The following is a 51,168-nucleotide window of genomic DNA, read 5'->3' as shown; positions in this document are numbered from 1 at the left end:
ATGAAACCGTGGTATATTGAAATGACAGGATAGATGCAGACTTGAAGCAGTTGCCTTGTATGAAACATGGTGCATAGAATAAAGATGATAAATGCAAACCTCTACTAGTTATTTTATATGCAACCGTGGTATATTGAACTGCCAGGTTAGAAGCAAATCTTGTAGTCTATATATTATGTGAAACCGTGCTGTATTGAATTGACAAGATAGATGCAAACTCGTAAAAGTTGTCTAATATAAAATCGTAGCGTATTGAGCTGAGAGTATAGATGCAAACTCATAGAAGTTGCCTTATACGAAACCGTGGTGTATTGAGCTGAGCATATAGAAGCAAACTCATATAACTTGTCTTATGTGAAACCGTGTTTAATAGCAAAATGAATCTGACCGTATCTCTTGTGTTAGTTAGAATAAATATATGGTTGTTGGGAACATTCATCTTGTGTTCCGAAATTTCGGACAATGGCACTCGAAATGTAGCAAAAATGTATAATCGTAATTGTGGCATATTAATAAATTGTAACAAAAATGTATAATCATACTTCTTGAATACTGATATTATTCAAATAAAATGTATGATAATAACTCTAGAATATTAATAACTTGGTGTGAAACGACCAACAGGAATGCTTAGCCTTATCTCATCAATGCTATCGTCAGATAGGTAATTTCATTTCTAGACATGTTTGAGTCATGTCGGAAAACCTCGGGGGCACCTTTTTAAATGGGGGACGGACGGGGAGTGGCTTAGGGGATTTTATGCATTTCCTGTGCCATATTTATGTTCAGGAGTAAATCATGCGCAGGTCATTTCATCCTTTAGATGGGCCATATCATTTCAGATCTGCATCAGCTTGGATAACTATGTGGACGTTGACCATAGACGAATATACTAAATAAACTACAACATGACAAGCAGTGTATTACCTTTTAATTTCGGGAACATTTGAATAGACCTCTTAAGCATATATAATTGAAGGTTATTAAACCGTAACATAAATTACTGATGCTTCTTTCCTGCCTATTTCATGCAGGTTGTTTCAATGCATCTGTTGTTTTAGACTTAGTAAAAATTATTTAATAAAGACGAAGCACAAAAACTAACTAGGACTAAATTGCTTTCTTAGAAACAGTCCATTAAATAACTGTATCGAGTATCAAGTAACATTATGTAATTCAGGCGACTGCACCTGTGAGAGTGGTTTTAAGCGCTCGCTTATATTGATCATTGCCATCTACCCTATGTCCGCATTTGTTCGAGTCTCGGGTTCGACTAATGTAGGTATGTGAGAAAACTGCCAGTCGATTAACCGTGAGTTGGTGGTTCCTGCCGAGGTTTTCTGTGATCTTTCTCCACTAAGTTATATTGGTCGCTATGTATAACAGTAGTCAACGTTTGGTCATATAGGCAAAGTCGTGACTTAATAAAAAAGCAATGTTACAATATAGCACGTGTGTCAAGCAATAAGATCTTTATAAACAGGTAAAAACTAATTTGGCCTATCCATACAGATGAACTCAAAGGTATTTGTCTTATCATTGTGAGAACTCGCGTGTTTCTCGACAATGTTTAAAGGTTACAATAATTAGGCTAATTAATGTTGTTGTATAGTTTTTGTAGTCTATGCACTTTGGTTGATGCTTTCACAGCAAACAGTCTCATTTTTAGATTCCAGATCTCTGTTCTGAATGAGCTATTTCAACGTCGAGAGTTACATCTGACACGTCACCACAAAGGGTTCTGGCTTTGTATTTAGTACAGATTTTCCAAGCAAGTTTTCCTGTTGGTCTTTCCTCTGTTATTTTGCTGAATTTATTTAATAATGAAGTGAATATATACTAGTATACCAGTAGTTAGCATTGTTCATTTCAATTAACTTTAGTCTCTACGTAATTAGAATACATCGTGAATATAGTAAATCCACCTGCATAACTTTTAAAGTTGTTTACTGCTTCTTTATACCTACTTGCAAAGTCAACGACGGTTAACGCGTATTTGTATGTACGTGATTGACGTCTACCAATTTTAATACTGTCGTGTGGTAAAAATCAAATATCAAACTGATGAGCTTCATTAGGAGTGCTGACTTCAAAATGTGCACGATGAATGTTTTTAGGTGGTGGTGCATCAATTTGGTATATTGCCTGTCCTTCTAATCAATTTTGTGGCAACAGAACGTGCAACGTTTACTTCATCAGCAAGATTACTAATCGCTGCTCTACCCCTCCAATATCCTCTTGGACTGTAATAAATCGACTCCATTATTTAATAATAATCGGTTAATTAATTATCAGCCCCTAATACTAGCTTACCTTTCATCGCAGATCTTACCAACCAATTAGCTAATGATTATCTGAAAGTTTTATTTCTTTATCGAATTTTACGAGTGAATTAACCTCATATCTGCAACACGTCGTCGTTGTAAATGTTTCCTTTTATAAGCTACATCATGAACGTGACATGCCTGATCAATCACATTTATTGGATACTCTCCAGGTCTTGGTTGATCGTTCTCGCCAAGTCGGATATCAGGTCCGGTTCCAGGACCACAATAATTATATCCTGGAAGATGTTTTTCTCCTGGCTATTTAGTCTATGGAGTTCCTGCTAATGTTCCTAATGAAGCAGCGATATCATCACCTGTCTTCACACGAGACGAAATAAATTTATATTTATTTGTATCGCATTTCATACACTTGCCTGTAAGTACGCGCCATTTATTCATTTTTATTATTGTTGTTACTTTCACTCGTGGGAGTGGATGCTCTACATCGAACACAATACAAATCCATATTATTTATTATATTTGCATAACATGGATGTCATTGATTTCTCAACGACACAAAAGCAAAAACCATTAAAATATCAACGAGCGCTACCAAATTATATTAGAGCAATTATCATAGGCCCATCTAGGTCTGGTAAGCCGCAATTGTTGCTTTACCTGATTTTCAGATGGCTCAAATGGAATACGTTGTATTTAGTATCTCCGTCAGTTGATAGAGATGCGACAATGTGCTCAAAGATTTTAATGAAAATGCAAAATTGTTGGACAAGGACGGTAATGATATTATTGATTTTATCACCGATATTGATGAATCCCCATCTGTACATGACCTCGACTGATTTTTTAGTTATCTCGTAGTATACGATGATGTAATAATGAATAAATTGCAAAATCCAGTTCACATATTTTCTGGAGGCAGACACAAAACACATACGTGATTTATGTTACTCAGCAATATACGCAAATACCAAAAGTGATCAGAGATAATTGCAATATTTTAGCTGTGTTTAATGGAGTCGATACACATACTCTGCAAAATATACATCAGAACTGGTGTTCATGAGATATGGATATAATTAAGGTAAAATACTTCCTTTCAAAAGCCCTATCTGATCCACACGGATTTATAACAATACATTTACCTGATCCTCTATAGCGATAACGCATAGGTCTTGATAAAAACAATTGGTTAAGAGACTGATATAATGATGAATTAAATTACATAATTCAGCAGCAGAAAGGGCTCGATCACAAATAAATGTCACGGCGGGTAAACAAAACATACATAAATTTTGCAAACGCAAGAACGACAAAGAAATGGTAACAAAAAAAAATAAAAAAAATAAATAAAAAAAAATAACCAAATTTGAGAAACTCTCATGTTTCGTTAGAGGCTTCGGTTTTGTGTTAATTTCGTTTTCGTAGAAAGCTTTAGTTTTTACAAATTGACCTTCCAGCAAGAGCAAGCTGTCTGTTCGCCCTCTAGGCTGATATATATATATATATATATATATATATATATATATATATATATATATATATATATATATATATATATATATATATATATATATATATATATATATATATATATATACATATATATATATATATATATATATATATATATATATATATATATATATATATATATATATATATATATATATATATATATATATATATATATATATATATATATATATATATTCACCACCACATACCAAAATATTTTGTATGTATTGTAGTATTTGGTCTAGCATGACATTAATTTTCTCCAGATATAGTTTTCTGTCATTAGTCCTTAGCATGGAAAGGTGATTAAATTATCAATTATAACTGAAATACCAAACGTCCACCCAGGGCCTTAGATCAATCGTCCACTCAGGGTCTTAGATCACTCATACACACAGTTCTTTAGACCACTCGTGCACCAGGGATTTAGACCACTCGTGCACACAGGGCTTTAGACCACTCGTGCACACAGGCATTAGATCATTCGTTCATACCAAGGCCTTAGATCATTCGTTCACCGAGAGCCTTAGACAAGTCGGCCACACGGGATCCTCATCTACTAACTCGGATGCACAGTATTTATTACTTCTTTTCCTATCTATCTATCTATCTATCTATCTATCTATCTATCTATCTATCTATCTATCTATCTATCTATCTATCTATATATCTATCTGTCTACCTATATATCTGTCTATCTATATACCTATCTATCTTAATCTAATCTAATCTAATCTAACCTAATCTATTATAATCTAATATAATATAATCTAACTATGAGTATAAAAAAAAATAGCATAAAAGAGTGAAAAGCAACAAGCTTTGTGTGTGTGAATGCGGGCGCAAGCGCGATCTGGACTTTTTAACGTAGTTATAACAATTTTGCAGTCATATCGCTACGGTGTCTGCAGTGTGGCAGTTTATAGTGATGCCTAGCACTGGGACATCATGCCACAGACATGTAGCACGATGTCCCACCCAGGCACATTATCCTGACTCCAGGCCGACCAGTCCTAACACTAACCTCTTAATGCTGAGGTCTCACTGGATAGTTTCGTATTTTGACACATCCCCCCCCCAATTTTAAAGTAGAAGGAACCTAATTATCACAAGCCTAGCATTTGTAAATTCACACACAAGCTAAATCTATAATGTGGTTTAGATTTACTTTGAGTTAGGCTTGGAAATAGGTTGGCTTGTTGGTAACTGCCTGTCACAGTTAGATATGCATTGGAGATCAAATGCGTAACTTGGGCTGCAAATGAGCTGTCGACTTGGCTTACGTATTTATGTGTGTCTGCTACAGAGGTAAATATCTAAAAATCTAGATGGTTGAGGTGTGATGAAAAGTATGCTAATTTGTTATAGTACTGGTGAACTTTATTCATGCATAAGGCACATACTGATTCTCTTAGCTGCCTTGTCACAGAAAAATATTCAAAATAGCTATTTCTTGTCAAAAATGAATGTAAAATTATGAGGTTGGTGGCAGTGATGGTTCAGTATAAAAACCACTAGTTGCATCAGGAATTAACCTGATTACACTGGACAACAAATTTTTACAAAAGTCATGTTACTGAAATAAAATTAGTCAATTCTTATCAATTTTTATGTGCTGAACACGAATATGACAGTCAAATTGCAAAATTGGCTCTAGTTTTTTTGTAATCTGCAAGAAATTAATGTTTACATAACGAAATGCATTCCAATAGTAAAAGGTCAACTGTAATAGCCTACCTATAAAAAATCAAGTCATTGACTACATCTTAGATTTCTTCGCCTGTCTCTTGTACAGCTGTTCGGGAGCATCTCTGAGGAGTGTCCAGCAGTAGTCAGCCAGCATTGTAGTGGACCATTTTCCCTGGTATCTTTGTTCCATTGTTGCGATATCTTGATGAAAACGTTCGCCGTGTTCATCACTAACAATACCACAGTTGCTAGGAAAGAAATCCAAATGGGAATGAAGGAAGTGAATCTTTAGAGACATATTGCAGCCAAGTTTCTTATACTTCATCAACATGTCTTCTACTAGTTCCTTATAGTTTTCTGCCCTAACATTTCCGAGGAAGTTTGTAGAAACTAGGCGAAAAGCATTCCATGCTTGTTTCGCGTCACCTTCCAGCAAGTTGTTGAACCGGTCATCTTTGAAAAGCTCTCGAATCTGAGGACCCACAAAAACTCCCTCTTTAATCTTTGCTTCGCTGAGTCGAGGGAATTTTTCATGCAGGTATCGGAATGCTGGCAAAGTCCGGTCAATGGCTTTCACGAAGTTCTTCATCAAACCTAGTTTGATGTGAAGGGGTGGTAGCAAGATTTTCTGAGCCTCAACCAGAGCTGGGTGTTGGATATTCTTCTCTCCAATGGCTACATTCTGCCTGTGAGTCCATTCCTTCCTCATGTAGTGCATTTCCCTTGCTCGGCTATCCCACTCGCATAAGAAACACATGTATTTTGTATATCCTTGCTGCAGTCCCATTAAAAGGGCAACTACCTTCAAATCACCACAGAGGTGCCAGCTGTACTTGTTATACTCAATGGAATTCAGTAGCTGCCTTAAGTTATCGTATGTCTCTTTCATGTGGACAGCATACGCTACTGGAATAGATGGAAGAATGTTTCCATTGTGCAAAAGCACAGCCTTGAGACTCAGTTTCGAAGAGTCCACAAATAGTCTCCATTCTTGTGGGTCATGAGTGATTTTTAAAGCATTCATGAGGCCCTCAATATCGGAACAGAATATCAGATTACTTTCCTTTCTGAAGAAAGGCTCCAATTGCTGGTGGCGCTTTCGATATGCAGTAATTGTGACATCTTCTTCTAGAAGATTCCATTGTTGGAGTCTTGATCCTAGCAATTCTGCCTTGTTCTTTGATAAGTCCAAATCACGAATCAGGTCATTTAGTTCTTCCTGTGTTATTCTGTGTGGGGTTGATGATGCACCAGAGTGAAAATCTGGATCACTGCATGCTGATGGACAAGGAGAAGAACAGGTCGACTCACCTTTGTCTTCGTCAGATGAATCAAGAGAATATTCTGCTGGAGGTTCTGGAATAGGAAGTCCCTCACCATGTGGAACTGGTCTCAATGCAGACGGAATGTTTGGGTAGACTATTCTCGACTTCTTTCGCTTCGTTATTCCGCTGGAAAGAGGAGGAACCAAGCAGAAGTAACAGTCATTTAGGTGGTTGCTTGGCTCTCTCCACACCATTGGGACTGCAAACGGCATTGATGACCTTTTGCAATTCAACCACTGTGAAAGCTGTGTTGTACATGTAGCACAGCATATATGCGGAGCCCAAGGCTTGTCTTGGTCACCAACCTTGCATCCGAAGTAAAGATGATATGCCTTCTTCACTTGAGAATTGATACTTTTCTTCTGGTTGGCAAATGTCACTTCCCCACAAATATAGCAAAAATTGTCCGCGGTATTAACACACTTTCGAGGCATTACTGTTCTTTATTGTACGTAAATGGATAAAATAATAAGTTTTATGTAACAGTAGCTTGAACTGTCTCGCACAACGTCTAAAATATTTTAAATGCTGAACCTATCTGATTGGGCTTTATATAGTACACTGCTTACGTCAGCTTCAGCAGCCGCCTGGCATTAGTATAATAGGCCTACACATGTATAGTACACTGCTGACGTCAACTTACTTCAGCAGCCGCATGGCATTAGTATTGCATTGCATCAGAAAATGATGCAATCAACTGTGGATGATGTGAGCATGATGGTATTATGCAATGTTACATCATTATTCCGGATGTTGCTGCAGTCCTACTGGAGAAATTTACACAGTGAAACATAGAAAATGAGGTATATGAATATCTTCAAAACGAGAGCCAATACAAATTTTTCACGGTTATATTCGTGTTCGGCACAACAAAATACTACAGATTAGGGCCTTTTCAAGTCAGTAATGATTTCACTGTTGACCAGTGTTACTGCAGTCAAAATCTCACATGTATGTTTTCTACAAAAATCATTAGTTTTTTTTTATTTGTATCTTCAGTGTACAATTATTCTCATTTTTCTGTATTGTCGGATGAAAATTCACCAGATAAACTGTACAGTGAGACCTGAGCGCCAAGCGAGGCAGCTGTTAGTGCCATTTTCGTAAGTCTAACAAGCTTTGTGAAATTCAACAAATTTTTTTTTTGAATTTGAGGATTTTGCGAATTAAATCCCAAAGAATTAATCCTAGAATTACATGCACATCTCCTATTAGTAAACGTTCTAAATAAACTTTAGTTAGAGCCAAATGAAGTCGTTCGCTGAAAGTGTTTATGTGCCTGTGCTGGTTAGTACATTGCTGGAAAACAGCAATGCATTCCAAGAACAAACAATTATTTGAAATTTCAGTATAATTCAAGGCTCTATTTCCACTTCCAGGGAATAATCACCTGAATAAAAGATTGTGAAGAAATAAATTACAACCTTAATGAACTACGGAACACAACAATACTATAACTTGATCCTGCTGGATCACGAATAGTTAATCTTTCCACTAACACAATTATATAGTAGTCAAGTATACATCAGGTCACAATTAACATTTTCTAATAAGATACACAATGGAAAAATGTCTAGAAACTTCTTATTGTATACCGAATAAAACTTTAGTTATAATTAGAAGGTTTGTTACTAAAGGTATAATCTATAACCGGTACTATGTCTCTAAGTCAGGTAAATTGTAAGGGAATATCTTACAACTCATATAGCACAGCTGTATTGACAGATAAATGAAGAACACCTGTTTATACAGGTCAGCAACATTATCATTTTGCTTAATTTCATTCATATATTTCAATTTTATATAACAGAAACAGTCAACTAAGATATATATATATATATATATATATATATATATATATATATATATATATATATATATATATATATATATATATATATATCATCGCGATAGGGGAGGGTGGGAATACATCTCATCTGAGTTTTAACAGTGTTAAGAAACAGCTTTAAAAATAAGAAATCGATTGTGTGGCTCGAAGTCACTTCAAGTGTATTCTCTATAGATGACTTACGAATTTGAACAATGTACTCTATTATATCTAATGGATCGCTTTAAGTTGTACAAATGTTATTGTGGATCATAAGTATCATTTACATTAGTAGCATTAGTAGATGCACATATGTGTTCTCTCGATGCTCCGGATGACGGAGTGGTCTACGGCGCTCGCCTTTACCAATAGCTACCATCCCATCTCTGTCGGCGTTGGTTTGAGTCTCAAGCTCTGAAAAAGCTGCCAGTAGGTTATCGTGGGTTGGTGGTTCTTACTGCGGTTTTCTTGTGTTCGTCCTCCACCAGTTATATTGGCCGCCAAATATCGCAGATCTTTCTTTCAGAAATGGCATTAAACGCCAAAACAACAACTCATTGTTTAAATATTTACTTATCATTTTTATGCCTTAAATAGCACGGTATGTCAGGAACGAATTATATTGTAAACAAACAATGTATGCTCATGTAATATATGCCTTAGCTTTTACTTTATTAGATTTGTATGTAGAGGAAGTAATGATGCTGTTTGATCCATTTGAAAGAAATGATGAAGTTGTCGATATGGACGAGTCAACGGAGTCACGAAAGAAACGTTCAACCCACCCAGCGACTAAAGTTATATCCGTAATGTCCAGTTTTATGAAAACAGCGCGTGAACATACGGTTTTGAATATATCATGCTGATTATTTAAACATATATTTAGAAGAATTGTTCACAATGGTTGGCAAACTGAATGTTTCAAACTGCGAACCAAGCTCTCATGAATCTATCAAAATATCATAGAAACGTGTATTAAAGCCAAGATCTATGTCGTCTCTCTTCCAGACGTTGCAGTTTACAAATCAGTTCAATCAATAAATTGAAAACAAAATCCAACTAAAAAAAACACGTATTAGCAGACAAAAATCAAGACCGTGATGGCCAATAAATTCATCCTACATATATACCGCCGATCCATCCCCACCCCCACCCCCACCATCGCTATCGTCTTAACAATGCCAGAGTTCTACTTGTTATTTTTCTTATCTTGGGTTTTTTGCCATTATTCATATTAGGATATGTTATACATGACATAACAAACCCCTGTGGGTTTTTATTGGCAATGTTGAAACAGACGAGACCATTTTTCCAAAATTCCATTTCTCGAGTCGAATACAAAAATTGCGGCCAAAAATGTTCAATGTAAACGAAAAATTCCAGAAAGCGGAGTTTTAAAAACAGTTTTTCCACGATTGCAGCCAATCATTAAATAGGATACTGCACAAAAATTTCATGGTCTTATGTGGCCCAATCAGAAAAACATAATTTGATATGCTTAACGTGTGGTAATATAAAAAATATGAAACTGCAAATAATATCAGAAAACTATATCGACTATGTTATAAATACTCCTACTGTATCATTTCGTGCATTTTTCAATGTGACCATTCTATGTTAAGAAACATTTTCTGTGTTAATTATTACGACTTCATATAAGCTTCTCATTTCAATGATTCCAGAATTTTGTATACTTAATATCAATGCCTATATATGTGAACGAAACTTGTCCTCGCGATTTGTTACCGCGTACGTCGTTACCCGAGATTGATTTATTTACGTCTGTGTTATTTCAAAATACTGAGGACAATTCAACCAATGTAGCATGAGCAAAGTGATTACAGTGAGAAATCCAATTGATTTAAAATTTCTGGCAAAACATTTAACCATAAACATGACCCTTGTAAAGTTCGTAATATCAGGAATCTTTGTGAACACATCATGTAATGAGTCCAAGCGACTGCATGATATAATGAGTCCTACGAACCTTATCATTCAAAGAGTCCTAAGGGCGGCATCGTGTAATGAGTCATTACCATCCAATGATGAAACGATCCTTAAGGATCCACTGATGACAATCCAACATAATTTATACTAGAGACGACATTTTATAATACGGATATTATTGTGAACTAAATGCATAATTAATATTGATTAGGCTTATATTGCTAAGGCTCCAGAGTATTCCGTTATAGATTTAGGCATGAAAATATTTTTAACAATTCTAAACATTCATAATTCTATGCATCAGCCTTTCTAATTATCAAACCCATGAATCTAGATACCTGCTCAGAGTGACTTCCTGATTAACATACTTCTTTTAGGTATGTTTCTATGAATGTCTGTATCTATGTTTGGCATGCCTTGGTTTCGATATAGAAACATTATATAGAGTATTGTTTGTATGATTCTTATTTCATTACTCGGTTATCTAAAATGTTCTCATTAGTTCGGTCAGTAATGAACGATATCATTTACTTGTATTAATTGTTTAATTAGGCACGCTTCATTCTGTTATACCTATTGTTAGATTCTTTGTGAACCAATTTAATGTCAGATTCATTCATCTTTCACTTAAGTTATAAATAAACCTATCATTCATGACAATGCTTCAATTGTCTTTGCTAAACTGTAATTCCATCCGGCTTCATCCTCTTACAAACTGGACTTCGCTAAAATCTAATTCCAACCGGTTTCATCCTCTTACGCTCTGGACTTGGCTAAAATCTGATTCCAACCGGCTTCATCCTCTTACACACTGGACTTCATGTTATTTACGTTAATTTTTTAAAAGTAAAGATAATGGTTGTTGTCGAATCCGTCACTGCAACATACAATTCTACAATGCGGAGTTCTGAATTGAGAACCAATACAACAACGATCTGTACCTAAGACCTATGAACATTATAAGCACAGTATATGTAAATATATTAAACTGGCCATTTTGTTGTTGTTTTGTTTATAAGCACAGTATATGTAAATATATTAAACTGGCCATTTTGTTGTTGTTTTGTTTTCAATTACATATTATCGTTACAAGTAATTGACATAATTTTCATTACCATGTTATAATTTTTTTTTAAAGAAGACTGTAAACTTCTTACTGTACAAGTACCAATGTTCTAGTGAAATAGTCACCTCTAAGATGAATATTTAGACAGTACTTGATGCATACTGTAAGTTCGCCAGCCTTTTATGGTAAATCAATTGGCTGTTAAGTTTTTATGTTCGGTACTATCACTAGTCATGCACCTTCTGTCAAAACACGCCGAGCGATATAACCAATGTCCTACATTTCAAACTCAGGGAAACCGATTGATAAATGGAGGATCTCAAACGGGTAACGATTTAATATTTAATTTATGAAACTAGTTTAATAATATCCAGCTTTTGCGAGCCTTGGTCACGTGATTCAACGAGTTTCATAAATTCAATATTAAATCTGAGATTCTGCTTGTCATCAATTAAAATTCAAAGAGAGACTGTCACTACGACCAAATATAATATTTGACTCCCATAAGGTAATTTTTGTGGTTTTCATATCTGGTGACCACTATGTTAGGGTTCTTTAACAACGTTTAGGAGGCCGGTGCCCAAAGGATGAAATTGGGTGGCCTTGGGTTTTCATATATATATATATGCATCAACATACATACATCAACCGCATTCAGCAACCCTATAATTCCGAGATAAACTGTTAAATTGTATAAAATAAAGTATCAGAAGATTTATAAATGCTTTTAAGCTTGTGACAGTTTCAGATCCTAAGTAACGTACATGGACGATGCTGTGATTTGTTAGGACTTTACACTTTAAAACTGACAATCATTCTTGATGAAGGCGGAAAAATTAAAAGAATCTGCTTCTATATTAGGTTTCAGCATTATTAATGGTTGACGAATATATGAATTGTTCGCTACGTGCAACATGGAATAACTTACAGGACGAATATATGAATTATTCGCTACGTGCAACATAGAATAACATACGGAACGAATATATGAATTGTTCACTACGTGCAACATGGAATAACATACAGGACGAATATATGAATTGTTCGCTACGTGCAACATGGAATAACTTACAGGACGAATATATGAATTGTTCGCTTCGTGCAACATGGAATAACTTACAGGACGAGTTCAACTGCATTGTAACTCTAGCCACTGTTAAGATAAAACATTCCTCTGACGTCACAGCCGGCCTCTCAGGTGACATCGAATGTGATAATGCAGTATTCTCAAGAGATGTTTGTAAAAATATATAAAAGAAGTTCTGTTTTGTGCGAATAAAATATAAAACATGTAGCCTATATTCTACATGTAATAAATAAATTGAATGCACAATGGAATGTCCATTTAAATTTTGATACTCTTAGTATTTTGTTTGTTGGTTTATTTGCACATTATTCATTGCATTTATACCATGAAACATAATTTTTAAAATCTTTGAAATTGTACTTATGTTTCCATCCTTCCCACTCACCCAGTTCCCAACGTTAGTTTGCTTCTTATTTTATTCATCCGTAGTTCCCTTTTCACACTTTCTGTTTGCCATTACTACTTAAATGTCAGCTGAGTTAAACTGACAGAACAGGATGCATTTATTCAAAGAGGGAGTTTGACATGCTATACGTAGCTCTTGCAAAAGATGAAAGTCATTGTGCAGTGTTTTCACTGTATGCCTTTTAACTTAGCTGACACTTGTCATATCTATGTTTTGTCAACATAAGCTGTATATCATCTAACAGTTTGGGCCATATCTACAGAATCATGGTAACATTTTAAAGTCACAGGTTGGGCCATGCCTACAGAATCATGATCACATTTTAAAGTCACAATTTGGATCATATCTAAAATATCAACGTCACAGTATACAATTACAGTTTGGTAATATCTACAATCTCCAAGTCACATTTTGAAGTACTGATACCATCTTATGGACCATTTATTTGGCAACTCTAATTGGAAACGTTAGCTTTTACTAGACTTAATGTGGTAATGTTGGAAAAAATATAAAAGAGACATGAAAATGTTGTTTTAATCTCTTTAAATGCTAATTGATGAACATGCGAAGTGTCTTTGTTGCAGAAGGCTTATTACTTTAGCTACGCGTGTGTGTGTGTGTGTGTGTGTGTGTGTGTGTGTGTGATTCTCGTGGCATAGGCTTTCATTTCGGCGCTTTGTGTGTGTGTGTGTGAAGAAGGTATGTTTTTTTTACAAGTGGGTATTTTGTTCTCCACGCAATGATGGTTTTGCTTTTTTTTATCTTACTTTTAAACGCCTGACTGACGTATGTTTCGTGTTCTGAACAAAATGACTTTATGTGGAAAAGTGGACACCTATTTGGATTAGAAGACAATTTGATCAGTGGTCTAGAAAAAACGGTAGAACTCTATCAGTGCAAGAAATATATACTTTATTATCATTTTTAATTAGGTAGGTGATTTCGTATCGGAAGGCCCAGCATAGTATCGTTGTGTTGCAAAATAACATTTTGTATGCACGTTTCTCTAGACAAATAAATCAAATATACTAGCGAAAAAAAACTACACTATAAATGTAGTACATTTAAATACAGCACCGCATTTATTTGAAGAATTTAAGAAAGTTTTCTTTACGAATGGGCACTGTCGTTCTATTCTCGTAGATCCGTCGTTTCCCTACAGTTTTGGTATTACGCCTGTTTTCTTCGATTTTTCTGAAAACAGATAAATAATACAAATTCCTATTAATAATGTGTGAGACCAGAGAGTATCCAAAACTTAATTTGCTACACATTTTTTTTATTCCATTTTGCTTCTCTGAATTTAAAGAACAGAAATAATTATGATTCAAAACATGCGAAAAAAACATTTTCCATTCAAAGAATTAACGTTTGAAACATTTGTCTCACTACACAATGAAAACAAAAAATACAATCTGCATTTTCATCTTCCATGATTTAGTTGCTATGATACATACCTTTGATCACTTGATATATCAAAATCAATCTATTTCATATAACATATAAATAGAAAAAATGAATATATGTGATCTATTCTTTAGAACAGCCTTCTGCTTACAGATGGAATTCAATCTTTAAATAAACATTAATTTATATGTAAAAAGATGCCACGAAACGAGCCCCAAAGCAAGCATGCTTGTTTAAGCTTCAGGGAATATGCAAATAAAATGCTGATGCATATTAAAATACAATTTGTCATAGTTCATTATAAAATATCCGCATCGTATTTGATACTAATTAGCATTTTGATGTTCTTGTATCATAGTTCCAATCAACCGAGTTTGATGTCAATTGACATTTCCACTATAATTAGCTCTCGATATTTATATTTGAACTTACTGCCTATACTACACATCTAAAAATGCGTGGATAAACTATCGTTCACATGTAAAATCTATCTACCACATCCCTTCACATGAAAAATATCTCTAGCACGTTACTTCACATATAAAATATATCTAGCACGTTCCTTCACATGCACAATCTATCTAGCACTTTCCTTCGTATATAAAATCTATCTAGAAAGTCCCTTCACATATAAAATCTATCTAGAAAGTCCCTTCACATGGAAAATATATCTAGCACGTCACTTCTCATATAAAATCTATCTAGCACGTCCTGTCACATGTAAAATCTTTGTAATACGTTTATTCACATATAAAATCTATCTAGCACCTCCGTTCACATATAAAATATATTTAGCACGTTTCCTTACATATAAAATCTATCACGTTCCTCCACATATAAAATCTATGTAGAACGTCCTTCACATACAAAATATCTTTAGCACGTTTCCTTACATATAAAATCTATCTATCATGTTCCTTCACATATAAAATCTATCTAGAACGTCACGTCACATATAAAATCTATTTAGCACATTACTTCACATATACAATCTATCTAGCACGTACCTACACATATACAATCGATCTAGCATGTTCCTTCACATATTAATTAATACAGCACGTCCCGTCGCGTATACATTAATAAAGCAGGTCCCTCACATATAAATTAATCCATTATTTTGTTTTAAAGATCAATACTCTAAACAACTGATATATGATCATTTTTATGAATATTTATGTTATGAATGTTTGCTTTGCATTAGTTGTTTCGTTGTGGTTTTTGGAGGGGTAACAATCAAAGAAATGTAGCATAGCAAACAAAAAAAAATGACACAGATTGCTACAGTAAGACTGAGAAGCTGGTCAAGTTTTCTCGAGATATACGTATCCCTTATGTAATTTAGACGAAACGTTCGATGATACTGCACACACAGAGTGCATATTGTGTCATTCTGAATTGGCTTCGTGCTTATTTTGGTGCTGATGTATTTTTGTTCTTGGACTATTTTTTTTCACAACTTAACTTTTTATTGGTGATGTAAAATTGTACTTAGCAATTAGAGTTCGTTGTGTTGGGTGCATGATTAAAACTCATTTCTACTCTTATCTGCATTTTTAGGAAGGGTTTATCTTCCTACGGTTTTGATGCAAATGTTGCGTTATACAAGATTATAATTCTTCCTTTCCTGTTGCGCCGTATATCCTATATTACGTATAGATGCAGCTAAAGTATAAGTCCTGCATATATGTAATCCCATTCGTTATTTATTCCTCTTTAGATTCTAATTATAAATTAAATGTATCCGGGACATATTGTGGTTTGTCGTGTATGGCTATCATTGATATACGATGTTACGTTTCCTTTCCATGGTAAATAAAATAGGTTACACGTACAGGTTTAACGCAAGTTCCGTTATCGTCATGTTTATTTGATATACCTGATTTGAAATATGGAAATGTTTATCAGATCGCATTAAATCCTTAACCATTGTCTAAGACTTGATGTACTGTTGCTTGTGTTTTGGCTACAAATATACACACACGTGTGTGTTTAGGTGAATGAACACTTGCCCTCCTTCGTGAAACAAATCAACTCGAAATTCACAACTGTAACAAGCTACTGTAATTTAAAAGACATGGGGAATTAGGCTAAATTAAACACATCTAATGTTCCTAGCAAATTTAACATTCCCGTCAAGCATAAGTTTATTATCCACAAGCTATACCTATTCTCTATTTACTTATTGTAGATACTACGTAGTTCACTCATGTTAATGTTGTCTTATGTTTGTTTCTTTTTCTTTCCATTATTTATTTCTTGTTAGTACAACCCCCTTATTGTTAACATACTTAATATTCCATATATTCTCTTCACCTTTGTATTTAGCATTTATTTTTTGGAAGCAAATTCGTTTTTCCCCTGCCAGAGTTTGATTTGCTTGAAAAGTTTCTATTCTCAAAGTGTGCCCTTACCAATATCTGTATATGGTTTCGTCCATAGGTTGATTATCAGCTGGTATGTCCATAAATCCGTGAGTTCCGGGACTTTTTGACGGATTGGAAACAGGCTTTCCTAATTCATCAGCTAGTCGTCTATCTATATATTCTTCAAGCTCTCTTTGTTTTCCCGACACTGCGTCATTAGCTTGCTGTGCTAGCGAAGACAGTAACTCCATATCTCTTCGCATTCCTGATGGTTTTTTATCAACATTATGTGCTAAAGAAGATTTTAAAAAATCTGCTTTGTTAGATAGACTCCATATATAATGAGACGACACTTAAATAAATTCTCTATCACCTGACAATCCTGTATACAAACACCAGTGAAAGGACTGGCCAACATATTCGTCATACAACAGTGCCTTTTATGTACAGGACCGGTACGTTTGATGTGATTTACAGCTGGTACAGTTATGATTCTAAGTGTTGTATACAATGCAAAGAAACAAGGATTCCGAAGGATATTATTATTTCTTTTTAAAAAAAGAATAATGCACTGTTGCAATCAAAATGCACGAATATCCGGACTTGGAAATATCATAATCTTAATATGTCACTTTATAACGCTAAGACTGTATTAATATAATAGACACATTGACGTCGGATTGCTAACTAAACAGCTTTCGGAGCACGCTGTGTAGCCGACCTTTAAAACAGTTGGTGTGAGCAAAGCCTTCGTTATACATCCCAGAATAAGATAAATGCGAGCCTGGTGCAGCCAACAGTATCACCAAAGATCTATACTATTTCAAGATAGATTTAGAGGACCAAATATGTTTATAAGTAGGCTATCAAACTTTAAATCCTGACTCCGTCCTGATTTCAACAAGATCATATCAGTTCTAAATGTATTGATCTCATAATGTAATGAGCCCTAGCGACCTCATGATTTAATGAGTCTTAATGACCCAATGATTTAATGAGTCCTAGTGACCCAATGATGTAATGTGCCCTAGCGACCTCATTATTTAATGAGTCTTAGTGACCAAATGACGTAATGAGTCCTAGTGACCCCATGCTGTAATAAGTCTTAGCGACCCTATGACGTAATGAGTCTTAGTGACATCATTATTTAATGAGTCCTAGTGACATCATGATTTAATGAGTCTGTGACCCAATGATTTAATGAGTCCTAGTGACCCAATGATGTAATGAGCCCTAGCGACCTCATTATTTAATGAGTCTTAGTGACCAAATGACGTAATGAGTCCTAGTGACCCCATGCTGTAATAAGTCTTAGCGACCCTATGACGTAATGAGTCTTAGTGACATCATGATTTAATGAGTCTTAGTGACCCAATGATTTAATGAGTCCAAGTGACCCAATGATGTAATGAGCCCTCGCGAGCTCATGATTTAATGAGTCTTAGTGACTGAATGATGTGATGCGTCCTAGTGACCCCATGCTGTAATAAGTCTTAGCGACCCTATGATGTAATGAGTCTTAGTGACCTCATTATTTAATGAGTCATAGTGACGTCATGATTTAATGGGTTCTAGCGACCCCATGATGAAATGAGTCCTAGAGACCTAATGATGTCATGAGTCTTAGCGACCCCATGATGTAATGAGTGTAGTGACCCCATGATTTTAGGAGTCCTTGTGGCCCCATGATGACACGAGCCTTAGTTCCCTTACCCTATAATGATTCCTAGCAACGCAGTGATGTAATAAGCCCTAGGGACTCCATGTTGTAATGAGTCTTAGTCAGGCTTTGTCCCCTGAATAGTTAAGTGTCAAAATAATCTGGGCCTCACATATCTGTATCCATCCGATATGGACCCCATGCCTTTTGTCCATTCGATATGGAACCCACGCCTCTTTGTCCTATCGATATGGATCTTGCTCACATCTCCATAAAAAAGCGCTTACGATGAAATATATGACAAGATTTTCTGCACACGTTGTACCCCCATGCTCTCTCTCTCTCTCTCTCTCTCTCTCTCTCTCTCTCTCTCACATTTATTCATTTACAGAAACCTTATCAACCTAACCATGTTTCTACCGATTTTTGTATACGTGCATACGTGCCCTTGCCAGCGTAACCTTACTTGCATTATAACCCTTTTTTCCTCATTTTCATTTTCGATAGACTAATGCACGACATATGGCTTTAAGATTACTAAGGTAACTAGAAAATAAATGATTTATGCTCTAATATTATGCTGAGGTATTTTGTTGTTAGATTTTGAATATATCTTAAATTAGATACAGTTCTCCAGTTAGCTTGCCGATAAACTAACTTGTATTACATTTATAAAGTCTTTATATATATATATATATATATATATATATATATATATATATATATATATATATATATATATATATATATATATATATATATATATATATATATATATATATATATATACATATATATATATATATATATATATATATATATATATATATACACGCACATCTGTACACATATTGGTGAATCTTATCACATCAAACGGCTCATATAAGGACACATATACAGTAATACATATGAATAATATATGTATATTTAAATATATAAGGACACATTTATAAACATTACACCTATATTAACCTAGATTCCTGCCCGACCATCTCCCCATATATATAATAACATACCAAGTTACCTGATCAGATAGTTACTTTGTGACTAGTATGCTTTCATTTTAGGCTTGTTTCTATGCAAGCATGTATCTGTGTTTGGCATGCATTGATATGTACACATACTGAGACTAGTACCTTTGGAACAGTTTTTCGATCCGTGGTCTTCAGAGCTGTCAGTCCTGTTATTTTTTTTATTTCTAAGTTGTTCTTCAAGACTATGCAGGAGCTAAAATGAAAATACATAATTCCTATTCAATACATGTAATAATAATAATAATAATAATAATAATAATAATAATAATTCATACAGGTAACACTAGTCTCATAAGTATGTAAAAGGTGACCAGCAAGCTTCAACTCGTTAAAGATTAAAAATATAAATTTCATGATGTGTATTGAAAACATAAAGCATATTATGAATGCAGCAGGTGGCAATATATTCCTACGACAACGAGTCAAATAACTAGAAGCTGTTTTAAATGAAACCGTGCTGTATTAGATTTTTAAATGAAATCGTGGTATATTGAATTGACAGGATAGACATAGGCTCGTAGCAGCTACTTTAAATGAAATCGTGGTGTATTGAGTTGGTAGGATACATGCAGACTAGTAACAGCTATTTTAAATCGTGATGTCTTGTCTTCGTAGGATAGACACAGGATCGTAGCAGCTATTTGAAAAGAAATCGTGGTGTATTGAATTGACAGTATAGATGCAGGCTCGTAGCAGCTATTTTAAATGAAATCGTGGTGTATTGAATTGGTAGGATACATGCAGACTAGTAGTAATTGTCGTTTATGAAACAGTGGTGCATTGCAAATTAATCTGACATCAGCACTTGCGACAAAAGAGAAAAGTATGTGCGTTTGAGACCATTCATATTATGTTTTAAATTTCGGACACTTGCACTAAAACTATAATAAAACTATATGATTCTAATTCAGGAATATTAATAAATTACAATACAAATTCAATAAAGATAGACTTCTTCTTCTGGAAAAGTGATAAATTGCAATAAAAATATAATAAAAATATATACTTCTAATTCTCAAAAATTAATAAATGTAAATACTAATTCTGGAATATAAATTTTGCGCTTAGGAAAGTCAGTCTAATATTTAGATCATTATGGTGTGTTTGCAACATCCAATGCAAAAGTGCAAACAACTGCGTACAATTTTTAACCACAGGCATGGACGTTAATTAATGAGGTTTCTGGTCGTGTTTAAATCATGGGCATATACTGATACATTTTATGTTCTTGTCTAAATCATGGACATCGATTGATTTGGTTTCTTGGCGTTTTTTGAATCATGGACATATAATAATTTACTTTCTGTGAGTGTTTGGAACATGTACAAATTATATTAATTTGGTTTATAATCTTGTTTAAACTGTAGACATATGCTGATTTGGTTTCTGGGCGTGTTTGAGTTACGAGAATAATTTGGTTTCTGGGCGTGTTTGAATCATATCCAACACAGAGTAATTTGTTTTCTGGGCGTGTATGAATCATATCCAACACAGAGTAATTTGGTTTCTGGGAGCGTTTGAATAAAATCCAGCACAGAGTAATTTTGTTTTTGGGCGTGTCTGAATCATACCCAGTACAGAGAAATTTTGTTTATTGGCGTGACTGAATTATGAACATAGAGTAATTTGGTTTCTGTAGTGTTTGATCGATGGTTATAAAGTACTTTGATTTCTTATCGTGTTTGACTCATGTCGGAACAAAAATGCTATTGATTTTTCTCTACGGTGTGGATCTGGGTGGGGTTGTAGTTGCGGGATCGACGAATATATCAACTTTACAAATGAACAAATCTAACATAGCCACGTATCATTAGACATAATTTAACTTGATCTATAGTTAAAAACGATGGCAAATCAAGGACTACTTCGTAAGCGGTTGAAACTTTTGGTGTAGGGCTAACTTAACTATACAGGTCGAAATATATTTATAAGATTGAAATTCTCGCAGCCCATACATGCAAGAATGTGTGAAAATGTAACAGACCACATGACAATAATTCCTATTTAGCTTATTAGTTAATTGCAATTATTGATCTTATAGAACATGAGTCCAGTAACTGAAAGAAACAATATTTAAAAAATTCCCTTCGAAAGGTATATTTATAGATATATCTCAATGGAGTGGATTCCATATAAATATTCAAAGAGTACCTATACTGCTCATCAAATTAACTTTGTGTAAGTACATTTTAATTGCTAACTTTCTTGATATTATCATTTAAATTTTGTTATCTATCCTTTTATGAGCTGAATCAAGGACTTTAAGATTATAAGAATAAAAACTAGTATTAATTTTCAATTTTAGAAATTCTAAGCCTATTACTCCCACGATTAACAAACCGTATTTGTGTTTTAATAAACATGTTTGAAATTAATAAACTGTATTTGTTTTAATATTAAACATATTACACAATTAATAAATTGTTTTTGTGTTTAGAATAAACAGGTTACACAATTAATAACCCTGTATTTGTGTTTATAATAAACATGTTACATAATTATAACCTGTCTTGTTTATCACACATCGGTTTGCGCATTCCTGTTGAGTTACGTACTTCTGCGACAAGATGTCAGTAGATGTTTACATCAGGATCCAAGATCATAAAACGGACGGAAAATAGGGCTATATTTTGATTGAAACAAAAGACATCACAACAATCATTCCGTATGAGGTACGTAGGTACATAGGCAAGTATGTTACCGCAATTAGAAAGCATGACGAGAACTTGTTACACTTAATAAAAATAACCAGTCTATTTTGCAGGTTATTACGTTTATTAATAATAACGTTATACAGAGAGAGAGAGAGAGAGGGGGTGGGGATAACGACATACAACAAATATGTCAATAAATTCAGTTTTGATTAAAATTGTCTGTGTGCGCTTTTCTCGCAGAATCTTCTATTCTCGTAAGTGTCAATCTAATAAACCGCGCTTTATATTCGGGTACGTAATGCATCTTTGTCCAGTGTAGGATACGTAATGCATTTTTGTCAAGAGTCGGGTACGTAATGTATCTTTGTCCAGTGTCGGTTACGTAATGCATTTTTTGTCAAGAGTCGGATACGTAATATTATCTTTGTCCAGTGTCAGCAACGTAATGCATCTCTGTCCAGTGTCGGGTACGTAATGCATATTTATCCTGTGTCGGGTACGTAATGCATCTTTGTCCAGTGCCTGTTATTAGGGGTGTGCGAGTTAGATTCACTATTTTAAACATGCGGTGAAAATCAACTGAATGTATTCTTTTTGAAACTGTACCTTAATATCTTGATTAATTCGCGATAACAATATGAGCGGTAACAACATGGATAGTAAAAACATGGGTGGTAACAAAATGGGCAGTAACAAAATGGGCGGTAAAAAAATGGGCGGTAACAAATTGGGCGGTAACAAAATGATCGGTAACAACATGGGTGGTAACAAAATGGGCGGCAACAAAATGGGCGGAAACAAAGTTATCGAACAGGACAGTGGCATAATGTTCTCTTTTCCAAATGGTGTCGGGAGTAGGAGAGGCTATACATTCCCCCATCAAATTTAAATTTAGGAGGATACCATGTAAAGGTCATTACACCGTTTTTTTGGCTATGTCACTTCACATTTTGATTCAGTTAGGTTACTTTATTCAAATTGGTAATAGTCCGTTATAAAAAAATAAACTGCAACATAAACAATCAGTATATTTTTATCAGTTTCTAAAACATTCGCATACACATGTGAATTGACCCCTTACATATATAGATGTGGTTACTAAATTGTGACATACATTGCCGCTGTTGTCGCAATATAGAACCACATATATATATATATATATATATATATATATATATATATATATATATATATATATATATATATATATATATATATGACGATATTTATGATGTGCGCCCCAGTTCATTAACATATCTGTTTTAGCGCATCCGCCACTTTATTAGATTTTGTAAATTATAATTTTGGAATGGAGAAGAAATAAATTACTTTCTTAGAAAGAGTTTAACACCATATTATATATATATTAGCGATTAAGACCATATAATAGAGATACTTCTAGATATAAGAATGCATTACTGTGTTGTGCGTTTGGATTTTTAAATTACCTTTAATAATTTTAGTCATATCACTACAATGTCTGCAGTCCGCAGTTTATTGTGATGTTTTGCAATGGGACAACATGACGCTGACATGTGGCATCATGTCCCACCCAGTCCCGCTTTCTTGACACCAGGCCGACCAGTCATAACACTAACCTATTAATGCTACACGCCAAGCGAGATAGCTGCTGGTACCATATGTATAAGCCTTTGTTATGACTCGGCTGGCATTCTAACCCGAACTTCCCACATCCGAGCCGGGCGCTATAACCACTTAGGCCACCGGAGCGACTTAATTCATTACTATGTAGTTTCTGTAGTCCACATTTGGTCATACGGTCAGAATTTCATGTCTTAAATAAAAAGTAGTTTAACGGACCTGAAATGAACGCCCACAACATGGCATGTGTGCCAAGCAATAAAATCAGATAAACACCTCAAACCAAATTCGATCATTCAATGTAGATATGCCAACAGATCTTCGTTCAATGTAGATATGCGAACACGTCTTCGTTCAATGTAGATATGCCAACGCATCTTCGTTCAATATAGATATACCAACAGATCTTCGTTCACTGTAGATATGCCAACAGATCTTCGTCCAATGTAGATATTCCAACAGATCTTCATTCGATGCAGATATGTCAACATATATTCGTTCAATGTAGATATGCCAACAGATCTTCGTCCAATATAGATATTTCAACGGATCTTCGCTCAATGTAGATATGCCAACGGATCTTCGTTCAATGTAGATATGCCAACGGATCTTCGTTCAATGTAGATATGCCAACAGATCTTCGCTCAATGTAGATATGCCAACGAATCATCGTTCAATGTAGATATGCCAACAGATCTTCGTTCAATGTATATATTCCAACATATCTTCGTTCAATGTAGATATGCCAACATATATTCGTTCAATGTAGATATGCAAACAGATCTTGTCATTCTAAGAGCTAACGTTTCTCTTAGCAGTGGGAAGTGTTTCGTGTGTGCATAGGTACATACTAGAATATGTAGACTTCGTAACATCGTTGTGCACCTTTTGTTTTGGCATTTTTATTGATATCACAGCGGAAAGCCTAATTTTAAAATTACAATTTCCCCGTCGGGAACGATATCTTATACTCCACATTAGAGGGCACTGACATTATGTCCAGCACAACTTTCCAAAACAATGTTTACCATTGGCATTTTCTGTTATTGTGTTTTGACGGGCATGCATTCTAATAAATGTAAAATAAACTGTTATACTAGTATCTTATTCTGTTGCTCTATCTCTCTCTCTCTCTCTCTCTCTCTCTCTCTTTTTAACTGTTGTCAATTCTAACGTTTGATACATTTTACTTACCTTACTAATAACAAGTTTCTGGTTTTGGCTGTCATTTTCTCCAGATTCTTCACCGCTGTCACTTTGGAGTGGATTATCATTACGGACCCATTTAGTTTCTCCTAGAGCTAAAAGACCAGGAAGAAGATCGACTTTCTTTCATCACGAGATATAATTTATGCTAGAGGCGACATTTTGCAATAATAATATTAGTGTGAATTACATGTATAATTATTACTTTGGCTTGAATGTCCTCAGATTCCAAGTATTTTGTTATAGACTCAGGAAAGGATTTAATGTTTCTAATCATCCCTAATTCTTCTATCCATCGACCGTTCAAGCTATCCAACCCATGAACCTAGATTCCTGCCAATCCATCGACCTACATATATAATACAATATCTTCATACCTGCTCAGAGAGTTACTTCCTGATAAATATACTCTCGTATTTAGGTATGTTTATAACCATTCACGTTTGTCGTGCATTAATAGGTTAACATGTATAGATAGAAAAATTAGTACCTCTTGCGTAGTCGTCCGAGCTCTGGCCTTCCAAGTCCTCAGCTTCGTTATTTTCTGCACCAAGTTCTTTTTTGTCATCAATTTTTTGAAGATTACGCAGGAGCTAAAATGAAAATACCTGATACATATTTCATACGTGTAATGATGTATAATAGTTTTTCCGATAGGTAACTATAGTCTCATAAATAAGTAATGTGTGACAAACTAGCTTGAAATCGTTCAAAATTAAAATATTGATTTAATGATGTATAAAGAACACGAAGGTATTTTGTAAATGCAATATGTGGTAACAGATACCTATGAAAATGATTCACATAAATATTTGAATTTGACAGGATAGATGCAGACCCGTTTCAGTTTTCTTATGTAAAACCGTGGCATTTTGAACTCACAGGATAGATGCAGACCTGTAGCAGTTGCTTATATGAAACCGTGGTATATTGAAATGACAGGATAGATGCAGACTTAAAGCATTTGCCTTGTATGAAACAGGGTACATAGAATAAAGATGATAAATGCAAACTCCTACTAGTTATTTTATATGCAACCGTGGTATATTGAACTGCCAGGTTAGAAGCAAATCTTGTAGTCTATATATTATGTGAAACCGTGCTGTATTGAATTGACAAGATAGATGCAAACTCGTAAGAGTTGTCTAATATAAAACCGTAGCGTATTGAGCTGAGAGTATAGACGCAAACTCATACAAGTTGTCTTATGTGAAACCGTGGTGTATTGAGCTGAGCATATAGAAGCAAACTCATATCACTTGTCTTATGTGAAACCGTGTTGAATAGCAAAATGAATCTGAACATATCTCTTGTGTCAGTTAGAATAAATATATGGTTGTTGGGAACATTCATCTTGTGTTCCGAAATTTCGGACAATGGCACTCCAAATGTAGCAAAAATGTATAATCCTAATTTTGGCATATTAATAAATTGTAACAAAAATGTATGATCATACTTCTTGAATAGTGATATTATTCAAATAAAATGTATGATAATAACTCTAGAATATTAATAACTTATAATAAAAATGTACAATCCTAACACTGGAATATCAATAATATGCAATACAATATATAATCATAACACTGGAATATTAAATAGAAGTGTATAATCCTTATTCTGGAATGTTATTGTTTCGTTATTTAACTTCCGTTTACACTTTGGATCATTCTGTTTGGTGTGAAACGACCAACAGGAATGCTTACCCTTATCTCATCAATGCTATCGTCAGATAGGTAATTCCATTTCTAGACATGTTTGAGTCATGTCGGAAAACCAACGCAGGTATATATATATATATATATATATATATATATATATATATATATATATATATATATATAACCTTGTGTGTTTGAGTCATGTGGCTAAAACAACACTGGCACATATATCACCTTGTGTGTTTGAGTCATGACGGAAAAACAACACAGGCACATATATCACCCGGTGTGTTTGAGTCATGTCGGGAAATTAAACTAGGCATTTTTGTCATACCTGCTTGTTTTATTATCCATGGTCGGGATGAGGGTGGGTGTGTTGTTGAGGATGAGGGTGGGTGTGTCGTTGAGGTACAACGAACGTATGAATTGTACAAAAGAACAAATCTAACCTTAACATATATCATTAGATGGAATTTAACGTTATGTAGAGTTTGGATGTCTTAAAAGCAAGGGCTACGTCTTGGGGTGGGAGGGGTGGGGTTAAAGTACAAGATGAACAAATTTGCTGGGATTAATATTGTCGTAATATATATTTACAACATTGTGTAAAAAGAGGTAATTAAAAACCTGCATTATTGTAATTCATATTTAGCTAATTTATTTTCAGTTTTAGAAACTCTAACATTATTATACCCAATTTTTATATCTATAACATAGGACCTGTATATATCTATAAATTTAAATTGGTACTTGATTATAATTGCTCTTATTTATCATACATGAGTTCGAAAAATCATGGTATGTTACCTACTTCTGCGATAGATGCCAGCAGACTTTATATCACCTCCCTAACTAGCAAAACTGCCGGAAACAGGAATAATCTTGATTTCCAACCACTGACGTCACATCATAGGTGCTGTACCACTAGGCAGGAGGCACATGCTCATAGTGTGTGTGTGTGTGATTTGGAATTTTGAGTTAGCTTGAATACTTTTTCACTCATATCGCTACGATGTCTGCAGTGAGACAGTATATTGTGATGTCTAGCACGGGGACACCTTTTTAAATGGGGGACGGACGGAGAGTGGCTTAGGGGATTTTATGCACTTCCTGTGCCATATTTATGTTCAGGAGTAAATTATGCGCAGGTCATTTCATCCTTTAGATGGGCCATATCATTTCACATCTGATTCAACTTGGATAACTATGTGGATGTTGACCATAGACGAATATACTAAATAAACTACAACATAACAAGCAGTTCATTATCTTTTGTTTTCAGGAACATTTGAATACACCTCTTAAGCATATATAAATTGAAGGTTATTAAACCGTAACATAAACTACTGCTGCTTCTTTCCTTTATATTTCATGCAGGTTGTTTCAATGTCTTTGTTGTTTCGGACTTAGTAAAAATTATTTAATAAAGATGAAGTCATAAAACCTAACTAGGACTAAATTGCTTTCTTAGAAACAGTCCATTAAATAACTGTATCGACTATCAAGTAACATTATGTAATTCAGGCGACTCCACCTGTGAGAGTGGTTTTAAGCGCTCGCTTATATTGATCATTGCCATCTACCCCATGTCCGCATGTGTTCGAGTCTCGGGTTCGGCTAATGTAGGTATGTGAGAAAACTGCCAGTCGATTAACCGTGAGTGTGTGGTTCCTGCCGAGGTTTTCTGTGATCTTTCTCCACTAAGTTATATTGGTCGCCATGTATAGCAGCAGTCAACGTTTGGTCATATAGTCAAAGTCGTGACTTAATAAAAAAGTAATGTTACAATATAGCATGTGTGTCAAGCAATAAGATCTTTATAAACAGGTCAAAACTAATTTGGCCTATCCATACAGATGAACTCAAAGGTATTTGTCTTATCATTGTGAGAACTCGCGTGTTTCTCGACAGTGTTTATTCCGAGCACAAAAAAGGTTACGATAATTAGGCTAATTAATGTTGTTGTACAGTTTTTGTAGTCTATGCACTTTGGATGATGCTTTCACAGCAAATAGTCTCATTTTTAGATTCTAGATCTCTGTTCTGAACGAGCTATTTCCCAGTCGAGAGTGACATCTGACACAAATCGTTCTGGCTTTGTATTTAGTACAGATTTTCCAAGCAAGTTTTCATGTTGGCCTTTGCTCTGTTATTTTGCTTTGACGGGCATTTATATAATAATGGAGTGAATATATATATATGTATACCAGTAGTTAGCATTGTTCATTTCAATTCGCTTTAGTCACTATGTAATTGGAATACATCGTGAATATCGTAAATCCACCTGCATAACTTTTAAAGTTGTTTACTGAAATATATATCTTTTTAAGAAATAAGTGTTTGTGCGTTTACCTGTTCAGTGAGATAGCTAAATACATAACTTGTGTGTTTACATGTTCAGTGATATAACTCAATACATAAATTGTGTGTTTACCTATTCAATGTGATAACTGAATACATAAATGGTGTGCTTATCTGTTCAGTTATATCAATGAGTACATACATTATGTGTTTATTTGTTCCATGGTATAGCTAAATCTATAAATCGTGTTTTCTTGTTAAACGATATAACTGCATACATAAATTGTGTAATTACCTGTTCACTGATATAACTGAATACGTAAACTGTGTGTGTACTTGTTCAAAGATATAAATGAATACATAAATTATGTTTGTCTGTTTAAAGATATAACTACGTAAGTTTTGTGTTTATTTGTTTAATTATATAAATGAACACATATATTGTGTGTTTACATGTTCAATGATCTAGCAAAATGCATAAATTGTGTGTTTACATGTTCAATGCTATAACGAATACATAATTTGTGTGTTTACATGTTCAATTCTATAACTGAATACATTGTCTGTTTACTTGCTCAGTGATATAATTGAATACATAAATTGTGTGGTTACATGTTTAGCATGAAAAATCAGATCATCGAAACTTGGGAGGTGTCCATAACGACAATCCTACATCAAATGTTTTGCCTTGTTTAGTTTTGTTTCAATTTTCTCTCTCTCTGTCTCTGTCTTTCTCTCTCTCTCTCTCTCTCTCTCTCTCTCTCTGTAAACCTTGCCAATCCTAGAGATTGATATATTTTACTTACCTTACGAATGACAAGTGCTTGAAGTTGGCTGCCTTCCTCTTCCAGTTCTCGTTCGTTGACACTTTGGAGTGGACTATCATTACGGACCCATCTAGTTTCAGCTAGAGCTAAAAGACCAAGCAAGAGAAGGACCTTCATCATGAAATAGATTTCGTGGTAACAGCTTCAGACTGTTGTACTATGTACTCTGAGCCAAGGCATGCCCTTATATACCCAATATACACACGGGACCCTTTGCATCTTCCAAACAAAGGAGCGGTCATGTGATTTAACATACAGCGTTTCCACTAATTAGCCTACAATCCATAGACAATTGTAAATACTTTACCGTGGCACTCTAGGAGATGGGACTTACATGATAAATATCTATAAGATTTATATCTGGGTACGGTACCCAAGGCTGCCCAATCCCAGTTTGCTGGATATTTATTTTCACGCCTTACTTATTTTGTCTCGAAGGCGTACATACGAATAGTTCAAAACGACCTTTACGTAATCCAACACTAGTAAGAATGTATGCAATCCTTGAGTAGTCATTAACCTTGTTCGATGGCCTCGCAATATTTCCAACGATTTCAGAGTTTTCTTTCTTTTTGTTCTTTTTGCTGCCGATATTGATGCAAAATAATGTTTAGAAGTTTATGAGCATGGTTTTGGTATATCATATACTTCTTCCACCTAGCAAGTCCTTGACCTGATTGCGTAAGGAGACGTATTGACCGCTTTTTGTTTTCTTTCTTTAAATGATATTAGTGAAAATAAGTCAATAATTATCACACTGCAGATTAAACTATGTAGTTGATACACTTTTAAATAACACTTCAACTTACAATATATGTATCTGATACGTTTTAATGCAGCTTTTGGAGCACCACCCCTTCAAATATATGTATCTGATACGCTTTTAGGAACACTACAGCTTACACTCTATGTATATATATATATATATATATATATATATATATATATGGTACTTTTGACAGAATACAGCTTACAATCTATGCATCTGTCACACTTTCAAATAACACTACAGCTTACAATCTGTATATCTGATCAACTTTAAAATAATACTACAGCCCACAGGCTATATTTCGGATACACTTTTAAATAACTCTACAGCTTACAGCTTACAATCTATGTATATGTGACCTAAAATTTCTAAAGCAGTATGGAAGAAAAAAGTGAAGAAACATTTTCACTCTCCAACATTTGGCAAATATTAATTTCATAAACACAGACAATATTAACGAAAATCGGGGGAAAAATCATGCTTATGAAAATGTCATTATTCAAACTTTTGGAAACTTGGAATATACACCATGTGTTTTCTGTACATTTCGAGCAATTCATCATCGTTCTTGCAAATACAGACCTTTGGCATATATACATACATACATACATACAAACACACACACACATTCATACATACATACATACATACATACATGCATACGTACATACATACATAAACGTACATACATACATACATACATACATACATACATACATACATACATACATACATACATACATACATACATACATATTCAATACGGACATAATGAAAACAATATATTATATGAAAGCATCAGCGAATTTGCTACTGGTTAACTGCTGTATATATCCATTACAGGAGTATCAACACCGTTGAAATTTATTTGCAATGCCATTATGTTGATTTATAACATTATTAATTAGGACTTGTGTTAGAAATTCTATGATTTATTGGGATTATATTCACATTGCTGTAAATATATTTTACATTTTGGCTTCGTATTATACGGAAATAAATTGATTAATTCATTATAGATTTAAAGTCAAATCTGTCCTAATTGCATTGTTTAAATGATTATAATTTCCTCAATACTGTATGGAGCATAGACCTGCAGAACCACCAAGTCGACCGTAAAGAGAGTTGAGACCTTCATCAACAGCTGCCTAAGAAGAACCTGTGGCAGAGAACCTCCCAGCTTCCAGCAGAGGACGAGATGAAGAAGAGAAGATTACCAGACCAGCATTTAAATGGAATCCCAAAGCAATCTTAGAAGAGGATGACCAAAAAAACACCTGACGACGCAACCTTGAGGCGGACATCACTAAATGGGTCACACCTGGAGTCAGCTTGAAGGGATGGCACAGGACAGATATCTACGGCGATCTGTTTTGGGCGACCTATAGCCCGGCAGGGCTTACGGGGAAAACTAACTGACTAACAATAGGATATGGTCGGAAAATAACATGTATGCCGTCAATTAGGAGTATATTGCACTTTAAGGCGAAAATAAGTAATCTTTCTTTGATCTGTACATTGTTAGCATACTTATTGGCAAATTAATAAATGTTTTTGTATTCATTAAATAATATAATTGTGTTACTTATTCTATTCAGCAAGGCTTGTCTGCATCCTCAAATATTTATTCTCTAGTATGTAGCCTCATTTATATCCTCGTTATGTAGCTATCACTGCAATGTAATGCTAACTAAAGTTTATGATAAAACAAATACCAACAACATTTATTTATTTGTGGCTCTTGGTACGTTAATTTTTCTTTTCCAATAGATTCTTTAGAAATTATACCCAGAAATAGTGTGCTTTCTGTTATATAACTAAGAAAGCCAACCTGTATAAGACGGGCCAATGCGGCGAATTATAATGTAGTGGCAGTGCAAGTTTTAATTGAAATACATTGGTAGATATAGATTCCCTAATATGTAGAAGCAAGACAGGCCATGTGACAAATTAGAATGATGGTGTAGTGCAATGTGTAATACACATTCGTTGGTGTTGGTAGATATGGATTCTTGAATGTATAGCAGCAAGACAGGCCATGCGACACATTATAATGTTGGGACAGTGCAATTTGTAATAGAAATTCGTTGGTAGATATGGAAAGCTTAATGTGTATCAGCAAGCCCAGCCATGTGAAAAATTAGAATGCTGGGGCAGTGCAATATGTAATAGAAATCCTTTGGATGATATGGATGCCTTAATGTGGATTAGCGAGACGGGCCATGTTACAAATTAAAATGTAAGGGCAGTACAATTAGTAATAGAAATTGGTTGGTAGATATGGATTTGTTATTGTGTATCAGCAAGACGGGCCACGTGACAAATTCGAATGTAGTGGCAGTGGAACTCGTAATGGCAATTCGTTTGTAGATATGGATTCCGTAATGTGTAGCAGATCGTCTGGCCATGTCGCAAATTAGAATGTAGGGGCAGTGCGATTGTTGATAGAAATGCGTTGGTAGATATGGATTACCTAATGTGTAGCAGAAAGACAGGCCATGTGGCATATTAGAATGTAGGGTCAGTGCAATTAGTAAAAGAAATTTGTTGGTTGATATAGATTCCTGATTGTGTAGGAACAAGACCGGCCATGTTGCAAATTCGAAAATAGTGGCTGTGCAGTTTGTCATAGAAAGACGTATGTAGATATAGATTCCTTAATGTGTATCAGCAAGACAGGCCATGTGACAAATTATAATATAGGGGCAGTGCAAGTTGTAATAGAAATTCGTTGGTAGATACATATTTCTTAACGTGTAGCAGCCAGACAGGCCATGTAACAATGAGAAGGTAAAGGGCAGTGCAATTTCTGATACAAATTCTTGGTAGATATATATTCCTGAATGTGTAGGAACACAATTGGGCATATGACAAATTGCAATGTAGGGGCAGTGCAATTTGTAATAGAAATGCGTTGGCAGACATGGATTCCATAATGTGTAGCAGCAAGACAGTGCATGTGACAAATAAGAATTAAGAGGCAGTGCCTTTTTCCTTTATGTGTAGCAGCACGATGGGCCATGTAACAAATTAGAATGTAGGGGCAGTACAAATTGTAATATATATTCGTTGGTAGATATAGATTCCTTAATGTGTGTCAGCAAGACGGGCCATGTGGCAAATTAGAATGTGTGGCCACTGCAATAATAAAAATTCGTTCGTAGATATATGTTCCTGAATGTGTAACAGCAAGACAGGACATGTGACAAATAGAAAAGTAGGGACAGTGCAATTTGTAATAGAAATTCGTCGGCAGATATGGATTCCTGAATGGGTATCAGCAAGACAGGACATGTGACAAATTAGAATGTAGGGACAGTACAATTTGTAATAGAAATTCGTTAGTAGAGATGGATTAATTAATGTATATAACCAAGACGGGCCATGTGACAAATTAGAATATAGGGGCAGTACAATTTGTAATAGAAATTCGTTAGTAGAGATGGATTCCTTAATGTAAATAACCAAGACGGGCCATGTGACAAAGTAGAATATAGGGGCAGTGCAATTTGTAATAGAAATAAGTCGGTAGATATGGATTCCTGCATTGTAACAGAAGACAGGCATTGTGGGAAATTAGAATGTAGGGGCAGTGCAAAGTGTAATAGATAGGGGAAATACAATTTGTAATACAAATTCATTGGTATATATGGCTTCCTTAATGTCTATCAGCGAGACGGGCCATGCGACAAATTGGAATGTAGGGGCAATGCAGTTTGCAATAGAACTTCGTTGGTGGATATGGATTCCTTAATGTGCAGCAGCAAGGCAGGCAATGTGAGTAACTATAATGTAGGGGCCGTGCAATTTGAAATGGAAGATCGTTGGCAGATATGGATTTCTAAATTTGTAGCAGCATGACGGGCCATTTGACAAATTAGAATGAAGGGGCAGTGCAATATTGAACAGAAGTTCGTTGGTAGATATGGATTCCTAAATCTGTATCAGCAAGCAGACCAGGTGACAACTTAAAATGCTGGAGAAGTGCAACTTGTAATAGAAATTCGTAGGTAGAGATGGATTCCTTAATGTGTATCAGCAAGACGGGCCATATGACAAATTATAATGTAGTGGCTGTGCATTTTGTATTTGAAATTCGTTGGTAGATATAGATTCCTTAATGTGAATCATCAATATGGGCCATGTGGCCAATTAGAATATAGTGGCTGCGCAATTTGTAATTGAAATTGTTGGTAGATATAGATTCCTGAATGTGTACCACAATGTATATAAGCAAGACGGACCATCTGACAAACTAGAATGTAGGGATAGTGAAATTTGTAATAGAAATTCGTCGGTAGATATGGATTCCTGAATCTGTAGCAGCAGGACGCGCCATTTGACAAATCAGCATGACAGATCAGGTGACAACTTAAAATGTTGGGACAGTGCAACTTGTAATAGCAACTCATAGGTAGAGATGGCTTCCTTGATGTGTATCAGGATGGCAGTCAATGTGGCAACTTAGAATTATGGGGCAGTACAATTTGTAATAGAAATTCGTCGGTAGATATAGATCCCTTAACCTATAGCAGCAAGACGTGCCAAGTGACAAATTAGAATGTAGGGACAGTGCAATTTGTAATACAAATTCGTTGCTAGATATGGATATATTAATGTGTATCAGCAATAGGAGCCATGTGGCCAATTAGACTGTAGTGGCTGTGCAATATGTAATTGAATTTCGTTGGCGAATTAGAATGTAGTGACAGTGCAATTCGCAATAGAATTTCGTTGGTAGATATAGATTCCAGAAAGTGTAATAGCAAGACAGGCCATGTCACAAATCAAAATATTGGGGCAGAACAATTTGTAATACAAATGCGTTGGTAGATATGGATTCCTTGCTGTGGATTAGCAATAGGAGCCATGTGGCCAATTAGACTGTAGTGGCTGTGCAATATGTAATTGAATTTCGTTGGCAGATATATATTCCTGAACGTTTATCAGCAAGACAGACAATGTTACAAATCGAAATGTTGGGGCAGAGCAACTTGTAATACAAATTCGTTGGTAGATATGGATTCCTTAATGTGTATCAGCAAAAGGGGCCATGTGGCCAATTAGAATGTAGCGGCCGTGCAATTTGTATTTGAAATCCGTTGGTAGATACATGTTCCTAAATGTGTAACAACTAGACAGGGCATGTGACAAAATATAATGTAGGAGCAGTGCAATTTGTAAAAGAAGTTCGTTGGTACATATGGATTTCTTATTGCATATAAGCAAGACGGGTCATGTGACAAATTAGAATGTTGAGGCAGTGCAGTTTGCAGTAGAAATTCGTTGGTGGATATGGCTTCCGTAATGTGTTGGGGCAAGGCAGGCTATGTTACAAATTAGAATGTTTGGGTAGTGCAGTTTGTAACAGACGCTCGTTGGTAGATATGGATTCCTTAATGTGTAGCAACAAGATTGGGCCATGTGACAAATTAGAATGTTGGGGCAGTGCAATTTGTTAAAAGAATTCGTTGGTAGATATAGATTCCATAATCTGTATCAGCAATATGGGCCATATGGCAAATTTGAATGTAACGGTAGTGCAATTTGTAATAGAAATTCGTAGGTAGATATGGATTCCCGAATCTGTAGCAGCAAGACGGCCATTTGACAAATTAGAATGAAGGGGCAGTATTATTTGTAACAGACGTTCGGGGGTAGATATGGATTCCTAAACGTGTATCAGCCGGACAGAGCAGGTGACAACTTAAAATGTTGGGGCAGAGCAACTTGTAATAGCAATTCGTTGGTACATGTAGATTCCTGAATGTTTAGCAGCAAGACAGGCCTTGTGACAAATTAGAATGTAGGGGCAAATTAATTTGCAATAGAAATTCGTAGGTACAGATGGATTCCTGGATGTCTATCAGGATGACAGTCAATGTGGCAACTTAGAATTATGGGGCAGTACAATTTGTAAAAGAAATTCTTCGGTAAATATAGATTTCTTAATGTGTAGCTCCAAGACGGCTATGTAACAAATTAGAATGTAGAGGCAGTTCAATTTGTAATACAAATTCGTTGTTAGATATGGATTCGTTAATGTGTATCAGCAATATGAACCATGCGGCTAATTATAATGTAGTGGCAGTGCAATTCGTAATATAAATTCGTTGGTAGATATAGATTCTTGAATGTGTACCAGCAAGACAGGCAATTTCACGAATCGAAATGTTGGGGCAGAGCAGCTTGTAATACAAATTCGTTGGTAGATATAGAATCCTTAATGTGTATCAGCAATACGAGCCATGTAGCTAATTAGAACGTAGTGGCCGTGCAACTTGTATTTGAAATTTGTTAGTAGGTAAAGATTCCTAAATGTGTAGCAGCAAGACAGGCCATGTGACAAATTGGAATGTAGGAGAAGTGCAAATTATAAACGAAATTCGTTGGTAGATGCGGATTCCTTAACGTATATAAGCAAGACGGGCCATGTGACAATTTAGGATGTAGGAACAGTGCAATTCGTTAGTAGATATGGAATCCTTAATGTGTATCAGCAAGACGGGCCAAGTGAAAAATTAGAATGTATGTCAGTACAATTTGTAATACAAATTCTTTGGTAGATATGGATTCATTAATTATATCAGCGAGACGGAACATGTGACAAATTAGAATGTAGGGGCAGTGCAATTTCTAACACAAATTCATTGGTAGATATATATTCCTGAATATGTAAGAGCAAGAAAGGACATGTGACGAAGAAAAATGTAGGAGCAGTACAATTTGTAATACGAATTCGCTGGTAGATATGGATTAGTTAATGTGTATCAGCAAGACGGGCAACGTAACAAATTGGAATGTAGGGCCATTGCAATTTGCAATGCAAATTCGTTGGTAGATTTTGATTATTTATTGTGTATCAGTAAGACGTGCCATGTGACAAATTGGAATGTAGGGGGCAGTGCAATTCGTAATAGAAATTCGTTGGTAGATATGGATTCTTGGATCTGTAGCAGCAAGACGGGCCAATTCACAAATTAGAATGAAGGGCAGTGCTCTTTGTAGCAGAAGTTCGTTGGTAGATATGGATTCCTAAATGTTTATCAGCAAGACAGACCAGGTGACAACTTAAAATGTTGGGGCAGTGCAACTTGTAATAGCAATTCGTTGGTACATGTGGATTCCTGAATGTGTATCAGCAAGACAGGCCTTGTGACAAAATAGAATCTAGGGGCAAATTAATTTGTAATAGAATTTCGTGTGTAGAGATGGATTCCTGGATGTGTATCAGAATGACAGTCAATGTGGCAACTTAGAATTATGCGGCAGTACAATTTGTAATAGAAATTCGTCGGCAGATATAGTTTTTTTAAAGTGTAGCAGCAAGACAGGCAATGTCACAAATTAGAATTTAGGGTCAGTGCAATTTGTAATACAAATTCGTTGTTAGATGTGGATTCGTTAATGTGTATCAGCAATTGGACCATGCGGCTAATTAGAATGTAGTGGTAGTGCAATTCGTAATAGAAATTCGTTGGTAGATATAGATTCCTTAAAATGTAGCAACAAGATGGGTCATGTGGCAAATTAGAATACAGGGGCAGTGTAATTTGTAATAAAAATTCGTAGGTAGATATGGATTCCTTAATGTGTATCAGCAATACGGGCCATGTGGCAAATTAGATTGTAGTAGCAGTGTACTTTATAATATAAATTAGTTGGCAGATATGGATTCCTTAATGTGTAGCAGGAAGACAGGCCATGTCACAAATCGAAATGTTCGGGCTGAGCATTTTGTAATAGAAATTCGTTGGTAGATATAGATCCTTAAAATGTAGCAGCAAGATTGGTCATGTGGCAGATTAGAAGGTAGTAGCAGTGTACTTTATACTATAAATTCGTTTGTAGATATGGATTCGTTAATGTGTAGCAACAGGAAGGGTCATGTGACAAATTATAATGTAGGGGCATTCCAATTTTGTACATAATTTCTTTGGTATATATGGATTCATGTATGTGCATAAAGAATGAACATGGTTCTATGTTTATAACATTACATAATAATAACAATAATAATAATAATCATAATAATAATAATAATAATAATAGTAATAATAATGAGGACTTTGTATAATTTTTAGAAGCTCTACGCGCTTTGCTACATTTGACAACAACTATTAGATAAAAAAAAAAACCATAATGATATGATTACAAAAACAATCACCATGAAATTAGAAAACGTTAAGAAAAACATGCTGAGAATATTTAAGGTAGGAAACATTATTAGGCCTTTAAGTTTGTTCTTGCAGTCGAAATAAGTGAATATTGAGAGCCCTCTTGAATGTGATCACTGTGTTTTTGTGTCTACGTTCAGTGGGCATTTGATTCCACGTTGCTGAACCCTGGTACGCAAAAGAACGCTGTCCATATGACTTTGTTTCCATAGTGGGAATAATGAGTACACGATTGTCAGAAGAGGAGCATAAGTGTCTTGCCGGTGTGTACACATGGGTGAGATCGGATAGGTATGTTGGACTAGAGTCCGAAAGTGAAACGTACCACAGAGAGGAAATTTTGTGTTTGATTCTGGATCGAATGGATAGCCAATGTAGGGTACAGAGCAGCGGGGAGGTGCCCTCCGATCGTGGTACTCTAAGTATGATCCGAGCAGCTGTGTTTTGAACTTTTTGAAGTTTCTGGAGTAGATATTGAGATGAACCAAACATAACTGAGTTACAATAGTCCAGTCTTGAAAGTACTAATGAACACACAAGTGTGCTTTAGTGGCATCAACTGAAAGATATTTGCGAATGGATCTGATGCGTCTGAGCTCAAGATACGCAGCCATGCATATGTTCATGACATGTTGGTGCAATGTGAGTGGACTGTCCAGGGTAACACCTAGGTTTATTACTGATTATGTGAATTTAATGTTGATGTTCCCGATATTTATTGTTTCTGGTAAAGGATGTAAATGAGAAAGTCTTTGTGTTGTGATCAGAATGGCCTCAGTTTTTTCATCATTCATCAGCAGCTTGTTACATGTCATCCATGATTTACCATCAGAAATGCACCTCTCTACACCTTGGATGGTATCATCAACTTCAGTTGGGTGGCTAGATTTGTATATTTGGGTGTCATCAGCGTACAATTGGTGAGAGACTGGATGATGATATATGACATTTAAGAGCGACTGAGTATACAGAATGAAGAGAACAGGTCAAAGAACAGACCCTGTGCAACACCAATTTGTGTCCTGTTGACCAAGTAGGACTTGAACCACAGTAAGGCGGTATCATGAATGCCAAATACATGCTGGAGACGGTGAAGTAATATATCATGGTCTATTGAGTCATATGCTGCATGCAAATCAAGGAGGGTGAGGACTGCAATCCTTCCGCTATCCAACGCAGAGATAATGTCATTAACTATTTTTAGAGGAGTAGTTTCAATACTGTGGCAAGGATGGTATGCATATTGTCCATTGCCAGAAAGACTGAATTTAGATAGTAGTTAGCGGTAGTTCTTTAAATCGTTATGGTCTAGTGTTGGTTTCTTCAGCAGAGGCTTTACAATGGCAGTTTTGAAAAAATGATGGGAATTCCCCTGATGAGAGAGATGTATTAATAACATCAGTTAGTGAAGGCAATACTGGATCTAAGCACTCAAACAGCAGTGATGATGGAAATGGATCAAGTTCACATGACTCTGGTGCACTCTTCTTCAGGATTGTACGCACGAAATCCATAGAGACAGGTTCAGATGCTGCTAATGGTTGCCGCTCAAATTCTGTATCCCAACTGTATGGTGACGACGAGTCAATTCAAACTGTGGTGTCAAGCTTATCTCTAATGGTTTGTACTCAGACACGGAAGAAATTTGCAAACATGTCCGGAAGGTCGACTGGAGAGAAGTTGGTTGGAAGTGGTGTAGATTTGTTCCTTGTCATTAGCTTGTTAGTAATCTCGAAGAACTCTTTGCAGCTGGAAATTTCCATGATCATTGTAGTATAGTGGGCTGATTTCGCTGAATGGACTATAGTTGTGACATTCCTTTTAGCGGCTTCATAGAGTATGGTTGTATAAAATATACTTATCTTTAAAACGTGTTGTTGTATGAAGCATACTTGTCTTTAAATCATACGGTTGTATGAACCATCCTCATTTTGAAAGTATTCTGTTCTAGAAAGCATGATTATCTTCATGAACGACATTATTCATTATTTTATCGTTTGAGCTAAACAATTAATTAGAGCTTACGTACTTACTTGTTGCCGCATAGTTTTATTTACACCCCATAAAATCTCATTAATTCTCGTGCAATATGTTCAGCGCTTTTACTCTATCCTAAACCAGGGGCCCCAAGTGGCCGAGTGGTCTAAAGCGTTCGCCGATGCGGATCACTGCCATCTCACCTCTGTCTGCGTGGGTCCGAGTCTCGGATTGAGCCCACGCTGATATGCGACAAAGCTTGCCAGTAGCTTCTCGTGGGTCGGTGGTTCTTTCCTGTGGTTTTCCCGGGTTCTTCTTCCATCATTAATACTGGCCGCCATGTATTGTGTGCTGAAAATTGGCGTTAAACCCTTCAACAACAACAACTATCCTAAATCCATTAGGTTTCAATCCTGTTACAATTGTAGTGTACTGTACCGTTATATACCTCAGATCCTATATGCATTAGGTTTAAATCCTGTTACAATTGTAGTGTATCGTACCGTTACATACCTTAGATCCTATATCCATTAATTTTCAATCATATTACAATTGTAATGTATCGTACCGTTATATACCTTAGATCTTTATACAAATTATAACTGATGAATATGAAGTTATCTGTATAGGAGATATTAATTACTTATTGCTCTTTTCTTATGACATCGTTCGATTAAATGTGATAGAGTACTAATATCAATAAAGAATCAACACAGAACTATAACTGTTGAATTTTCGTTTCATTTCTAAGAGCGACATATATAGACAGGTTCTTCTTCGAATATTATTCAGATTTTCATAAGACTACAAAACCTCTTTTATATAGAATGAGAGACAATAACTGTATTGAAAAAGTACTCCCTCTCTCTCTCTGTATATATATATATATATATATATATATATATATATATATATATAGAGAGAGAGAGAGAGAGACAGAGAGAGAGAGAGGGAGAGAGAGAGACATATATATATATATATATATATATATATATATATATATATATATATATATATATATATATATGTCTGTCTGTATATGTATATATATATATATGTCTGTCTGTATCTCTCTCTCTCTCTCTTATATATATATATATATATATATATATATATATATATATATATATATATATATATATATATCTTAGCATACTAAATGTCGTTTGCTATTTAGATTGTTAAAAGATCTATACACGAATTAGAAAAATGTAAATAGTAAAACTGATAATAAACTAATGCATTTATTTTGATCTCACTGTTAACGTACTTCACCTCCTATTTAAGCGAATGACAGCAATAGCGAAAAATAAGGAACTTCCACTCGTTGATTTATTACCTCATAAATGGTAACCATGTGTATCTGCTATTTCGACGCCGCAGGGTAAATAGTTGAAAATATTTCAATATACTTGCAAGTTGAACTGTATCTTTGTTTACGTGTCAACAAAGAAATTACAAGAAAGCGAGAAAGGAGAGTGGTTGATTGGATTTTGAATCTAATTGCAAGATACCTGCGGCTATGATTTTTGTTTAGGTTATTATGAAAGTCAAAAAGATGAACATAGTAAATTTTCCCCTTCTGCACAATGGTTTAACATCTAAACTTAAGAACAAATGATTCAGAGTTGCATTTTATTGAATTCTGCTGCACTGAACTCTACATGAGAACATATATTTGTTTGGTAGTGTAGATGGTATACGTCTATAGTTCATTCGGCCTAAAAGTCTTAAATTGTTTCTTATTAAAGCTTAATGACGTGATTACTCTCTACAAAACATGCAGTGATTACTCTCTACATCACATGAAGTGATTACTCTCTACAAAATATGACGTGATCACTCTCTACAAAACATGAACTGATTACTGTCTACAAAACATAAAGTAATTACTCTCTACTAAAGACGAGGTTATTACTCTCTACAAAACACGAGGTGATTACTCTCTTCATAACACGAGGTGATTGCTCTCTACATAACACGAAGTGATTGTTCTCTACATAACGCGAGGTGATTGCTCTCTAGAAAACATGATGATTGTGAGTTGGAGCATCATCACTATTGAAGAACAAGATCATATGAAGTTTGACATTGTGAGACATTGCATAAAACGGCTAATCTTTATAATACATTATACAACGGCTAATCTAAATACTATATCATACAGTGGCTAGTCTTAATCTTTATACAGAAACAGATATGTTTTAACTTTTCTAATAATGGATATCATATATTTTACATTCATGCAATTGAGGAGTGTGAAATCATTATTTACCCTGTTAACTATTTAGCAAATACAGCTCTAATCGCGCTTACATACAACATGGCCTTGTAGATAATGTTCACGATGTCAGCATTTAAACACTATCAAATATGGATCCTAGTGAGATGAGAAAACAATGCAATTCCATTTTTACTTAATTATTTCACAATATACTGCCTGGGGGTACGTATGCCATTACAAGATGCAATAATTACCAATGTACAGAACGTGAAAATCATGTTACAAAATTCTTTGGCTTATTTGGCTTAAATGAATCGCATATTTTCTTGGTGACAAATGTCGACTGAATTCTTTTATATTCTTTCTGATAAACATAACAGCGGTCCGAATAACAATTATACTATATTGGCACACATTTAATCTATATTATGTGCTGAAGTCCTTAGCTGAGGGATGTGGATAGAACTTTTGGATACCTGATTGTTGTCCTTATTTTAAGTTGTAAGGAAACATTTTTTGAGAATGAAAGTTCAAGATCACTTCATGGAATTTTTCATTCTAGCACATGCTAAGTTGTTAACATGATTGAATCTTTACTAAAAAGGATGTAGTAAATGTGAACTGAAGATGTGTTGCATTTCAGTATTATACTGAATTTTAGTTCTAAAAATGAATACAACGTGCTGTCTAGGCATTATATTGTGAAAGTGAATTAAACATAATTTTGAAAACATGGATATACTATCTTGAAGAGATCCGTTTAGATATGCAGTAGTTAAATTAAACCAGAATAGAAAAGACATTGGAAGACGTCAGCAGTGTGAATCGTGTTTACCTATAAATACGATATCCATGAATTTCTAATGGAAGAACATAGCTAACGAACTAGCATTTACACCGGGTACCTGTTGAAGTTATCTGACCATGAGTGAGCATATAAAGAAAGGATTATACATTGTTGACTCGTTATTGTTTTGCAAACAGAGAAAAAATTGTGTCCATTGAATGTAAGACTGAGGACAAATGGTTTGGTGACTGAGATATTCGAAGGTTAATTCAAACATCGTTCACTAGGAGTGTAAATGCAAATGCAGATCTCGTTAAATAACTAAAGAATAAATGAATAAATATATAAAGTTGCAGGATATGATTATTTATGTGTTGTATTGGAAATCTGAATTTACAACGAAGTCGATCAAACGTGTACTCCTGCAATTGGATAACATACCACTTGGAAATAATTTTGAGAAATGCATGTACCATATTTAAGTAAAGAAACATAATTATACAAAGGAGGCGGTCTACAACTTCGTATTTTGCATACGTGAGATTTATAAAGAAAAATAATTTCCCTGGTTTTCCTCATTGGTTATACCAATTATTTAAACAAAAGAACTTGTAATCTCGCAGAAGTTCGTAAAATCTGTGTAACGGCCTCTTATGCATTAACTACCTTGCTGTGTATAATGTATTTTAAAGACATGCAACAATTTTATGGCATACAGATGTATTGTGTTGGAATGTTTTTATTTATGTGTGCTGTAAATATAAGTGAGTTTTGTATTATGTTCATACATTGATGCCAACATGGCCGACTGACTTACTGAGAAACGGATAATCACAAAAATTTATATACAAATAAAGCAGTATTTGAGTGCCATATTTACGACCTAACTGCTAGTGTACTTTTTGTGTTTTTAACCTGTATATACGACCGATATTTTTCTATAAATGTTTCTGAATAAATCATTACCTGCAAATCACAGTTCCCATTCGGTACAACAGTACAATCTTTGTATGTATTAGTATACATTAGAGGATCACACCAACCCCACCCGGGTCTTGCATATATAGGAAATATATAAATATATAGGCAGTTATAAAGGTAGTGTCATAAATTAAATGGATGGTGTATGAATCAAAAAGTTGTTCATATTTAAATACGATCCACACTCCCTTATTCTTTCAGCGCGTACAGTAGATATATTTTGGCCAAATCCAAATAGGCTGGATATTCCTATCGCACGTGTGGCATATTCCCATTAGTGCAATACAGACTGACGTTACGGAGATAAAATCATGACGGTCTTCACAAGAATACAATGAATTTGAGTTTAATGAAAGGATAACGTGGCGTCATGGCAACGAATCAAAAACATTCGCACAAACCTTTGCTCAGCAAATGCTTCTGGCCGGGCGATCGTAAATCTCTGAGCCTAATTTGGAGATTGAATTATACTATCTGTCAATTGGAGCCTTCCTTTCCTAAGTGACGGTATATGTGATTGCCTGAGACAAAATGTTAAGGTCAATTGTGTTACGACTTTATGCAGTAACGTCTCAATATAACAATCATTTTGAAAACATAAGGGTAACGCAGCACTGCGCATTTAAACCGATAATTGCTTTGAGTCCTCAATGTTTACCTGACTCTAGAGCAGATTTTGTTACTCAGTTTATTTGACTGAACTTGACTTACACGCAGTTAGTATAGGTTAGTGCAATTCAAAATACTCGCATATTTAAGGTGTGAAGGAATGAATATCTGATATAATTTGTAGTGTAATGCTTACACCATTTTATCAGTTGAAAATATTTTAAAACGAAAACATGCCCACCCACACATGCGGAAAAAGAAAGATAAATTTGGTATAGGTTTATACAACTTTAAACAGTGACCTTGTAAAATAATTGATCTTGTTTTACATTACGACAATGGGCTCGAGTTGTAAGGAGTTTGCAATCCGAAGCAAGCTTATAGTGATCAATAGTAATTTGGAGTGGATTATTTTCAAAGAAGGCTTACTTCTGATGTGGCCGTATTTTCTAAGTCATACCATCGGTGGGAAATATGTAAAGTAATTTCCGTGTCCGATGGAGAAATGATCTCCATGCGAGATGGTCACAAAGGTGTCCCAGTGTCTAAAATGACGTATGCGTGATGGGAAAACGACGTCCCTTAGTCTAATATGATTCCCATGTGTGATGGGAAAAACGGTGCTCTGTGTCTAAAATAATTCCCATTCGAGATATGGAAATAGGGTGATCTGTGCCTATAATAATTCTCATGCGAGATATGGAAGAACGGTACCGTCTGGCTAAAATGATCCCCATGTGTGGCATAGAAAATAATGCCAATGTGCGTCTATAGATGGTTCTCATGTGTGATGTGGAAAACAGAATTCTGGTGCCTAAAATGAAATTCATATATTACAAGATGTCTTGCTTCAAAGAGGTATCGATGAATAGCATGCTAACATTGTTGTATTTATACATTTCTTTACTGGAAGATTTTCACAAGCAATTTAGAATATGTTTGACTTTTGTCAATACCCAGTGCGTCTGTCTGTCTGTCAACGTTATAGGGATTGAATGGCTTCTTTTCGGGAACGGCGTAATTTCGAAATAGTGACACATTCAAATTTTTAGCTTATCTAGTAAATGTTATTAATGCATCATCATCGAACTCTTTTTATTCTGACACGTTGTTGTTACATATTCTCCTTTGTAATGCGACGAAACGTTTAATGATTTGGTGCTGTTTCTCTTTAGATGTTTCGTAAAGGAATACAGTACATGCCATACATATAATCTCTTATTTATCAAGTTAGTAGCCGGGGGTAACTTCTATCTTTTGGTCGATATGAATCTATTTCCTGTATGATTTTAGATCGTATACTGATATACCCTTTGCACAAAGGTGTTTGTGTTAGACTGGCAAGAAGTCAGAAGGCCATCATTAGCCATATCCTGGGGGATGACCAGGTGAAATTATTATCTAATGGTAAATAAATGACTCACCTTATATTGTGGGCATTCTGTTATCTACAGAAACAAAAAAGGATTTTACTTCACATTTTCTCTAATATTTCGATTCAACAATTATTGTACTATTTACAATGAACATAGGTTGACCCAAATGTATACGAACAAACCTTGATATTGGGTGTTTAATGGGGCAAAACTATAGTGTGGTCCTCTACTTTGTAAGTATGCCTTCAGTGTTTAAAAAACTTGTCGTTCGGAATTGTTTTCGACTAAACATATTGAAATACTTTCAAATACAAGTCGTAGAGATTTAAGTTCTGAATACACTTTATGGGTATTCCAAGCATTAATGCAAGTATTTATGTGCCTTTGGTGGGCCGTGTCGTGCTCATATGCCAACAGCAATTTCCTGGATGATAATAATACAATCATAGGATGTATATTTTATTTGAACTTCACTGTAAATCGAAGTCTATTTTTTCCAAGAGGTTTATTTTTGAGCACCTTGTATACCTAGAAAAGAATAACTTGAATTAACAAATTTGAATAAATGCTTTCCAGCCGAAATGAAAAATCTAGACAAAACCATAACACCAATGATTCTACCCAGATCTTACAGCATGACTACTAGAAACGTCTTCTTCTTGACCTCATGTCACAATTAGCACTTTCGAAAATAATTTTTATCTAATGAAACATATCATTTTGGAAGGTTCCAAATGCTTACAAGATAAAATCGTAGCTGTTATTATAAGGTCTGTTATTACATTATACTTAAAAGTGTAGTATACAACAGGTAGACCCGGCAGTAGTGTATGGGGAATTTTCAATTTATAGACTCAAGTTGAAATAAACATATTGTTTACGAAACACAAATCATTGATTCAGATCCTATAGAAAATAAACTTGATTGTGAACGAGGACAACTGCAAAAAACTATTATCCATACTTTTAATGAATACAAAATTAAAAATGCAGATTAAATATGACTAATTATATTTTATTTACTTTACTGATATTTGAACATTTTATTTACTCAGTACGAATCAAGAGGGTAATCAAGGTCTACTGCTGTGACAGCTTCTAATGCATACAGAGAGAGAGAGAGAGTTTGCACAGTTTTCCCTCACTTAAATCCCGCTGCCAGGCCACATACATTAAAGACCCGTGGGGGTGGCGAGAGGCTGTAGTTGTGGAGGGCGACTAATGAGCCATATTTAGCATCACACAGCTTACCCCCGAAGCACGATGATGGGACCATACGAAAACGTGACATAAATATTGCCTGATTCCCCTAAACCCAGATTATAAGGCAGCAGCTGAATGGAATCCCAAATTGGTGGTCAAAAACTAGATAAGGAGACAAATAGAACGCCACTCATTATTATGGCCTGGTTAGTCACACGCGATTGCTTAAGAAAACATAAAATGGATCAGAGAGAACAACCAGTCTATTGTGAAAAAAGTGGCCAGATTGAACATCAAAATGGTGGTTCTGAGGAAAAGTTAAGTAGTGTCGTTTAGTGAAGCCGTTGGCGGTAACATCATTAGGAGTTAAGAAAATGGCGTAAAGCATGTGTTGAATTTGTCATCATATCACAGATAGCCAGCCGGCTCACAACTCTCCAAATGGTATGAACGATAGACGCATGCATATGAGATTACTTGTCTAGAAAAAGAGACACAGTTATCATCAACGCCTATGTACCTACAGCTTCCAACCCATATACAATGGAAGACAATTTTCAGGAAGATGAGGAGTGTCTTTTCGTAGATGTGTCACTTCAATTTTAGAGCTGGCACATATCACCGGACATGGTCATGTGTCAGTGGTGAAATTGAATGGGCAAATGTACAAAAGCAGACGATTCCTACTAAGGAAATGATATGACCACGTCAATATTGTTTTCCGCCTGCCAAACCATAACATGGCGTCTTGGATGTTCCTACTCTCCAATCATTGGTATCTCATTGACTACGTCATCGTCAGGAGAAGATAAATGCAAGACGTTCGAATGACACGTATATCCCACAAAGCTGTTTCAATTATGAACGGGAAAATCGGATTGATAATTAGTGCTTTTATTTTAAATTTTGGGACATACCATCAGACATTCAGTAAATTTAAATACCCTTTGCCAAGTGTATTTTTATTTTCCGTTATTCATCTTAAGTCATTTTCATCACAGCATCGCACTGAAAATGTCATAAAACAAAAAGGTCAATGAAATAAGCATCTGAACAAATTTCATTAACAACAATTACATGGAAATATTTTATAACAAATTGAGCAATTTTTGGAAACTACATTAGTTCAATTCAAAACATATCGAGTCCGCGGCCAATGCAATGGTTTTCACTCCATCGCCAAACAACCCTTGTTCTCATAATCTCTCTAAAAGTATTATCAGAGTTGAGATTCGACTCTGAAATATTGATCTAACGAAATAACATATAATATATTGTCAGAATATGTGTCACTGGAACAATACATTTTCTTAATGTTATTCAAAAGCTACAAACGTTTATGGAAATAATGATATACATTAATGTTATTGCATAGTTTAAAATGGACCATTGCTATGGTAATCGAAAGCGAGGTTTCATTTATATGTCTCATGTATATAAACCTAATTCAAACCTGTTCTAACATAGACAAATACAGTTTTGAACATCGAATAAAAAGTAGAACTAGTAAATAAGAATATGATGATCAAAGCATTCTAATATTTACATAGTGTGATCTTGACCCCATCATGAAAGAAGTATAATATGTACATAGTGCGACCTTGACCCAATGATCAAAGCGTTCTAATATGTACATAGTGTAATCTTGACCCCATGATTAATGCATTCTAATCTGTACATAGTGTTATCTTTTCCCAATGATCAAATCCTTCTAATATGTACATAGTGTGATCTTGACCCCATGATGAAAGCATTCTATTATGTACATAGCGTGATCTTGACCACATGATCAAATCATTATAATACGTACATCGTACGATCTTAACCCCATTTTCAAATCATTCTAATATGTATGTATTCTGATCTTGACCCAATGATGAAAACATTCTAATATGTACATAGTGTGATCTTGACCCCATGATCAAAGCATTCTATTATATACATGGTGTGGTCTTCACCTCTTGATAAAAGCATTGTGATATGTATATAGTGTGATATTGACCCCATGATCAAAGCATTATAATATGTACATAGTGTGTTCTTGACCCATGATCATATCATTGTAATATGTACATATTCTGATCTTGACCATATGATCAAAGCATTCTGTTATGTATATAGTGTGATATTTACCCCATGATCAAAGCATTTTAATATGTACATAATTTGATCTTGACCCATTATGAATGCATTCTATTATGCACATAGTTTGATCTTTGCCCTATGACCAAAGCATTATAAAATGTACATAATGCGATCTTGACCCAACGATCAAAGCATTCTAATATGTACATAGAGTGATATTGATCCCATGATCAAAGGATTAGAATATGTACATAGTGTGATCTTGAGCCATGATCATATGATTATAATATGTACATAGTGTGATCTTTACCCCATGATCAAATCATTTTAATATGTACATAGTTTGATCTTGACCCCATGATATAAGCATTCTAATATGCACATAGTGTGATCTTGACCCCATGGTCAAAGCATTATATGTACATAGTGAGATCTTGACCCCATGCTCAAAGCATTATAATATGTACATTGTGTGATATTGACTCATAATCAAAGCATTCTAATATGTGCAAAGTGTGGTCTTGTCCAAATGATCAAAGCATTCTGATATGTGCAAAGTGTGGTCTTGACCAAATGATCAATGCATTCTAATATGTACATAGTATGATCTTTAACCCATGCTTAAAACCTTCTAATATGGACATAGTGTGAGCTTGACCCCATGATCAAATCATTCTAATATGTAGATAGTTTGATCATTACCCCATGATCAAATCATTCTAATATGGACATAGTATGATCCTGACCCCATGATCAAATCATTCTATTATGTACATGGTGTGATCTTGACCCAATGATCAAAGCATTCTAATATGTAGATAATGTGATCTTTATCCCATGATCAAAGCATTATAATATGTACATAGTGCGATCTTGACTCCAAGATCAAAGCATTCTAATATGCACATAGTGTGATCTTGACCCCATGATCAAAGCAATCTAATATGTACATAGCTTGATCTTCACCTCGTAGTCAATGCCAAGCACTTCATCGAGTTTGGATTACTTCATGGAAATAAATACACAAACGTGATGAATGCATGGTCCTTTCATATATAACAGTTTCACAAAATGACAGCCGTAAATTTTTTGTTGAAGTTAAGACCATTAA

The 51,168-nt window shown here is 35.0% G+C and overlaps 1 protein-coding gene across 1 annotated transcript; it reads right to left on the bottom strand.

Annotated features, from left to right (window-relative positions):
* Positions 1-14,212: 14,212 nt before the first annotated feature.
* On the bottom strand, positions 14,213-29,997 carry LOC149772912 (uncharacterized). Its single transcript, XM_089947147.1, has 6 exons — positions 29,849-29,997; positions 25,571-25,673; positions 25,069-25,175; positions 19,721-19,811; positions 16,973-17,216; positions 14,213-14,345 (listed from the first exon to the last, which is right to left on the bottom strand). Coding segments are annotated over exons 1-6 (687 nt in total). The 5' UTR covers positions 29,990-29,997; the 3' UTR covers positions 14,213-14,344.
* Between the last annotated feature and the right edge of the window lie 21,171 nt (positions 29,998-51,168).

Source organism: Sinohyriopsis cumingii, unplaced genomic scaffold (assembly GCF_028554795.1).
Source record: "Sinohyriopsis cumingii isolate HCF-2022 unplaced genomic scaffold, ASM2855479v2 utg000974l, whole genome shotgun sequence".
Lineage (NCBI taxonomy): Eukaryota > Metazoa > Mollusca > Bivalvia > Unionida > Unionidae > Sinohyriopsis > Sinohyriopsis cumingii.
This window is presented reverse-complemented; position numbering and strand designations above follow the sequence as displayed.

What these genes read in the sequence shown, in the direction of transcription:
- LOC149772912 (XM_089947147.1), bottom strand. Translation starts at nt 29,989, where the DNA reads ATGATGAAGGTCCTTCTCTTGCTTGGTCTTTTAGCTCTAGCTGAAACT. An exon ending in CTCGGACGACTACGCAAGAG is followed by an intron (nt 25,176 to 25,570) that starts GTACTAATTTTT and finishes CTGGTCTTTTAG; the next exon opens with CTCTAGGAGAAACTAAATGG. An exon ending in ATCGAAAAACTGTTCCAAAG is followed by an intron (nt 17,217 to 19,720) that starts GTACTAGTCTCA and finishes AATCTTCTTTAG; the next exon opens with CACATAATGTTGATAAAAAA.